The sequence below is a fragment of the Ixodes scapularis genome, unplaced genomic scaffold, assembly GCF_016920785.2.
Source record: "Ixodes scapularis isolate PalLabHiFi unplaced genomic scaffold, ASM1692078v2 PGA_scaffold9__187_contigs__length_104089568, whole genome shotgun sequence".
Classification (NCBI taxonomy): domain Eukaryota; kingdom Metazoa; phylum Arthropoda; class Arachnida; order Ixodida; family Ixodidae; genus Ixodes; species Ixodes scapularis.
This window is the reverse complement of record NW_024609884.1, coordinates 95,032,772-95,104,860: the sequence shown is the minus strand read 5'-3', so window position 1 is coordinate 95,104,860 and position 72,089 is coordinate 95,032,772. Positions and strand designations below refer to the sequence as shown.

The 72,089-nt window shown below is 48.4% G+C and overlaps 1 protein-coding gene across 1 annotated transcript; it reads left to right on the top strand.

The window, feature by feature from the left end:
- Positions 1–25,899: 25,899 nt before the first annotated feature.
- Positions 25,900–67,891, top strand: LOC8030656 (ionotropic receptor 93a). Its single transcript, XM_042287125.1, has 11 exons — positions 25,900–26,595; positions 33,065–33,217; positions 34,947–35,078; positions 37,234–37,434; positions 40,856–40,965; positions 53,396–53,483; positions 54,367–54,522; positions 55,156–55,318; positions 62,298–62,518; positions 62,997–63,259; positions 65,972–67,891. The coding sequence occupies exons 2-11, from the start codon at positions 33,065–33,067 to the stop codon at positions 66,432–66,434; spliced, it is 1,950 nt and encodes a 649-aa protein (XP_042143059.1). The 5' UTR covers positions 25,900–26,595; the 3' UTR covers positions 66,435–67,891.
- The last annotated feature ends 4,198 nt before the right edge of the window (positions 67,892–72,089 follow it).

Here is a 72,089-nt window from a genome sequence, read left to right as displayed (position 1 = left end):
AGACGAATGCTGACGTAGCGCTCGTCTCCTCATTGATTGAATAGGCGTGCCAGCCAAACGCTGACATTGTGCTCGTCTTCTCACTGATAGAACACGAGTGTCAGCAGAATGCTGACGTGCGCTCGTCTCATCACTAACTGAACGCGATTGACAGCTGATCGCTGACGCAGCGCTCGTCTCATAATTGAGTGAACACAAGTGGCAGCCATACACTGACGTAGTGCTCTTCTTATTACTTATTTAACGCGAGGGACAGCCAAACGCTAATGTAGCGCTTTTTTCATCACTCATTGAACGTGAGTGTCAGACGAATGCTGACGTAGCGCTCGTCTCATCATTGATTGAACACGAGTGGCAGCCGAACGCCAACGTAGTGCTATTCTTATCACTAGTTGAACGCGAGTGAGAGCCGAATGCTGACGTTAGTGCTCTTCTTATCACTCATTTAACGCAAGGAACAGTCGAACGCTGACGGAGTAATCGTCTCCTCACTGAGTGAACACGAGTGCCGAACGCTGAGGTAGTGGTCTTCTTAAAACATATTTAACACGAGGGACAGCCGAACGCTGACGAAGCGCTCGTCTCATCACTGAGTTAACGTTAATGTCTGCATAATGCTGAAGTAGCGCTCGTCTCCTCACTGAGTGAACACGAGTGACAGCCGAACGCTGACGTAGCGCTCGTCTCCTCACTGAGTAAACACGATATACAGCCGAACGCTGACGTAGCGCTCGTCTCATCATTGACTGAACACGAGTGACAGCCGAACGCCGATGTAGTGCTCCTCTTATCACTGATTTAACACGAGTGACAGTCGAACGCTGACGTAGTAATCGTCTCATCACTGATTGAACTCGAGTGACAGCCGAACACTGACATAGTGATCATTTTATCACTGATATAATGCGAGTGACAGTCGAACGCTAAAGTATTGCCCAACTTATCACTGATTTAACGCGAGTGACAGCCGAACGCTGACGTAGCGCTCATCTCATCACTGAGAAAACACGAGTGACAGTCGTAGTAATCGTCTCATCACTGATTGAACGCGAGTTTCAGCAAAATGCTGAAGTAGCGCTCGTCCCATTACTTACTTATTGAGCACGTGTGTCAGCAACATACTGACGTAGCGCTCGGCTCCTCTCTGACTGAACGCGAGTGACAGCCGAACACTGACGTAGTGCTCTTCTTGTCACTAATTTAACGCAAGTGACAGACGAACGCTGACGTACGGCTCGTCCCATCACTGATTGAACGCGAGTATCAGCAGAATGCTGAAGCAGCGCTTCTCCCATCACTGAGTGAGTGCTTGTGTCAGCAAGATGCTGACGTAGCGCTCGGCTCCTCTCTGACTGAACGCGAGTCACAGCCGAACACTGACGTAGTACTCTTCTTTTTACTAATTTAACGCGAGTGACAGCCGAACGCTGACGTACTGCTCGTCTCATCACTGATTGAACGCGAGTATCAGCAGAATACTGAAAGAGCGCTCGTCCCATCACTGATTGAGCACGTGTGTCAGCGAGATGCTGACGTAGCGCTCGGCTCCTCTCTGACTGAACGCGAGTGACAGCGGAACACTGACGTAGTGCTCTTCTTTTAATTTAACGCAAGGGAGAGCCGAGCGCTGACGTACTGCTCGTCCCATCACTGATTGAACGCGAGTATCAGCAGAATGCTGAAGCAGCTCTCGTCTCATCACTGATTAAGCACGTGTGTCAGCAAGATGCTGACGTAGCGCTCGGCTCCTCTCTGATTGAACGCGAGTGACAGCCGAACACTGACGTAATGCTCTTCTTTTAATTTAACGCAAGGGACAGCCGAGCGCTGACGTACTGCTCGTCCCATCACTGATTGAACGCGAGTATCAGAAGAATGCTGAAGCAGCTCTCGTCTCATCACTGATTAAGCACGTGTGTCAGCAAGATGCTGACGTAGCGCTCGGCTCCTCTCTGATTGAACGCGAGTGACAGCCGAACACTGACGTAGTGCTCTTCTTTTAATTTAAAGCAAGGGACAGCCGAGCGCTGACGTACTGCTCGTCCCATCACTGATTGAACGCGAGTATCAGCAGAATGCTGAAGTAGCGCTCGTCCCATCACTGATTGAGCACGTTTGTCAGCAAGATGCTGACGTAGCGCTCGGCTCCTCTCTGATTGAACGCGAGTGACAGCCGAACACTGACGTAGTGCTCTTCTTTTAATTTAAAGCAAGGGACAGCCGAGCGCTGACGTACTGCTCGTCCCATCACTGATTGAATGCGAGTATCAGCAGAATGCTGAAGTAGCGCTCGTCCCATCACTGATTGAGCACGTTTGTCAGCAAGATGCTGACGTAGCGCTCGGCTCCTCTCTGATTGAACGCGAGTGACAGCCGAACACTGACGTAATGCTCTTCTTTTAATTCAACGCAAGCGACAGCCGAGCGCTGACGTACTGCTCGTCCCATCACTGATTGAACGCGAGTATCAGCAGAATGCTGAAGTAGCGCTCGTCCCATCACTGATTGAGCACGTTTCTCAGCGAGATGCTGACGTAGCGCTCGGCTCCTCTCTGATTGAACGCGAGTGACAGCCGAACACTGACGTAGTGCTCTTCTTTTAATTTAAAGCAAGGGACAGCCGAGCGCTGACGTACTGCTCGTCCCATCACTGATTGAACGCGAGTATCAGCAGAATGCTGAAGTAGCGCTCGTCCCATCACTGATTGAGCACGTTTGTCAGCAAGATGCTGACGTAGCGCTCGGCTCCTCTCTGATTGAACGCGAGTGACAGCCGAACACTGACGTAGTGCTCCTCTTTTAATTTAACGCAAGGGACAGCCGAGCGCTGACGTACTGCTCGTCCCATCACTGATTGAACGCGAGTATCAGCAGAATGCTGAAGTAGCGCTCGTCCCATCAGTGATTGAGCACGTTTGTCAGCAAGATGCTGAGGTAGCGCTCGGCTCCTCTCTATTTGAACGCGAGTGACAGCCGAACACTGACGTAGTGCTCCTCTTTTAATTTAACGCAAGGGACAGCCGAGCGCTGACGTACTGCTCGTCCCATCACTGATTGAACGCGAGTATCAGCAGAATGCTGAAGTAGCGCTCGTCCCATCACTGATTGAGCACGTTTGTCAGCAAGATGCTGAGGTAGCGCTCGGCTCCTCTCTGATTGAACGCGAGTGACAGCCGAACACTGACGTAGTGCTCCTCTTTTAATTTAACGCAAGGGACAGCCAAGCGCTGACGTACTGCTCGTCCCATCACTGATTGAACGCGAGTATCAGCAGAATGCTGAAGTAGCGCTCGTCCCATCACTGATTGAGCACGTTTGTCAGCAAGATGCTGAGGTAGCGCTCGGCTCCTCTCTGATTGAACGCGAGTGACAGCCGAACACTGACGTAGTGCTCTTCTTTTAATTTAACGCAAGGGACAGCCGAGCGCTGACGTACTGCTCGTCCCATCACTGATTGAACGCGAGTATCAGCAGAATGCTGAAGCAGCTCTCGTCTCATCACTGATTAAGCACGTGTGTCAGCAAGATGCTGACGTAGCGCTCGGCTCCTCTCTGATTGAACGCGAGTGACAGCCGAACACTGACGTAGTGCTCTTCTTTTAATTTAAAGCAAGGGACAGCCGAGCGCTGACGTACTCCTCGTCCCATCACTGATTGAACGCGAGTATCAGCAGAATGCTGAAGTAGCGCTCGTCCCATCACTGATTGAGCACGTTTCTCAGCGAGATGCTGACGTAGCGCTCGGCTCCTCTCTGATTGAACGCGAGTGACAGCCGAACACTGACGTAGTGCTCCTCTTTTAATTTAACGCAAGGGACAGCCGAGCGCTGACGTACTGCTCGTCCCATCACTGATTGAACGCGAGTATCAGCAGAATGCGGAAGTAGCGCTCGTCCCATCACTGATTGAGCACGTTTGTCAGCAAGATGCTGAGGTAGCGCTCGGCTCCTCTCTGATTGAACGCGAGTGACAGCCGAACACTGACGTAATGCTCTTCTTTTAATTTAACGCAAGGGACAGCCGAGCGCTGACGTACTGCTCGTCCCATCACTGATTGAACGCGAGTATCAGCAGAATGCTGAAGTAGAGCTCGTCCCATCACTGATTGAGCACGTTTGTCAGCAAGATGCTGACGTAGCGCTCGGCTCCTCTCTGATTGAACGCGAGTGACAGCCGAACACTGACGTAATGCTCTTCTTTTAATTTAACGCAAGGGACAGCCGAGCGCTGACGTACTGCTCGTCTCATCACTGATTGAACGCGAGTATCAGCAGAATGCTGAAGTAGCGCTCGTCCCATCACTGATTGAGCACGTTCGTCAGCAACATGCTGACGTAGCGCTCGGCTCCTCTCTGATTGAACGCGAGTGACAGCCGAACACTGACGTAGTGCTCTTCTTTTAATTTAACGCAAGGGACAGCCGAGCGCTGACGTACTGCTCGTCCCATCACTGATTGAACGCGAGTATCAGCAGAATGCTGAAGTAGCGCTCGTCCCATCACTGATTGAACACGTTTGTCAGCAAGATGCTGAGGTAGCGCTCGGCTGCTCTCTCATTGAACGCGAGTGACAGCCGAACACTGACGTAGTGCTCTTCTTTTAATTTAACGCAAGGGACAGCCGAGCGCTGACGTACTGCTCGTCCCATCACTGATTGAACGCGAGTATCAGCAGAATGCTGAAGTAGCGCTCGTCCCATCACTGATTGAACACGTTTGTCAGCAAGATGCTGAGGTAGCGCTCGGCTCCTCTCTGATTGAACGCGAGTGACAGCCGAACACTGACGTAATGCTCTTCTTTTCACTAATTTTACGCGAGGGACAGCCGAACGCTGACGTAATGCTCTTCTTTTAATTCAACGCAAGCGACAGCCGAGCGCTGACGTACTGCTCGTCCCATCACTGATTGAACGCGAGTATCAGCAGAATGCTGAAGTAGCGCTCGTCCCATCACTGATTGAGCACGTTTCTCAGCGAGATGCTGACGTAGCGCTCGGCTCCTCTCTGATTGAACGCGAGTGACAGCCGAACACTGACGTAGTGCTCTTCTTTTAATTTAAAGCAAGGGACAGCCGAGCGCTGACGTACTGCTCGTCCCATCACTGATTGAACGCGAGTATCAGCAGAATGCTGAAGTAGCGCTCGTCCCATCACTGATTGAGCACGTTTGTCAGCAAGATGCTGACGTAGCGCTCGGCTCCTCTCTGATTGAACGCGAGTGACAGCCGAACACTGACGTAGTGCTCCTCTTTTAATTTAACGCAAGGGACAGCCGAGCGCTGACGTACTGCTCGTCCCATCACTGATTGAACGCGAGTATCAGCAGAATGCTGAAGTAGCGCTCGTCCCATCAGTGATTGAGCACGTTTGTCAGCAAGATGCTGAGGTAGCGCTCGGCTCCTCTCTATTTGAACGCGAGTGACAGCCGAACACTGACGTAGTGCTCCTCTTTTAATTTAACGCAAGGGACAGCCGAGCGCTGACGTACTGCTCGTCCCATCACTGATTGAACGCGAGTATCAGCAGAATGCTGAAGTAGCGCTCGTCCCATCACTGATTGAGCACGTTTGTCAGCAAGATGCTGAGGTAGCGCTCGGCTCCTCTCTGATTGAACGCGAGTGACAGCCGAACACTGACGTAGTGCTCCTCTTTTAATTTAACGCAAGGGACAGCCAAGCGCTGACGTACTGCTCGTCCCATCACTGATTGAACGCGAGTATCAGCAGAATGCTGAAGTAGCGCTCGTCCCATCACTGATTGAGCACGTTTGTCAGCAAGATGCTGAGGTAGCGCTCGGCTCCTCTCTGATTGAACGCGAGTGACAGCCGAACACTGACGTAGTGCTCTTCTTTTAATTTAACGCAAGGGACAGCCGAGCGCTGACGTACTGCTCGTCCCATCACTGATTGAACGCGAGTATCAGCAGAATGCTGAAGCAGCTCTCGTCTCATCACTGATTAAGCACGTGTGTCAGCAAGATGCTGACGTAGCGCTCGGCTCCTCTCTGATTGAACGCGAGTGACAGCCGAACACTGACGTAGTGCTCTTCTTTTAATTTAAAGCAAGGGACAGCCGAGCGCTGACGTACTCCTCGTCCCATCACTGATTGAACGCGAGTATCAGCAGAATGCTGAAGTAGCGCTCGTCCCATCACTGATTGAGCACGTTTCTCAGCGAGATGCTGACGTAGCGCTCGGCTCCTCTCTGATTGAACGCGAGTGACAGCCGAACACTGACGTAATGCTCTTCTTTTCACTAATTTTACGCGAGGGACAGCCGAACGCTGACGTACTGCTCGTCCCATCACTGATTGAACGCGAGTATCAGCAGAATGCGGAAGTAGCGCTCGTCCCATCACTGATTGAGCACGTGTCAGCAAATGCTGACATAGCGCTCGGCTCCTCTCTGATTGAACGCGAGTGACAGCCGAACCATGACGTAGTGCTCTTCTTTTAATTTAACGCAAGGGACAGCCGAGCGCTGACGTACTGCTCGTCCCATCACTGATTGAACGCGAGTATCAGCAGAATGCTGAAGTAGCGCTCGTCCCATCACTGATTGAGCACGTGTGTCAGCAAGATGCTGACGTAGCGCTCGGCTCCTCTCTGACTGAACGCGAGTGACAGCCGAACACTGACGTAATGCTCTTCTTTTCACTAATTTTACGCCAGGGACAGCCGAGCGCTGACGTACTGCTCGTCCCATCACTGATTGAACGCGAGTATCAGCAGAATGCGGAAGTAGCGCTCGTCCCATCACTGATTGAGCACGTGTCAGCAAATGCTGACATAGCGCTCGGCTCCTCTCTGATTGAACGCGAGTGACAGCCGAACACTGACGTAGTGCTCTTCTTTTAATTTAACGCAAGGGACAGCCGAGCGCTGACGTACTGCTCGTCCCATCACTGATTGAACGCGAGTATCAGCAGAATGCTGAAGTAGCGCTCGTCCCATCACTGATTGAGCACGTGTGTCAGCAAGATGCTGACGTAGCGCTCGGCTCCTCTCTGACTGAACGCGAGTGACAGCCGAACACTGACGTAATGCTCTTCTTTTCACTAATTTTACGCGAGGGACAGCCGAGCGCTGACGTACTGCTCGTCCCATCACTGATTGAACGCGAGTATCAGCAGAATGCTGAAGTAGCGCTCGTCCCATCACTGAGTGAGCACGTGTCAGCAAATGCTGACGTAGCGCTCGGCGCCTCTCTGATTGAACGCGAGTGACAGCCGAACACTGACGTAATGCTCTTCTTTTCACTAATTTTACGCGAGGGACAGCCGAGCGCTGACGTACTGCTCGTCCCATCACTGATTGAACGCGAGTATCAGCAGAATGCTGAAGTAGCGCTCGTCCCATCACTGATTGAGCACGTGTCAGCAAATGCTAACGTAGCGCTCGGCTCCTCTCTGACTGAACGCGAGTGACAGCCGAACACTGACGTAATGCTCTTCTTTTCACTAATTTTACGCGAGGGACAGCCGAGCGCTGACGTACTGCTCGTCCCATCACTGATTGAACGCGAGTATCAGCAGAATGCTGAAGTAGCGCTCGTCCCATCACTGATTGAGCACGTGTGTCAGCAAGATGCTGACGTAGCGCTCGGCTCCTCTCTGACTGAACGCGAGTGACAGCCGAACACTGACGTAATGCTCTTCTTTTCACTAATTTTGCGCGAGGGACAGCCGAGCGCTGACGTACTGCTCGTCCCATCACTGATTGAACGCGAGTATCAGCAGAATGCGGAAGTAGCGCTCGTCCCATCACTGATTGAGCACGTGTCAGCAAATGCTGACATAGCGCTCGGCTCCTCTCTGATTGAACGCGAGTGACAGCCGAACACTGACGTAGTGCTCTTCTTTTAATTTAACGCAAGGGACAGCCGAGCGCTGACGTACTGCTCGTCCCATCACTGATTGAACGCGAGTATCAGCAGAATGCTGAAGTAGCGCTCGTCCCATCACTGATTGAGCACGTTTGTCAGCAAGATGCTGAGGTAGCGCTCGGCTCCTCTCTGATTGAACGCGAGTGACAGCCGAACACTGACGTAGTGCTCTTCTTTTAATTTAAAGCAAGGGACAGCCGAGCGCTGACGTACTCCTCGTCCCATCACTGATTGAACGCGAGTATCAGCAGAATGCTGAAGTAGCGCTCGTCCCATCACTGATTGAGCACGTTTCTCAGCGAGATGCTGACGTAGCGCTCGGCTCCTCTCTGATTGAACGCGAGTGACAGCCGAACACTGACGTAGTGCTCCTCTTTTAATTTAACGCAAGGGACAGCCGAGCGCTGACGTACTGCTCGTCCCATCACTGATTGAACGCGAGTATCAGCAGAATGCGGAAGTAGCGCTCGTCCCATCACTGATTGAGCACGTTTGTCAGCAAGATGCTGAGGTAGCGCTCTGCTCCTCTCTGATTGAACGCGAGTGACAGCCGAACACTGACGTAATGCTCTTCTTTTAATTTAACGCAAGGGACAGCCGAGCGCTGACGTACTGCTCGTCCCATCACTGATTGAACGCGAGTATCAGCAGAATGCTGAAGTAGAGCTCGTCCCATCACTGATTGAGCACGTTTGTCAGCAAGATGCTGACGTAGCGCTCGGCTCCTCTCTGATTGAACGCGAGTGACAGCCGAACACTGACGTAATGCTCTTCTTTTAATTTAACGCAAGGGACAGCCGAGCGCTGACGTACTGCTCGTCTCATCACTGATTGAACGCGAGTATCAGCAGAATGCTGAAGTAGCGCTCGTCCCATCACTGATTGAGCACGTTCGTCAGCAACATGCTGACGTAGCGCTCGGCTCCTCTCTGATTGAACGCGAGTGACAGCCGAACACTGACGTAGTGCTCTTCTTTTAATTTAACGCAAGGGACAGCCGAGCGCTGACGTACTGCTCGTCTCATCACTGATTGAACGCGAGTATCAGCAGAATGCTGAAGTAGCGCTCGTCCCATCACTGATTGAGCACGTTTGTCAGCAAGATGCTGAGGTAGCGCTCGGCTGCTCTCTCATTGAACGCGAGTGACAGCCGAACACTGACGTAGTGCTCTTCTTTTAATTTAACGCAAGGGACAGCCGAGCGCTGACGTACTGCTCGTCCCATCACTGATTGAACGCGAGTATCAGCAGAATGCTGAAGTAGCGCTCGTCCCATCACTGATTGAGCACGTTTGTCAGCAAGATGCTGAGGTAGCGCTCGGCTCCTCTCTGATTGAACGCGAGTGACAGCCGAACACTGACGTAGTGCTCTTCTTTTAATTTAACGCAAGGGACAGCCGAGCGCTGACCTACTGCTCGTCCCATCACTGATTGAACGCTAGTATCAGCAGAATGCTGAAGTAGCGCTCGTCCCATCACTGATTGAGCACGTTTGTCAGCAAGATGCTGACGTAGTGCTCGGCTCCTCTCTGATTGAACGCGAGTGACAGCCGAACACTGACGTAGTGCTCTTCTTTTAATTTAAAGCAAGGGACAGCCGAGCGCTGACGTACTGCTCGTCCCATCACTGATTGAACGCGAGTATCAGCAGAATGCTGAAGTAGCGCTCGTCCCATCACAGATTGAGCACGTTTGTCAGCAAGATGCTGAGGTAGCGCTCGGCTCTTCTCTGATTGAACGCGAGTGACAGCCGAACACTGACGTAATGCTCTTCTTTTCACTAATTTTACGCGAGGGACTGCCGAACGCTGACGTACTGCTCGTCCAATCACTGATTGAACGCGAGTATCAGCAGAATGCTGGAGCAGCGCTCGTCCCATCACTGATTGAGCACGTTTCTCAGCGAGATGCTGACGTAGCGCTCGCCTCCTCTCTGATTGAACGCGAGTGACAGCCGAACACTGACGTAGTGCTCTTCTTTTAATTTAACGCAAGGGACAGCCGAGCGCTGACGTACTGCTCGTCCCATCACTGATTGAACGCGAGTATCAGCAGAATGCTGAAGTAGCGCTCGTCCCATCACTGATTGAGCACGTTTGTCAGCAAGATACTGACGTAGCGCTCGGCTCCTCTCTGATTGAACGCGAGTGACAGCCGAACACTGACGTAGTGCTCTTCTTTTAATTTAAAGCAAGGGACAGCCGAGCGCTGACGTACTGCTCGTCCCATCACTGATTGAACGCGAGTATCAGCAGAATGCGGAAGCAGCGCTCGTCTCATCACTGATTGAGCACGTTTGTCAGCAAGATGCTGACGTAGCGCTCGGCTCCTCTCTGATTGAACGCGAGTGACAGCCGAACACTGACGTAATGCTCTTCTTTTCACTAATTTTACGCGAGGGACAGCCGAACGCTGACGTACTGCTCGTCCCATCACTGATTGAACGCGAGTATCAGCAGAATGCGGAAGTAGCGCTCGTCCCATCACTGATTGAGCACGTGTCAGCAAATGCTGACATAGCGCTCGGCTCCTCTCTGATTGAACGCGAGTGACAGCCGAACACTGACGTAGTGCTCTTCTTTTAATTTAACGCAAGGGACAGCCGAGCGCTGACGTACTGCTCGTCCCATCACTGATTGAACGCGAGTATCAGCAGAATGCTGAAGTAGCGCTCGTCCCATCACTGATTGAGCACGTGTGTCAGCAAGATGCTGACGTAGCGCTCGGCTCCTCTCTGACTGAACGCGAGTGACAGCCGAACACTGACGTAATGCTCTTCTTTTCACTAATTTTACGCGAGGGACAGCCGAGCGCTGACGTACTGCTCGTCCCATCACTGATTGAACGCGAGTATCAGCAGAATGCGGAAGTAGCGCTCGTCCCATCACTGATTGAGCACGTGTCAGCAAATGCTGACATAGCGCTCGGCTCCTCTCTGATTGAACGCGAGTGACAGCCGAACACTGACGTAGTGCTCTTCTTTTAATTTAACGCAAGGGACAGCCGAGCGCTGACGTACTGCTCGTCCCATCACTGATTGAACGCGAGTATCAGCAGAATGCTGAAGTCGCGCTCGTCCCATCACTGATTGAGCACGTGTGTCAGCAAGATGCTGACGTAGCGCTCGGCTCCTCTCTGACTGAACGCGAGTGACAGCCAAACACTGACGTAATGCTCTTCTTTTCACTAATTTTACGCGAGGGACAGCCGAGCGCTGACGTACTGCTCGTCCCATCACTGATTGAACGCGAGTATCAGCAGAATGCTGAAGTAGCGCTCGTCCCATCACTGAGTGAGCACGTGTCAGCAAATGCTGACGTAGCGCTCGGCTCCTCTCTGATTGAACGCGAGTGACAGCCGAACACTGACGTAATGCTCTTCTTTTCACTAATTTTACGCGAGGGACAGCCGAGCGCTGACGTACTGCTCGTCCCATCACTGATTGAACGCGAGTATCAGCAGAATGCTGAAGTAGCGCTCGTCCCATCACTGATTGAGCACGTGTCAGCAAATGCTAACGTAGCGCTCGGCTCCTCTCTGACTGAACGCGAGTGACAGCCGAACACTGACGTAATGCTCTTCTTTTCACTAATTTTACGCGAGGGACAGCCGAGCGCTGACGTACTGCTCGTCCCATCACTGATTGAACGCGAGTATCAGCAGAATGCTGAAGTAGCGCTCGTCCCATCACTGATTGAGCACGTGTGTCAGCAAGATGCTGACGTAGCGCTCGGCTCCTCTCTGACTGAACGCGAGTGACAGCCGAACACTGACGTAATGCTCTTCTTTTCACTAATTTTGCGCGAGGGACAGCCGAGCGCTGACGTACTGCTCGTCCCATCACTGATTGAACGCGAGTATCAGCAGAATGCGGAAGTAGCGCTCGTCCCATCACTGATTGAGCACGTGTCAGCAAATGCTGACATAGCGCTCGGCTCCTCTCTGATTGAACGCGAGTGACAGCCGAACACTGACGTAGTGCTCTTCTTTTAATTTAACGCAAGGGACAGCCGAGCGCTGACGTACTGCTCGTCCCATCACTGATTGAACGCGAGTATCAGCAGAATGCTGAAGTAGCGCTCGTCCCATCACTGATTGAGCACGTGTGTCAGCAAGATGCTGACGTAGCGCTCGGCTCCTCTCTGACTGAACGCGAGTGACAGCCGAACACTGACGTAATGCTCTTCTTTTCACTAATTTTACGCGAGGGACAGCCGAGCGCTGACGTACTGCTCGTCCCATCACTGATTGAACGCGAGTATCAGCAGAATGCGGAAGTAGCGCTCGTCCCATCACTGATTGAGCACGTGTGTCAGCAAGATGCTGACGTAGCGCTCGGCTCCTCTCTGACTGAACGCGAGTGACAGCCGAACACTGACGTAATGCTCTTCTTTTCACTAATTTTGCGCGAGGGACAGCCGAGCGCTGACGTACTGCTCGTCCCATCACTGATTGAACGCGAGTATCAGCAGAATGCGGAAGTAGCGCTCGTCCCATCACTGATTGAGCACGTGTCAGCAAATGCTGACATAGCGCTCGGCTCCTCTCTGATTGAACGCGAGTGACAGCCGAACACTGACGTAGTGCTCTTCTTTTAATTTAACGCAAGGGACAGCCGAGCGCTGACGTACTGCTCGTCCCATCACTGATTGAACGCGAGTATCAGCAGAATGCTGAAGTAGCGCTCGTCCCATCACTGATTGAGCACGTTTGTCAGCAAGATGCTGAGGTAGCGCTCGGGTCCTCTCTGATTGAACGCGAGTGACAGCCGAACAATGACGTAGTGCTCTTCTTTTAATTTAAAGCAAGGGACAGCCGAGCGCTGACGTACTCCTCGTCCCATCACTGATTGAACGCGAGTATCAGCAGAATGCTGAAGTAGCGCTCGTCCCATCACTGATTGAGCACGTTTCTCAGCGAGATGCTGACGTAGCGCTCGGCTCCTCTCTGATTGAACGCGAGTGACAGCCGAACACTGACGTAGTGCTCCTCTTTTAATTTAACGCAAGGGACAGCCGAGCGCTGACGTACTGCTCGTCCCATCACTGATTGAACGCGAGTATCAGCAGAATGCGGAAGTAGCGCTCGTCCCATCACTGATTGAGCACGTTTGTCAGCAAGATGCTGAGGTAGCGCTCTGCTCCTCTCTGATTGAACGCGAGTGACAGCCGAACACTGACGTAATGCTCTTCTTTTAATTTAACGCAAGGGACAGCCGAGCGCTGACGTACTGCTCGTCCCATCACTGATTGAACGCGAGTATCAGCAGAATGCTGAAGTAGAGCTCGTCCCATCACTGATTGAGCACGTTTGTCAGCAAGATGCTGACGTAGCGCTCGGCTCCTCTCTGATTGAACGCGAGTGACAGCCGAACACTGACGTAATGCTCTTCTTCTAATTTAACGCAAGGGACAGCCGAGCGCTGACGTACTGCTCGTCTCATCACTGATTGAACGCGAGTATCAGCAGAATGCTGAAGTAGCGCTCGTCCCATCACTGATTGAGCACGTTCGTCAGCAACATGCTGACGTAGCGCTCGGCTCCTCTCTGATTGAACGCGAGTGACAGCCGAACACTGACGTAGTGCTCTTCTTTTAATTTAACGCAAGGGACAGCCGAGCGCTGACGTACTGCTCGTCCCATCACTGATTGAACGCGAGTATCAGCAGAATGCTGAAGTAGCGCTCGTCCCATCACTGATTGAGCACGTTTGTCAGCAAGATGCTGAGGTAGCGCTCGGCTGCTCTCTCATTGAACGCGAGTGACAGCCGAACACTGACGTAGTGCTCTTCTTTTAATTTAACGCAAGGGACAGCCGAGCGCTGACGTACTGCTCGTCCCATCACTGATTGAACGCGAGTATCAGCAGAATGCTGAAGTAGCGCTCGTCCCATCACTGATTGAGCACGTTTGTCAGCAAGATGCTGAGGTAGCGCTCGGCTCCTCTCTGATTGAACGCGAGTGACAGCCGAACACTGACGTAGTGCTCTTCTTTTAATTTAACGCAAGGGACAGCCGAGCGCTGACCTACTGCTCGTCCCATCACTGATTGAACGCGAGTATCAGCAGAATGCTGAAGTAGCGCTCGTCCCATCACTGATTGAGCACGTTTGTCAGCAAGATGCTGACGTAGTGCTCGGCTCCTCTCTGATTGAACGCGAGTGACAGCCGAACACTGACGTAGTGCTCTTCTTTTAATTTAAAGCAAGGGACAGCCGAGCGCTGACGTACTGCTCGTCCCATCACTGATTGAACGCGAGTATCAGCAGAATGCTGAAGTAGCGCTCGTCCCATCACTGATTGAGCACGTTTGTCAGCAAGATGCTGAGGTAGCGCTCGGCTCCTCTCTGATTGAACGCGAGTGACAGCCGAACACTGACGTAATGCTCTTCTTTTCACTAATTTTACGCGAGGGACAGCCGAACGCTGACGTACTGCTCGTCCAATCACTGATTGAACGCGAGTATCAGCAGAATGCTGGAGCAGCGCTCCTCCCATCACTGATTGAGCACGTTTCTCAGCGAGATGCTGACGTAGCGCTCGCCTCCTCTCTGATTGAACGCGAGTGACAGCCGAACACTGACGTAGTGCTCTTCTTTTAATTTAACGCAAGGGACAGCCGAGCGCTGACGTACTGCTCGTCCCATCACTGATTGAACGCGAGTATCAGCAGAATGCTTAAGTAGCGCTCGTCCCATCACTGATTGAGCACGTTTGTCAGCAAGATGCTGACGTAGCGCTCGGCTCCTCTCTGATTGAACGCGAGTGACAGCCGAACACTGACGTAGTGCTCTTCTTTTAATTTAAAGCAAGGGACAGCCGAGCGCTGACGTACTGCTCGTCCCATCACTGATTGAACGCGAGTATCAGCAGAATGCTGAAGTAGCGCTCGTCCCATCACTGATTGAGCACGTTTGTCAGCAAGATGCTGAGGTAGCGCTCGGCTGCTCTCTCATTGAACGCGAGTGACAGCCGAACACTGACGTAGTGCTCTTCTTTTAATTTAACGCAAGGGACAGCCGAGCGCTGACGTACTGCTCGTCCCATCACTGATTGAACGCGAGTATCAGCAGAATGCTGAAGTAGCGCTCGTCCCATCACTGATTGAGCACGTTTGTCAGCAAGATGCTGAGGTAGCGCTCGGCTCCTCTCTGATTGAACGCGAGTGACAGCCGAACACTGACGTAGTGCTCTTCTTTTAATTTAACGCAAGGGACAGCCGAGCGCTGACCTACTGCTCGTCCCATCACTGATTGAACGCGAGTATCAGCAGAATGCTGAAGTAGCGCTCGTCCCATCACTGATTGAGCACGTTTGTCAGCAAGATGCTGACGTAGTGCTCGGCTCCTCTCTGATTGAACGCGAGTGACAGCCGAACACTGACGTAGTGCTCTTCTTTTAATTTAAAGCAAGGGACAGCCGAGCGCTGACGTACTGCTCGTCCCATCACTGATTGAACGCGAGTATCAGCAGAATGCTGAAGTAGCGCTCGTCCCATCACTGATTGAGCACGTTTGTCAGCAAGATGCTGAGGTAGCGCTCGGCTCCTCTCTGATTGAACGCGAGTGACAGCCGAACACTGACGTAATGCTCTTCTTTTCACTAATTTTACGCGAGGGACAGCCGAACGCTGACGTACTGCTCGTCCAATCACTGATTGAACGCGAGTATCAGCAGAATGCTGGAGCAGCGCTCGTCCCATCACTGATTGAGCACGTTTCTCAGCGAGATGCTGACGTAGCGCTCGCCTCCTCTCTGATTGAACGCGAGTGACAGCCGAACACTGACGTAGTGCTCTTCTTTTAATTTAACGCAAGGGACAGCCGAGCGCTGACGTACTGCTCGTCCCATCACTGATTGAACGCGAGTATCAGCAGAATGCTTAAGTAGCGCTCGTCCCATCACTGATTGAGCACGTTTGTCAGCAAGATGCTGACGTAGCGCTCGGCTCCTCTCTGATTGAACGCGAGTGACAGCCGAACACTGACGTAGTGCTCTTCTTTTAATTTAAAGCAAGGGACAGCCGAGCGCTGACGTACTGCTCGTCCCATCACTGATTGAACGCGAGTATCAGCAGAATGCTGAAGCAGCGCTCGTCTCATCACTGATTGAGCACGTTTGTCAGCAAGATGCTGACGTAGCGCTCGGCTCCTCTCTGATTGAACGCGAGTGACAGCCGAACACTGACGTAATGCTCTTCTTTTCACTAATTTTACGCGAGGGACAGCCGAACGCTGACGTACTGCTCGTCCCATCACTGATTGAACGCGAGTATCAGCAGAATGCGGAAGTAGCGCTCGTCCCATCACTGATTGAGCACGTGTCAGCAAATGCTGACATAGCGCTCGGCTCCTCTCTGATTGAACGCGAGTGACAGCCGAACACTGACGTAGTGCTCTTCTTTTAATTTAACGCAAGGGACAGCCGAGCGCTGACGTACTGCTCGTCCCATCACTGATTGAACGCGAGTATCAGCAGAATGCTGAAGTAGCGCTCGTCCCATCACTGATTGAGCACGTGTGTCAGCAAGATGCTGACGTAGCGCTCGGCTCCTCTCTGACTGAACGCGAGTGACAGCCGAACACTGACGTAATGCTCTTCTTTTCACTAATTTTACGCGAGGGACAGCCGAGCGCTGACGTACTGCTCGTCCCATCACTGATTGAACGCGAGTATCAGCAGAATGCGGAAGTAGCGCTCGTCCCATCACTGATTGAGCACGTGTCAGCAAATGCTGACATAGCGCTCGGCTCCTCTCTGATTGAACGCGAGTGACAGCCGAACACTGACGTAGTGCTCTTCTTTTAATTTAACGCAAGGGACAGCCGAGCGCTGACGTACTGCTCGTCCCATCACTGATTGAACGCGAGTATCAGCAGAATGCTGAAGTAGCGCTCGTCCCATCACTGATTGAGCACGTGTGTCAGCAAGATGCTGACGTAGCGCTCGGCTCCTCTCTGACTGAACGCGAGTGACAGCCAAACACTGACGTAATGCTCTTCTTTTCACTAATTTTACGCGAGGGACAGCCGAGCGCTGACGTACTGCTCGTCCCATCACTGATTGAACGCGAGTATCAGCAGAATGCTGAAGTAGCGCTCGTCCCATCACTGAGTGAGCACGTGTCAGCAAATGCTGACGTAGCGCTCGGCTCCTCTCTGATTGAACGCGAGTGACAGCCGAACACTGACGTAATGCTCTTCTTTTCACTAATTTTACGCGAGGGACAGCCGAGCGCTGACGTACTGCTCGTCCCATCACTGATTGAACGCGAGTATCAGCAGAATGCTGAAGTAGCGCTCGTCCCATCACTGATTGAGCACGTGTCAGCAAATGCTAACGTAGCGCTCGGCTCCTCTCTGACTGAACGCGAGTGACAGCCGAACACTGACGTAATGCTCTTCTTTTCACTAATTTTACGCGAGGGACAGCCGAGCGCTGACGTACTGCTCGTCCCATCACTGATTGAACGCGAGTATCAGCAGAATGCTGAAGTAGCGCTCGTCCCATCACTGATTGAGCACGTGTGTCAGCAAGATGCTGACGTAGCGCTCGGCTCCTCTCTGACTGAACGCGAGTGACAGCCGAACACTGACGTAATGCTCTTCTTTTCACTAATTTTGCGCGAGGGACAGCCGAGCGCTGACGTACTGCTCGTCCCATCACTGATTGAACGCGAGTATCAGCAGAATGCGGAAGTAGCGCTCGTCCCATCACTGATTGAGCACGTGTCAGCAAATGCTGACATAGCGCTCGGCTCCTCTCTGATTGAACGCGAGTGACAGCCGAAAACTGACGTAGTGCTCTTCTTTTAATTTAACGCAAGGGACAGCCGAGCGCTGACGTACTGCTCGTCCCATCACTGATTGAACGCGAGTATCAGCAGAATGCTGAAGTAGCGCTCGTCCCATCACTGATTGAGCACGTGTGTCAGCAAGATGCTGACGTAGCGCTCGGCTCCTCTCTGACTGAACGCGAGTGACAGCCGAACACTGACGTAATGCTCTTCTTTTCACTAATTTTGCGCGAGGGACAGCCGAGCGCTGACGTACTGCTCGTCCCATCACTGATTGAACGCGAGTATCAGCAGAATGCGGAAGTAGCGCTCGTCCCATCACTGATTGAGCACGTGTCAGCAAATGCTGACATAGCGCTCGGCTCCTCTCTGATTGAACGCGAGTGACAGCCGAACACTGACGTAGTGCTCTTCTTTTAATTTAACGCAAGGGACAGCCGAGCGCTGACGTACTGCTCGTCCCATCACTGATTGAACGCGAGTATCAGCAGAATGCTGAAGTAGCGCTCGTCCCATCACTGATTGAGCACGTGTGTCAGCAAGATGCTGACGTAGCGCTCGGCTCCTCTCTGACTGAACGCGAGTGACAGCCGAACACTGACGTAATGCTCTTCTTTTCACTAATTTTACGCGAGGGACAGCCGAGCGCTGACGTACTGCTCGTCCCATCACTGATTGAACGCGAGTATCAGCAGAATGCGGAAGTAGCGCTCGTCCCATCACTGATTGAGCACGTGTCATCAAATGCTGACATAGCGCTCGGCTCCTCTCTGATTGAACGCGAGTGACAGCCGAAAACTGACGTAGTGCTCTTCTTTTAATTTAACGCAAGGGACAGCCGAGCGCTGACGTACTGCTCGTCCCATCACTGATTGAACGCGAGTATCAGCAGAATGCTGAAGTAGCGCTCGTCCCATCACTGATTGAGCACGTTTGTCAGCAAGATGCTGAGGTAGCGCTCGGCTCCTCTCTGATTGAACGCGAGTGACAGCCGAACACTGACGTAATGCTCTTCTTTTCACTAATTTTACGCGAGGGACAGCCGAGCGCTGACGTACTGCTCGTCCTATCACTGATTGAACGCGAGTATCAGCAGAATGCTGAAGCAGCGCTCGTCCCATCACTGATTGAGCACGTTTCTCAGCGAGATGCTGGTCTTAGAGCTCGGCTCCTCTCTGATTGAACGCGAGTGACAGCCGAACACTGACGTAGTGCTCTTCTTTTAATTTAACGCAAGGGACAGCCGAGCGCTGACGTACTGCTCGTCCCATCACTGATTGAACGCGAGTATCAGCAGAATGCTGAAGTAGCGCTCGTCCCATCACTGATTGAGCACGTGTGTTAGCAAGATGCTGACGTAGCGCTCGGCTCCTCTCTGACTGAACGCGAGTGACAGCCGAACACTGACGAAATGCTCTTCTTTTCACTAATTTTACGCGAGGGACAGCCGAGCGCTGACGTACTGCTCGTCCCATCACTGAGTGAACGCGACTATCTGCAGAATGCTGAAGTAGCGCTCGTCCCATCACTGATTGAGCACGTGTGTTAGCAAGATGCTGACGTAGTGCTCGGCTCCTCTCTGACTGAACGCGAGTGACAGCCGAACACTGACGTAATGCTCTTCCTTTCTCTAATTTTACGCGAGGGACAGCCGAGCGCTGACGTACTGTTCGTCCCATCACTGATTGAACGCGAGTATCAGCAGAATGCTGAAGTAGCGCTCTTCCCATCAATGATTGAGCACGTGTGTCAGCAAGATGCTGACGTAGCGCTCGGCTCCTCTCTGACTGAACGCGAGTGACAGCCGAACACTGACGTAATGCTCTTCTTTTCACTAATTTTACGCGAGGGACAGCCGAGCGCTGACGTACTGCTCGTCCCATCACTGAGTGAACGCGACTATCAGCAGAATGCTGAAGTAGCGCTCGTCCCATCACTGATTGAGCACGTGTCAGCAAATGCTGACATAGCGCTCGGCTCCTCTCTGATTGAACGCGAGTGACAGCCGAAAACTGACGCAGTGCTCTTCTTTTAATTTAGCGCAAGGGACAGCCGAGCGCTGACGTACTGCTCGTCCCATCACTGATTGAACGCGAGTATCAGCAGAATGCTGAAGTAGCGCTCGTCCCATCACTGATTCAGCACGTTTGTCAGCAAGATGCTGAGGTAGCGCTCGGCTCCTCTCTGATTGAACGCGAGTGACAGCCGAACACTGACGTAATGCTCTTCTTTTCACTAATTTTACGCGAGCGACAGCCGAGCGCTGACGTACTGCTCGTCCCATCACTGATTGAACGCGAGTATCAGCAGAATGCGGAAGTAGCGCTCGTCCCATCACTGATTGAGCACGTGTCATCAAATGCTGACATAGCGCTCGGCTCCTCTCTGATTGAACGCGAGTGACAGCCGAACACTGACGTAATGCTCTTCTTTTCACTAATTTTGCGCGAGGGACAGCCGAGCGCTGACGTACTGCTCGTCCCATCACTGATTGAACGCGAGTATCAGCAGAATGCTGAAGTAGCGCTCGTCCCATCACTGATTGAGCACGTGTCAGCAAATGCTGACGTAGCGCTCGGCTCCTCTCTGATTGAACGCGAGTGACAGCCGAACACTGACGTAATGCTCTTCTTTTCACTAATTTTACGCGAGGGACAGCCGAGCGCTGACGTACTGCTCGTCCCATCACTGATTGAACGCGAGTATCAGCAGAATGCTGAAGTAGCGCTCGTCCCATCACTGATTGAGCACGTGTCAGCAAATGCTAACGTAGCGCTCGGCTCCTCTCTGACTGAACGCGAGTGACAGCCGAACACTGACGTAATGCTCTTCTTTTCACTAATTTTACGCGAGGGACAGCCGAGCGCTGACGTACTGCTCGTCCCATCACTGATTGAACGCGAGTATCAGCAGAATGCTGAAGTAGCGCTCGTCCCATCACTGATTGAGCACGTGTGTCAGCAAGATGCTGACGTAGCGCTCGGCTCCTCTCTGACTGAACGCGAGTGACAGCCGAACACTGACGTAATGCTCTTCTTTTCACTAATTTTGCGCGAGGGACAGCCGAGCGCTGACGTACTGCTCGTCCCATCACTGATTGAACGCGAGTATCAGCAGAATGCTGAAGTAGCGCTCGTCCCATCACTGATTGAGCACGTGTCAGCAAATGCTAACGTAGCGCTCGGCTCCTCTCTGACTGAACGCGAGTGACAGCCGAACACTGACGTAATGCTCTTCTTTTCACTAATTTTACGCGAGGGACAGCCGAGCGCTGACGTACTGCTCGTCCCATCACTGATTGAACGCGAGTATCAGCAGAATGCTGAAGTAGCGCTCGTCCCATCACTGATTGAGCACGTGTGTCAGCAAGATGCTGACGTAGCGCTCGGCTCCTCTCTGACTGAACGCGAGTGACAGCCGAACACTGACGTAATGCTCTTCTTTTCACTAATTTTGCGCGAGGGACAGCCGAGCGCTGACGTACTGCTCGTCCCATCACTGATTGAACGCGAGTATCAGCAGAATGCGGAAGTAGCGCTCGTCCCATCACTGATTGAGCACGTGTCAGCAAATGCTGACATAGCGCTCGGCTCCTCTCTGATTGAACGCGAGTGACAGCCGAACACTGACGTAGTGCTCTTCTTTTAATTTAACGCAAGGGACAGCCGAGCGCTGACGTACTGCTCGTCCCATCACTGATTCAACGCGAGTATCAGCAGAATGCTGAAGTAGCGCTCGTCCCATCACTGATTGAGCACGTGTGTCAGCAAGACGCTGACGTAGCGCTCGGCTCCTCTCTGACTGAACGCGAGTGACAGCCGAACACTGACGTAATGCTCTTCTTTTCACTAATTTTACGCGAGGGACAGCCGAGCGCTGACGTACTGCTCGTCCCATCACTGATTGAACGCGAGTATCAGCAGAATGCGGAAGTAGCGCTCGTCCCATCACTGATTGAGCACGTGTCATCAAATGCTGACATAGCGCTCGGCTCCTCTCTGATTGAACGCGAGTGACAGCCGAAAACTGACGTAGTGCTCTTCTTTTCAATAATTTTGCGCGAGGGACAGCCGAGCGCTGACGTACTGCTCGTCCCATCACTGATTGAACGCGAGTATCAGCAGAATGCTGAAGTAGCGCTCGTCCCATCACTGATTGAGCACGTGTCAGCAAATGCTGACGTAGCGCTCGGCTCCTCTCTGATTGAACGCGAGTGACAGCCGAACACTGACGTAATGCTCTTCTTTTCACTAATTTTACGCGAGGGACAGCCGAGCGCTGACGTACTGCTCGTCCCATCACTGATTGAACGCGAGTATCAGCAGAATGCTGAAGTAGCGCTCGTCCCATCACTGATTGAGCACGTGTCAGCAAATGCTAACGTAGCGCTCGGCTCCTCTCTGACTGAACGCGAGTGACAGCCGAACACTGACGTAATGCTCTTCTTTTCACTAATTTTACGCGAGGGACAGCCGAGCGCTGACGTACTGCTCGTCCCATCACTGATTGAACGCGAGTATCAGCAGAATGCTGAAGTAGCGCTCGTCCCATCACTGATTGAGCACGTGTCAGCAAATGCTAACGTAGCGCTCGGCTCCTCTCTGACTGAACGCGAGTGACAGCCGAACACTGACGTAATGCTCTTCTTTTCACTAATTTTACGCGAGGGACACCCGAGCGCTGACGTACTGCTCGTCCCATCACTGATTGAACGCGAGTATCAGCAGAATGCTGAAGTAGCGCTCGTCCCATCACTGATTGAGCACGTGTGTCAGCAAGATGCTGACGTAGCGCTCGGCTCCTCTCTGACTGAACGCGAGTGACAGCCGAACACTGACGTAATGCTCTTCTTTTCACTAATTTTGCGCGAGGGACAGCCGAGCGCTGACGTACTGCTCGTCCCATCACTGATTGAACGCGAGTATCAGCAGAATGCGGAAGTAGCGCTCGTCCCATCACTGATTGAGCACGTGTCAGCAAATGCTGACATAGCGCTCGGCTCCTCTCTGATTGAACGCGAGTGACAGCCGAACACTGACGTAGTGCTCTTCTTTTAATTTAACGCAAGGGACAGCCGAGCGCTGACGTACTGCTCGTCCCATCACTGATTGAACGCGAGTATCAGCAGAATGCTGAAGTAGCGCTCGGCCCATCACTGATTGAGCACGTGTGTCAGCAAGATGCTGACGTAGCGCTCGGCTCCTCTCTGACTGAACGCGAGTGACAGCCGAACACTGACGTAATGCTCTTCTTTTCACTAATTTTACGCGAGGGACAGCCGAGCGCTGACGTACTGCTCGTCCCATCACTGATTGAACGCGAGTATCAGCAGAATGCGGAAGTAGCGCTCGTCCCATCACTGATTGAGCACGTGTCATCAAATGCTGACATAGCGCTCGGCTCCTCTCTGATTGAACGCGAGTGACAGCCGAAAACTGACGTAGTGCTCTTCTTTTAATTTAACGCAAGGGACAGCCGAGCGCTGACGTACTGCTCGTCCCATCACTGATTGAACGCGAGTATCAGCAGAATGCTGAAGTAGCGCTCGTCCCATCACTGATTGAGCACGTTTGTCAGCAAGATGCTGAGGTAGCGCTCGGCTCCTCTCTGATTGAACGCGAGTGACAGCCGAACACTGACGTAATGCTCTTCTTTTCACTAATTTTACGCGAGGGACAGCCGAGCGCTGACGTACTGCTCGTCCCATCACTGATTGAACGCGAGTATCAGCAGAATGCTGAAGTAGCGCTCGTCCCATCACTGATTGAGCACGTGTCAGCAAATGCTGACATAGCGCTCGGCTCCTCTCTGATTGAACGCGAGTGACAGCCGAACACTGACGTAATGCTCTTCTTTTCACTAATTTTACGCGAGGGACAGCCGAGCGCTGACGTACTGCTCGTCCCATCACTGATTGAACGCGAGTATCAGCAGAATGCTGAAGTAGCGCTCGTCCCATCACTGATTGAGCACGTGTCATCAAATGCTGACATAGCGCTCGGCTCCTCTCTGATTGAACGCGAGTGACAGCCGAACACTGACGTAATGCTCTTCTTTTCACTAATTTTACGCGAGGGACAGCCGAGCGCTGACGTACTGCTCGTCCCATCACTGATTGAACGCGAGTATCAGCAGAATGCTGAAGTAGCGCTCGTCCCATCACTGATTGAGCACGTGTCAGCAAATGCTGACGTAGCGCTCGGCTCCTCTCTGATTGAACGCGAGTGACAGCCGAACACTGACGTAATGCTCTTCTTTTCACTAATTTTACGCGAGGGACAGCCGAGCGCTGACGTACTGCTCGTCCCATCACTGATTGAACGCGAGTATCAGCAGAATGCTGAAGTAGCGCTCGTCCCATCACTGATTGAGCACGTGTCAGCAAATGCTAACGTAGCGCTCGGCTCCTCTCTGACTGAACGCGAGTGACAGCCGAACACTGACGTAATGCTCTTCCTTTCTCTAATTTTACGCGAGGGACAGCCGAGCGCTGACGTACTGTTCGTCCCATCACTGATTGAACGCGAGTATCAGCAGAATGCTGAAGTAGCGCTCTTCCCATCACTGATTGAGCACGTGTGTCAGCAAGATGCTGACGTAGCGCTCGGCTCCTCTCTGACTGAACGCGAGTGACAGCCGAACACTGACGTAATGCTCTTCTTTTCACTAATTTTACGCGAGGGACAGCCGAGCGCTGACGTACTGCTCGTCCCATCACTGATTGAACGCGAGTATCAGCAGAATGCTGAAGTAGCGCTCGTCCCATCACTGATTGAGCACGTGTCAGCAAATGCTGACATAGCGCTCGGCTCCTCTCTGATTGAACGTAAGTGGCAGCCGAACACTGACGTAGTGCTCTCCTTTTCACTAATTTAACGCGAGGGAGAGCCGAACGCTGACGTACTGCTCGTCCCATCACTGATTGAACGCGAGTATCAGCAGAATGCTGAACTAGAGCTCGTCTTATCACTGATTGAGCACGTGTGTCAGCAGGATGCTGAAGTAGCGCTCGGCTCCTCTCTGACTGAACGCGAGTGATAGCCGAACACTGACTTAGTGCTCTTCTTTTCAATAATTTAACGCGAGTGACAGCCGAACCGAAACAGGCCGTTTCCTGAGCCGACACCGAGAACCCGAGCTGCATGCGGAAGTGCAATCAACTAGTTTGTTCCGAAAAAAAAAATATGCTCCATCTATGAGGAAAACGCCCCGTGTATATCGCAGGTAGAAGAGCCCATGCATTTCCTATGGGAACGTTTTGGTCCTTACTCTCATCAATTACTGAACCTATAAGGAGCGCAAGTTCGTCTGCTCCTAGCACAGGGGTTGCGATGACGTGAGACCACCGAGCTCTTTTGGCTGATTGAAAAATGAATTGGCGCTAGACCTCAAGGTATCTAACATCGAGGTCTACCCACGATCCTTCGAACCAAAGCCAATCAGAACTCGGTGGTGTTCTGACGTCACTGAAATTGCAGCGCGAGAAGCAAGCGACTTGCTTTCCGCATTGGCGCTGGAGGAGTTGTAATCGAAAGATAATTAAAAAGAAAGAAAATAACAGGTTCAGAGAATTACATTTTTCGGTTTTCCGTTTATTATTGTTTTACAGTCCAAGTCTTAGAAAAAAAGGCAATTGTTTTAGCTTTTTTTTTCAAGCGTCCCATAAATTAATTTCATTGATAAATACGAAATCTACTACTGTGTTTGAGTGTAAACTCTCTTTGTGAATTTGTATTTTCTAACAGAATTACTCGATGCATTGTCGTTACGAAAGTAGTGGAGGAAGTCCCCCTTTTGCCATGCTAGGGTGGTAAAAGCAGAGGTAACACAAATCGTGATGTGTTTGTGTGGAGAAACTGTGCACACACGTGGAAACTGGATGGCGCCAATGGTAGCTGCGTGCAGTCTTCGCCGGAAGCAATGGAAATGCCACGTTCTCAGAGCCTGTCGGAGTGGGAGACGGAGCAAACGGAGGGAATCAGAACAATTAATACGCTGAAGTACCGAGCACGCTCTGGCGCCAGCTATCAGCAAAAGAGGACCAAACAGGCTAACATACCTCAACCCGTTGTTACTGTTGAGGCAGAGTGAGCACTGCTCTGCTTTTCTCTCGGTCTTTCTTGCGGTCTTTTTCTGTGGAAGGCCGGAGCGTGCTGATTTTACGGAGCTGAGCGCCGTTGTATGTCTCGCGTTGTATGCAGACCGTTGTATGCAGTCCGGCGGAGTGACCGAGCGGAACATAACATTCTCGTTCTGCTCCTCAGAAAAAACGAAGAAACCGGGCCAGACCATCGACACTACGGCTGCAACATCACCACAGCCGTACGACACACCGCACGACCGGGCGACAGGCGGCTGATAACCGGCAACGCCTACCAGACAGCGCGGGACATCGCCCATATAAGCAAAGAGCAGACTGGGAGCCAGCGCAGTCCGGCGGAGTGACCGAGCGGAACATAACATTCTCGTTCTGCTCCTCAGAAAAAACGAAGAAACCGGGCCAGACCATCGACACTACGGCTGCAACATCACCACAGCCGTACGACACACCGCACGACCGGGCGACAGGCGGCTGATAACCGGCAACGCCTACCAGACAGCGCGGGACATCGCCCATATAAGCAAAGAGCAGACTGGGAGCCAGCGCAGTCCGGCGGAGTGACCGAGCGGAACATAACATTCTCGTTCTGCTCCTCAGAAAAAAACGAAGAAACCGGGCCAGACCATCGGCACTACGGCTGCAACATCACCACAGCCGTACGACACACCGCACGACCGGGCGACAGGCGGCTGATAACGGGCAACGCCTACCAGACAGCGCGGGACATCGCCCATATAAGCAAACAGCAGACTGGGAACCAGCGCAGTCCGGCGGAGTGACCGAGCGGAACATAACATTCTTGTTCTGCTCCTCAGGTGCGTGCATTTCCTTTTTTTTTTTTTTCTTGCACTGTACACTCCGCTGGACTGCGCTCTCCCCTACTGAGTTATGTCTGACATCGAAGAGAATGTTTGCTTAGCATGTATGAAAGAAGTTGCGGGTGATAATCCAGTGTTAAAATGCACAAAGTGTAACAACGTGTACCATATTGGGAAGTGCTCGGTGTCACCAAAAAGGCCAAGAATGCAGTAAATTTGCTGACTTGGCTGTGTACAACTTGTAAGCTCAACACCCAACGTCAAAGACAGCAGGGGGATGACCAGATTGCACAGGTCACTGCGGAAGCTTCAGATCACGGGCAAGCGGCTATAATGGCACAAATAATGCAGACAAACAAAAAGATGACTGAGGTTTTAACTAGGATTGAAAACATCGAAAAAAAGCTGAATCTGCAGTCTGCGCAACACGACACTACGATCCAAAAACTAGATAATCAGGAGAAAACCATTGAATCTATAGAAACATTAGCGAACTTGCTATCTGAACAGTACGACGATTTGATAAAAAAGATGGACTCACTAACAACTGTCACGAACGACCTAAGGAAAAGAACAAAGGAGATTGAACAGCTTGCATTTAACAATGACGCGCGGATAAAAGACCTAGAGTGGGCAGTTGAAAATATGGAGCAATATTCACGAAGAAGAAACATTGAAATTCGTGGGATTTCCCCACACGTGCACGAAGACCTGCCAGAAATTCTGAAAAACCTAGCAGCGAGGCTCGACCTACCTTTTCCAGAGCCAGATAAGATCGAAGCCATGCACAGACTAAGAGCGAGAGATGATAAGATTGCCCCGATCATTGTCCGATTCAACGACCAATCGGAGAGAGACCGGTGGGTCAGCAAGCGTACCGCGCTAAAGGTTGATCATATCTTCATCAATGAGAACCTGACAAAGCTGCAGAAATGGCTGTTCTCGAACGCAAAGGAATGTGCAAGGGAAAAGGGATACAGCTTTGTTTGGATGAGAAATGGAAAAATACTGGTCAGACAAAGGGCAGGATCGGCAGTGATACGTATCGACAGGGAAGATGACTTGAACAAAATCCGATAAAATGGCCACATGTAGCACACTTAACGACTGGAATATATGTGTAAAAATATAGTAGCGAAAGAGGGAAAGGAGGAAGAACAGCTTCTACATGTCATTCAAATTAACATCAGAAGCATTAAAAAGCATTGGGATGAACTTAATGTATCCCTTGCTAGTTCGCTTCAAGATATCGATGTAATAATACTAACTGAAGTCAACATTGAGGCCAAAGCACCGTTACTGTTTCATATAGATGGATTTAATTCAATTTCAATACGTCGAGAGGGCAGAAAGGGGGGAGGAATATTAGCTTACATAAAAAATGATTGGTCTGCAGATCGTGCTGAGGTGTTTATGAATCATGCAGAAGTTCTTGTCTTTACTGTTCACAGGCCTGAAGTGTCATTTACGGTAGGTCCGTTCTACAGACCACCCAGTGGTAATCTAAACTTATTCTACGATGAGTTCGTAAAACTCTTGAACACCTTTAATAATAATGACCATGTCGTATTAGCTGGCGATTTCAATATCGATGTTATGTGCCGCAGCAAAACCGGAGTAGAAGAATATCTTGATATATTATCGAACTACGGGTTGGAAAATATGATTGACGGTTGCACACGGGAAGAATACTTAGGTGATAAAGTAACAAAAGCTTGTATTGACCATATAATAGTGCGTACTTGTACCATAAAGTTTGTAGCGGCAGTAATACAACAAAAAGTAGCCAATCACTACTTTGTCGCTCTAAAGGTTGTGCGTGAGGTCGAAACCAAAAGCCCGCCGGGAAAACAATACAAAGAAATTCTAGATAATAAAAAAATAGACAGCAAAATCAAAGGTTATAACTGGAACGCTTTACTGCACCTAGACCACCTAAACCTTTACAAAAGAGTGATAGAAATATTCAAAGGAATATATGACAGCTCTATTAAAAAAACAAGACTAGAAAAGCGGAAGCCGGGAGCTGTCTGGATTAACGACGAAATACTGGAACTAACTTATGAAAAAAGTAGACTTTGGAATAGATGTAAACAAAACCCCCAAGATGCAACACTAAAGGAAGAGTTCAGGCAGATACGTAATAGAGTGACTGCTAAGATTAGACTGGCAAAGAAGAAATTTCATGTGACACAACTCCGAAATTCTGGGAAAGACCTAAGGAAAACGTGGAATATTGTAAATCAAATAATGGGAAAACCACCTAAAGACAGCGTTGACGAATGTATAAAAAATGAAAGCCGTTTACAACTCCCTGTAACACCGAATTGGAGCGCAGCTCTTGAGGAGGAGGAGGGAAGGGTACTTAGGCCTCACCTGTTCTCGGGGCGGGGGGGGGGGGGGGGGGGTCATGTGACCTTGGGGGGTCACGTGACCCCCCAGAAAAATTTTTCCGCTAGATTTAGCCGGGATTTTTTTCCGCTAGATTTAGCGGGGAAATTTTTCCGCTAGATTTAGCGGGAACTTTTTCCGCTAGATTTAGCAGGAAATTTTTCCCGCTAGATTTAGCGGGGAAATTTTTCAGCTAGATTTAGCGGGGAATTTTTCCCGCTAGATTTAGCGGGGAAATTTTTCCGCCAGATTTAGCGGGGAATTTTTTTCCGCTAAATCTAGAGGGGAAATTTTTCCGCTAGATTTAGCGGGGAAATTTTTCCGCTAAATCTAGCGGGGAAATTTTTCCGCTAAATTTACCGGGGAACTTTTTCCGCTAGATTTAGCGGGGAATTTTTCCCGCTAGATTTAGCGGAGATTTTTTCCGCTAAATTTTTCCGCTAATTTAGCGGGAAAATTTTTCCGCTAGATTTAGCGGGGAATTTTCTCCGCTAAATCTAGCGGGGAAAATTTTCCGCTAAATTTAGCGGAGAAATTTTTCCGCTAGATTTGACGGGGAATTTTTCCGCAAGATTTAGCTTGAAATTTTTCCCGCTAGATTTAGCGGGGAAATTTTTCGGCTAGATCTAGCGGGGAAATTTACCCATAATGCACCACGCGGTTACGCCGACGCCGACGGCGACGCCGACGGCGACGCCAACGGCGACGCCGACGCCGCTCAAGCCGGAAACGGGCGCCTAAGAGCTGCGCTCTAAAAAAAACTTTGGGGTCACCGATTACTTTACCCTCAGTAACAATTTCAATAATTACTTCGCTAAAGTTGTACAAGACTTGCGTCGGCCAGTACACAATACCACAGAGACTGCAAAGCCTCTGTCGAATGTATCGAACTCGGCATACTTGCCACTAATAACAGATACAGACTTAGAAGATATAATTAACAGCATGTCAATCGTAAAGCCAGCGGGATATGACCAACTAAGACCACGAGATATAAAAGTAAACTATAACAACTTAAAACATGTCTTGCTGGCGGTAATAAATGGAATATTGGAGACAGGAATTATACCGGATAACCTTAAAGTTGCGATAGTTCGCCCTATTTATAAAAAAGGAGGGAAAAAGGAATTAGGCAACTACAGGCCAATCGCTCTCATGTCCGTTATCTCGCAGATAATGGAAAAACTTGTTTTAAAAATAATGACCTCCTTTTGTGACAAATATTCACTAATTAGTAGCACCCAGTATGGCTTTCGGAAACAATTAAGTACTACGCTTTTACTTGAAGACATGACAGATTACATGAATGAAAAAATAGATTCTAATAATGTAGTACTTGCAATATTTCTTGACCTGACAAAGTCATTTGACACAATTGACCATTCCATATTACTACATAAATTAGAAAACCTTGGCTTTCGAGGGCATTTCCTAGACTTATTTAAAAATTAAATTTCCAACCGGGCGCAACGAGTTAAGATAGGGAAATGCATCAGTGACGCTGTGCACACAACTTGCGGTGTGCCGCAGGAATCCGTTTTAGGCCCTATGCTTTTCAACATCTACATGAACGATCTAGCTTTATTACCTCTGAAATCTAACCTCTATCAATACGCTGGCGATACTGCATTAGTCCTGGCAAATGAAAATTATGATACGGCAGTCAAAATCATGCAGAGTGATATCAATAAAGTAATGAACTGGCTTTCTAAAAGCTCTATATTTGTTAACATTAAAAAAACACAACTAATGTGCTTTCGAACGCACCAAAGGCGTATTAACCTTACAAAACCCATCTTCTTGCATACAAGTCAATGCACCCAGTGCTGTTGTACGCCACTTTCATATACCGCTCACGCAAAATATCTAGGCATGTATTTTGACGAGCATCTGTCTTGGAATTCCCATGTACAGCATCTAATAAATCACTTGCAAACAATATCATCCTAATTATACAGATTACGGAACGCCGCGGATATTAGCCTAAGACGATTAATTTATCAAATGTTAGCAGAGTCAAAACTAAGATACGGGATTACTATCTATGCCATCCTGCTCCAACTTGAAAAAACAAAGAATAAATAAGTTATTGAAAAGGATGGTGCGGAACATCGCGTATGGAACCAAACTCGAAAATACTGTGTTTGAAAATCAGCTGTCAGAACTTGACCTATTGACAGTAAATAAACTGCGCACATTTGTCATTCTAACAAATCATTACTTCACATCCGAGTTCAAAATAAAAACCATCAAACAAAGGCAACTGAGAAAAACGGAAAAGTTTCAGATACCAAAAATATACACTAACTATGGAACTAGGTTCCGTAAATTTTATGTACCCCCATATTTCAACCAACTTCTTGAAAATTTACTCAATCTCCACTCTTTAAAATCTGTAAAAAAGGAAATGAGGAAATTTTGTATACAGGAAACTGAAGGCTAACTGGTCGTTCTCGTGAACTCACCTTTTTTTTTTTTTCTACTACGTATTTTTGTGCTCTTGAATTCCCTAAGTACGATACTGCACTTACTTGTAGATTACTACCTTGACCAAATGTGTTTTATTTTTTTTTATTGACATTGTGTATCTTTCCTTTGCGATACCTTATGCTTGCTTTCGTCGTTTCTGGGTGTCATGACTGCTCTTTTGTTGTTTGTGAGTATTTGGCACACGCTAGTTTCTTAGTACTGTAGACGTGATGTCTAAATTGTAACGAATATGTTTTGTCTTTACTTTGTTTCCTTAGGGCTTCAACATTGAATAGATGTTTGAAGAAAATGTTTGTAGGATTGTAAAAACCGAGTACCCCGTGTAAAACTACTTATTGTCTTAGTGGACTGCCCGTTCTCACGCACAAGCACGCAAGTGCTTTTGTGAGGCGGTTTTTTTGTACCTTGATGCGCATCTGTGAATAAACTATTAATATTATTATTATTAACAATGATATCCCCCCTTACCCTCTTTTGCGGGGAGCAACACTAAACCCCTCGAAGACGACGTTCGTGTGGCGCTGGTGTCCTATCAATGAGAAGGCGAGCACTGCGTCAGTGTTCGACTGGCAGTCGGCTTATCGACTTCCTTCCCTGGTTGGGTGACGGAAACGGTTACGTGCCAGTCATTTATAAGGAAGCTGACAGCGCGATGCGGAGCATCTTAATATCAGTACGAGTCCACGAGATTGCGATCGACAAGAACGCCGAAGAAGGAATCCCAAAGCAAGAAGCGAGACAGTCACAATAGCTTAAAGGGCCCCTGAAAAGAAAAAGAAAAAGTATTTTTTTTTTAAACCGTCTGGTAGGGACACGCGTGTCTAAAAATAAATTTTACGTGAAAAAAAAAAAAATAGAGCAGTACTGGTGGCGCGGGATGCGATTACACTCTAAAAAAAGCCCGTGAGTCTGCTTTCCCGCACAACACTCGGAGAGCCAATCGCCGCAACTTACGGAGGCAGCTCAGCGAATGACGATGTTGAAACATATGTTTAGACCAAAAAACGCAGTCTGAGTGGTGAAATTAAGCAATGCAAGCGTGACGTTTTGCATTGCTTAATGTCACAACTCAGACTGCATCTTTTGGTCTAAACAGATGTTTCGGCATCGTCATTGGCTGAGCTGCCTCCGTAGGTTGCGCTGATTGGCTCCCCGAGTGTTGTGCGTGAAAGTAGACACACAAACATTTTTTAGAGTGTAAGTCGGCAGTCAGCTCCTTTCCACTTTTTATCTCTCGAGGCATTTCGGGCGCGTGGACGAGAGGTGGATCGGCTTCGCCTTCGCGACCGAGATGGCCCTTGCGGAATGACCCGTGACGTCATGGACTTCGCGCGCAGAATTTCAAAAAATATCTCAGCGTCAATATTGCTCTAAAGATTTTTTTTTTTTTTACGTAAAATTAATTTTTATACACGCGTGTCCCAACCAGACTGTTAAAAAAATTTTTTTTTTCTTCTTTTTAGGGGCCCTTTAAGAAACGCTTTAGTTATCAGTGACTACGCGAAGTGTTTTCGTCGATTTATTGTTGTCGCGGTGCGTTGAAGGCTCCGCGCGCTCAAAACTTGTGCATCGCTTCTGTTTGCAGATGAATAACAAGAACATGATGACCTTTCATCGCGAATTTGTGTCTGTAGTCACGCAGCCAATTGACGACGACTTCCAGAAGCTCGTTGTTGGGTTTCCCGACGGCGCCAACGTCCTTGCAGCCTACCCAGAGATCGCCGACAACGACTGTCCTGTAAGCCAGCAGCCGCATTGCCTTACGGCGTTTCAGTGTCCTGTAAGCCGACAGCCGTTTGAGAGAGCGTGATCGTGCACCACCCACCACAAAACGTCAGCTCAATTTGCTCAATGTCAGGGCGCCGATTGAGTGCAACTTTGCGCCAGCCTTCGCGGTATGCCGTCTTCCAATGAATGCATCGCGTTGGCATAACGACAGGCGAAATGTAATGACGTTTTTTTTTTCTAACCACCGGTAGCGCGTTGACATTTTTTTTATTTTTTACGTCAGCAGAAGGATCGGTAGCGCCGCCTCTCTGCCGCCTGGCAGAGAGGCGGCGCTAGCGGTCCTTATGCGGCCGGCAACGCCTTATTTACAAGCACTAGCTATGCGTGGCGCAAGCTGCTACCCGAATTAAAGGGTTCAGCCGTATGCATCCATCAATCTATCCCACGTATCCATTCATCCGGCCAGGCGTGAGAAGTGCACTCCTTTTTCGGATCACCTCCCAGCCCACGTTTTGGCCATCTTATTCTGACACGCCATAACTCTATTACACAGGACGGCTCTCACCTTGATGCGCCGTCGAATCATGCTACAGAATGAAACAGCCTATTTTCTTTGTGACTTTTAAGCTTCCACAAACTCAAAAGCATGTTTCTCAAGTTTGTAATTACACTAGAAAAAATTAAACAAAACTATTTTGCTTATGACCACGCTCCCCGTGAAGCCTGTTTTTCGGAAAATCAAAAATAAGATGCGCCTGGGGCCTATTGCGGTCTTTATTTTTCCAAAAGCATCTGACAGTGGGAGCTCCATCTGCATTATAAAAATTGTTACTCTCCCCCCCCCCCCTCCCCCAAGCACCACGTAAAATTAATATGCCACATCAGTCGATAGTTTTGCTGTTTTTGGGCAAATTTAAGCTTCATAAAAAGATGACTGCTGCTCAGTTCCTTATCTACCTATTTACGCACGCAGATGTGAAAAGTACGTCCACCACATAGTTTTTACCTTTCCCTAAAATAAAAAATTACTCTTTGAAGTAGGTGATTTACGCAGTAAGTAAACTGAGGGCCCGATAAAACTAAACACACTGCACACCGCTAATATATAGGTTTTCAAGACTAAGATTATCCACGCCCGTTCGAGGGCTGCCGGCGATTTCAAACAACTAGAGCGAATTTAGTTTTTGGGGGGCTAGAGTTGGTGCGACACGATTTGCATTCGGCCCAAGTTGTAAGCTAACGGCCATCGCTTTATTCGCACCACACACCGAGTTCCAATGATCTGGCATTGATCCGTTTCATTGATTGCGACCGTCGACACTGCAGTCGGTGACAGGTTCAGAAGCCAGTCGGTGATCCAGCGCTAGCTTTCTGCCCTTGTTAGCACTGGGTCGTAGTCGCGGCAAAAGCCCTCCGAAAGGCAACGAGTACGTGACGGAGGCGGAGCATTGCTGGGTTCTTATTTCCTTGCCGACTACAGGCAAACTACAAACCAATATTGTTCATTGACAAAAAAAGAAAAAAATTTGTTACTTTCTTTGCAGTCTTTCGCAGCCTTCTATGTTCTTTGAAGACTCGTTGATGGCCATCAAATGTCAAAAAGGCGTCTGACAAGGTGGTTTTTGTCATGTTTACGAGCACTGTTGATGGTTTGTTTATTCAGTCGGGCAATCAAATTGTAATCGGCAGGGCTGCTTCGTCGGTTCGCTTCGAAACTAACTTGTTCTTTCTCCTTCAAGGTGGAGCCGGGATGCCAGCTCCCTTTGGCGATGGAAACTGTGGCGAAGACCATTGGGGACAAGCTCGAGAAAGGCACATACAGGACCACAGAATTCTTCACGACCAAATTTATTTTCTCCAACACGTCCAAGGTGAACTCGCGTTTTTTGCCTTAAGTTATATGAACAATATGGACTCGAAAAAATGTTAGGTAAAAGCTTCTAACGATGACGATAATAATCCCTGGAGTTATTCTTAGTTATCGTGCCCTGCTCGCTGCACCTTCGCATGAATTGGCATTAAAGCTTGTCGCGTACACCCTTGCTGAGCAGTTTCCATGGACCAAGTGAGCCCACCGAATGTCCTGACACACGCAACATTCCACCTGAAAGCGAAATATGGGACGGGAGACCGAAAAAGTGATACAGATTTATTCGCCGATCCCATTTAAAATATACTTCGTTTTACGATTGTTTACATGCATCCATTTTCAAGGTAAACAGCATCATACATTATGGCGCGGCTTCCGGTTCTTGGGTGGTGTCTCTGTTTTTCTTATGGGGCGCGATTACGAGCGCGTATTATCGGAGTTTGCCTCTGAATGATCGAGCTTGCAACAGGGAAGAAAAATGAACGAGTTGAAGCGATCCTACATTCATTGACCCGCGTTCGATCCAACAAAGGCATTTTTGGCAAACCTTTACCGTGTTCCACGTACCGCACTACCGGAGCCTTTGAAGCTTTTAAGCGCGCGCCCCGCGGCCACGGTATCACTCTGGCGCGAAAAGCATGCTTTGAAGGCTCCGGTAGTGCGGTACACGGTAACAGTTTGCTAAAAGTCAGTATTACTGCAGAGGCTGCGTGGGTACCCTTAAGTATCCTGGCCCGAAAAGCCGTATCGTGAGACTACTTTAGGCGGAGCTATGTTGAGGTACGGCCAAGAGTTATGACCGATTCACGCAGCTGCCCTTGACCACGTTCTGACGGGTTGGGACCGTGAGTTGCCGGGATATCCGTGGTTCGTATGCCGCATGCAAGGTGACACCCGGTGACTCGCGGTTGTAACTCAGCGTAAGGTCTTATAACGTCTAGTGAAATGCACCTAACATATGTGAATGGGCCTTTATCCATGCTTCGTACGAAGCACGGCATCATGGCAGTCAATTAAATAATTAGCTTGACAGGCACCATACGAAGTACGAATACTGTAACTTGAGTAGTGTATCGGCGTAATGTAATCAAGCGCTCTCGAACGCTGCTGCGTCAATTCAGGCTTGCCAGTCGAGAAACGCGCAGAGCGTGCGAAGGCTCGTAAAGACGCCTGCCGGAAACAAGTATAGCGAGGAGTACGATGGATGAATTCTTGCGGAACAGTCTGGACCTGTCTTTTCCGGCACTTTGCGCTACAGGCTAAGTCACTTTTAAAGTTTTGTTTTCTCCACAATTTAGAGCGGCCTATCAGAATAAACCGGACATATTGAACCAGAATAAACCGGACATAATGAACCCAAGTAAAATTGAAGAGACATCATATTTTTTTCTTAGAAACTCCACGTTAATTAAGTAATTTAATATGCTAATAAAAACCTCTTGGCCTGGCGGACTCGGCGTCCTATTTCGTCGATAAATAGCTCATCGACACACGTTTTAAACTCGATGGTTAGCCACGGTTCATCGACGCGGCTGCGTACGGCGACAAGAGCGATATTTATCACGCGGAAAAGAAAAATTGCTCGTGAGTGTTGGTTCACGGCTTCTCGCATTCGAGTAAAGCATCGGTATAGGCACAATGCCGGGCATTTCGGTGGAATTTAACTTTGCGCAGCAACACCCAGAACAATCTGACACAGCGTAAAATCCTATAAATAACAGCACGTTCACTCCGAAACCGGAAAGCGTTTTGGCAGCGAGGTGCCCAGATGAGGTGAAAGCCTGAAATAGCCAAAAAGGGGTCTAAAACAAAGAGGGAGTCTTCCGCAAAATATAGTAACACGTGCTCCCGCTGTATTGAGTCAACTTAGCCAGAGCTGTATAAGTGTTAACATTTGCTCTTTACCGTACATCAGGCAAAAGTAACTACGCAACTGCAAACCCCCACAAGGCATATCCCTATCAAAACCGAGAAGAGCGAGCTTCCGGCGCTCATATCCGGTGTCCCAGCTCCGATATTATTCTTAGGATACGTAACATCCGTCTCGTCATTCGCTCTGCTCCTTCCGTAAATTGCTGATTGGGTTTCCAGTTTCTCAGTGAGAAAGGAGACATGCAGGGACCCCTTTCCATCGTGTATTTTGTATCTTTTGGCAGAGTCTGTTGCTGGCCAGCGGGAAGTGCGGCCAGTGCGCCCGGTTTATCATTCGATCCGTCGCCAAAGTGCAAGGGATACAAGAGTTCCTCAAAATTGGCGAGTGGACCCCCGCCGTTGGGCTAAAGATGACCCACAAGCAATTTTTTCCCGGAATCATGGGCAACCTCGGGGGAATCAGGCTGACTATCGGCGTCATCAACGTAAGCATGGAGTCAATATTACCCCAGTGGAAATGGAGCGTGCTGGAAAAGTTACGGTGTAAGAGGAAAAGTACAAGAATGATAATGGTGTCGTCCTGTCCTCGTCATTTATGTAACTCTCCTCTAACACCGTAATATTACCCTATTTACTCGATATACAGCGTCTACACCAAAAGCGCGTTGAAGGGCAACTCTAATACATTTGGGCTCGATTTTAGGGTTGCGACGGTTGTTAGCGAAAAGAATGTCCTTCAATTGCGAGATTTTTTTTTTTTTTCAGCTTTTGTGTAGTTTTGTGGATATTCTACCTCAAAGTTTTGTTTCGAAGGTCGACGGCGAAGCCGAAACTTGCGGCTCGAACAGGATGGCAACGAGCAGAACGTAAGGGCGCAAGTGAGCTGGTGTACGATGGCATCCTTTGAGATCAGCTTCATGGTCATAGTGTGAAGCAAAGTTCGTATTGCGGTACCGCAAAACGAACGACTGGCCTAGTCGTAGGAGCAGTTCTGATGAGTCAAGTACGATGCTACGGCTGTTTTACCACGTTCCTTTTCTGATATAAAACATCATCTGTAGCAAATATTAATACACATTCATAAAGTTCCCTGTTAAAGAGCGAGTTTGCCACGATGAACTCATGTTCAGAACGAGCCCCACTAATCTTCAGAGAACAAGAATCTTGGTGGTGCGCAATGCATGCTTTCAGAACCGCTGTGAAAGCTAATCGTAAGCTCGCGCCGGACAGGAACGGATTAAACTATAGACCTCCTGCGTTCCCCAGGGGGTGCTGCGAAAAGGGACTTGTTAGTCCTTGTTTTGGGTAGTACAAACTTTAGCATCTCAAACTGTCACGCATGCAGAAGCGTGCCTGCTTTGGTCCCAAGCGCGAGATCACGATGAATATACAAATAAACAACAAAAAATCGAACGCCGTCAAAGCTAAGACGCTAAGAGCGTGAGCCAAGAACTGGTGTTTCACGCGTTCCAAAGTAGACATGACAAAGAAAAAGAAGAATTAAAGCGTCGTGTCACAGGTGTTTTGACGTCACCACCCAGAGATAAGAGACGCGAACCCTAGCGGTGGTGTCCTGAATTTGGCGCTTTTGATTGTCTTGCGGCGTTGAGTCTGGCCGATTTCTGGCGTCCAAAGGTGTTTTTTCGTTCTTCAGCACCAGACAGAATTAAAAAAAGCTCAACCAACGTGCCATAAGTAGTGCGAGGCTCAATCAGGTCAGCTTGTACTAGCCAAAATGAGGGCGCTACAGTTTGTTCCAAGCTTCAGCGCAGGAGGCCTATGGGCGCCAGCGAATGCCATCTTCTGCACCACGACGCGCTTGATCGAGCAGGGAGTCGATAATCTTCGTGCATGCGCGATCGCCTAAGAACACTTACAAACTACGACAGTTGAAACATAACATACCAAGCAGAAATTGTCCTCTGGGGCGGCTGAAAATGCAGCAGAAAAACATGGCGAAAGAAGTGGCAGTACGAACAAGAAACGTCCTTGAAAACAAAGTTGACACAGGGCACAAGGCTGCTTAACAAACAGCCAACCCGCTGAATGCCCGCTGAGAAGCTGGTGGTTGCAGTTGTGGATTTTCGGTAGTTCTGGGATTGCAACGCGTGTCGCGAGAAGAAGAAAGAAGATGTTGGTCGGAGAAAGCACGATTGCGAGGACGATACCATCGAACAGACCTTCCCTGCATATCCTGTAAATATCCCGCAGTTTATTAAATATAAGTTGTTTTGTTTAGAGAACGATTCCAGGATTAATCCCCAAATGGTGCCGAAACCCGGGACAGAAGACCGAGAACGTACAGGGTAAGCGGAATTCTAAACGTTGCCGATCAGAATAACACTACAGTGAGACATGGATCGACTAGAGGGGAAGTGTGCCGTCCGACGAGTGTAAAATACTTGAGTGATCAACGAGGCCACTGCCGTTCTGGAAACTGCAAACGTGGCCGCACTTACATCACTCTTCGAACGGTTAACTACAAGCACCAACGAGCCTCGACAAACCAACATCGAGATCGAAGAGCATGTCGGTGATGGAGACCTTGTTACCGAATACACCACAATAGTCGAGTACGATGACGAAATTACCCGTATGATCGCTGTGTTCTGCAGCGCGAGCTTTCGCTCCACGTGCTCCGAGCTGGTGTGCGCTAGACCACTCGGCCTCCGATGCCCAAATGCATCGGTGCGCAAATTAAGATGCGCAAATGTACGAAATCCGCAGCTCGCGAACTTCACGCGCCCAGTGCTTGAAACCCACATTAAAGGGTGTGTAAAAATTGGTTACCCAACGAATCGCTCTGTGGTTTACAACGGAGGTGCAGCTAGGTGGTTTAAGTCTGGAGTGAAAATATTAGCGAATAAACTTACCTCGTTAAACAAAAACAAATATTAACCTGTTTCTGGCAATCTACGGCAGCATTTCGCAGACCGTGCCATAACGCGGTGCTCGCCGTCTTGTAAGACACGAGAGGATGCTGTGCCTCGACCGATCATCACCGTACAAAAATAGGGAACCTAAATGCCGGTTTTTGTATTTAATTTATCGTTCAAAATATCGCACATTAAAAATTGAGCTATCATCAACAATATAAAAGGGAGCAGTTCATGTTTCTTCTTTCCGATTTCACGACTCCCGCAACCTTCATTAAACCTTAAACTGTCAAACAGTACGCACTTGGCTTTCCAAACTTTCCGTTCTAGCTCTCGTCGGGGCCATAATATGTTCCGAAATTCGAAGGGACGTCAAAAATCGAGCAAGTATTTTTCCTTTCATATTGATGCCTATAGTACATTAGAAGAACGCGCGCCGGGCTGAATGAAGCGTAGTCAGAACTTTCGGAAGATCGCCTGTTAGCCGGCGCGTCCTCGAAGCTTCCGAGATCTTTCGGCAGCATTCCGCAGTCGGCACGCACCGTCTGCGAAATTCCGCCGTAGATTGCCCAAAACGTGATTTTTTTTTTTTTTTCGAACAAGATAGGTTTTTGATTTTTTGTTGTAAGCTTCCACCTGCTGTAGCCTATCTCTGTAGTAACTTGAAGCACGATGCGTTGAGAAAATGATTTTTGCGGACCGTCTAAATTGGGTTCCAAGTATTGGTGTACACGCTGTATATTAGGTACGTTAAAAAAGTGGTAGGCATTTAGTAGGCACGGTGTGACTTATTCGATCCCGAGATAATTTTAAGTTGTGCACTCTCAGTTACAATCGGACACGACTGCTACGTCGTCCTTCGGCTTGAATTTTGTTGCCATCATTGCGTCGGTTCGCGCTTGCCTTCGGGCTCGTGTTCAATCACACGTGCATGAAGCAACGGCTAAAATACGTAAACTGTCAATGTTGCTTAGGGTGGCCTTGGAAGGGGTCTATAGTGAGATACTGACGCAGTTCTTTGTTTCCACAGGATCCGCCGATGTCGGTTGTCGAAATGTCGCCGGACCGCAAGACCGTCAAGAACGTTACCGGCACAATGGCTGACATGGTTGAGGCGTTGGCAAAAGGACTTAACTTCACGTAACCGAATACTCTTTATAATCACACACAATATCGTACATTTCACGAGTCGAAGTTGAGACAATCGCACACCCTTATCGGCAGATAGGTGAGCTTCTGGTTTAGTCACCGCTTTATTCAGCTAATATGGTCACTTCCCAGGGTGGAAATTTGGCCATTTCACAGGGTGGAAATTTTGTCGAGACACCGCGTGTATGGCGCCGTTCAGGTACCGCCACCTCAAATGATTCCGCGGCACTACAGTCACTGACCGCTGAAAACACGAAGGGCATGGTTTATTAGATTCGCGCTCTCATTAATCGGTCTTCGACCTTATTATCGGCTGATGCAACTATCTCGTTGGCTGCAGAGTGGCACTCGGAGTGTCCTGCGCTTCTAAAGTTGTCGCTGACAATACAAATAAGCAAGGGCCACACATCTCCTCTTTCACGAAACACGTTCATGGTCAATCATTGAGATATTATTGTTTCCGCAATCAAAATGAAAAAAGAAAATATGCCTGCTAGTTTCTTTTCCCAAGAGCATTCAGAGACCCAATATACTTGTACAGTACGTGTCTGCCGCTCGGCGAAGGCAGAAAGACAAAACAAAATGAGCAGTCCTGCGTGAATCCACACTGCAGCCACAGCGATGGCTGGCACAACTTATCCGAGTCTAATATAGGATTTTAGTCAAGGAGGTTAGAATGGGCAGGATGTGGCGTCCGTAGTCTTCATATATGGAGCCAAGTGTAACGAAAGTAGGCTTGGCCACAAAATGTCCCCGCCGTCACTCGGTCAGTGAGACGATCCTTTTCCTGTGTGTTTTTTCTTCGACTAATTTCCCCATCTTTTACCACAGTCTTGGGTAATTTGTATCATGATCAGGAAACTCCGTTACTGGCGTCGCCATGTAAATATGGGGCAAACAATCGCGTTGCCATGACATTGCAGTGGCAACGCGGTTGTTTGCCCCATGTTTACATGCCGGCGTCCACTGAATCTGTGCCGAACAGGTGGTATTTGGAGCCCAACACTTGTCCCACTTGCCCGACTAGTAGGAAGTCGGCTGGTGGCGGATGCTGTCGACACCGCGCCGGAAGCACCGTCTAGAGCGAGTCGTCATAGCGCGGCTTTGGAAACCGAGCGTATCAGGCGTTGTAACCTGAAAATGGCACCGGGTTGAAAAAGCCGCACAAGCCCTGCTTCCACCTAATGCCCCTGAATAACAAAGGTAGCGACATCTTCTCCCTCCTCCCCTAACGCGGACACCTTTTATCTTTATGCTTTGCTTCTTTACAGCCGCGCGTCGACTGTAGCGCCGCCTGGAATGACCCGAGATAGCAGACGGCCTGCCTATACACCAACTCATGTTTACAAACAAACCGGAGCGCCCGGAGCGCCCCTAGCGGACGCCACCGGCGCCGCGCATGCGCGATGGGGGTGTGGGCAAGGAGCTCGCCGTCGCCCATAAACAAACCATTGAAATGCGATGTTGCGGGCGTCGGTGTGAGTCCTCCTGCCCTTTTTCGCGTTCGAATTGTTGGTTCTACGTCTTCCTGGCGATGTCCGACTATCTTGAGCGGCGTCAGCAAAATTACCGAGGCTCGTTCCACCGCAAAACTTCGCGTGAATAATGTGACATGTAGCGATTCATTCCGCGTGGACGCCGCAGATTGTACTCATTCGCATGATGAGATTTCGCTCGGAATTTTCAGTCGCGACGCCGCTCGGGCTGCAAAAGCGTGAACCGTAGCTGAGATGGTGACGACGATACTGAAAATCGCAAGCAGAATCCGACCAACTGAGTTAGGCATAACAAGTCGGTGTTGGTCACTGGTAACAATGACCAACATCTCCTTGTATCTACTGTTTACATCGAGCCTGCTTACCAACCTTCAAATTTAAGTCTTTTGAGGCCTGCACTCACTTCTTATCGCAAGTACCGGGCCAACATTTGGTCTACGGACCGGCGTCGTCTAAGAGAGTAGACGACAAGCATAAACGTTTGTAAGAGCAGACGACAATTCGAACAATCAGGAGGCCGTTTTAACTTGAAGACGCACCGAACGTAGTCCACAGGTGGTCCGCACAACTTGACAGTTTTCTGGCGTTCATGTTGGAACAAAACAAATAAATATGATGACCACAAGTATCCCTGAATTCAACCCAAAATGCTTCCCGCCCAAGCAATTGTTGTCCGACGGCGTCTGCTTTTCCCTTTTCACGGCACATATCCAGATTCTCGGACGAACTGAGCACGTGAAAACTGACCTTCAAACCTTTCTCGACACTTTTGGTACGGCCCCAGTCGCGGCGTTTTGACGAGAAGGCAGGTCTTTGTCTGGTTCCTTTCAAAACAACGCAGGAATACACGTCTGGCATGGGGACTTCTGCCCACAGCCTCAGACCGGAAGTGCGACCGACGCGCCAGCACCGCGCCGTGACGTCACAGAGATGAGTTCGTGTATACTTGAGTCAGAGCGCAGTCAAAGGCTGAAAGACACTCAAATACATACTCACAGGCTAAAAGCGCACTGTCACGGTCTCCCAGCCTCGAAGGATGCGCTCAAAGAAGGACGATGAAAGCCGTGACGTTGCACAGTCGGCGTCATTTGATCGGCGACATGAGCTCATAGCATGCACTGCACTCCGACAGCATAAGCATTCCTTCTCCCTCCCTCATGCACACTCTTATTGTTATCTTTTGCCCTTTCGCGCTCGCGCGTGGACAGTAGCGCCGCCTGGATCTGCCTAAGATAGCAGGCTGCATTCTTCAAAGGATGTCTCTACTTTTTCGTATAAAAGGGCTCTGCTTCCAGCAGGTCTTCGTTTCCCTCCTCCGTGATGAGAATGCGCATTCGCATCGAAATTTTTTTGGTGCATCCATCATATCGAATGCCTGCCGCGATAGCAGGTAGACGTAGCAGACCACAGTCCCGGAGCAGACGTAACATAAGACTCACGTAGCCGACCGCGCGGCGAGCAGACGATGGGAGCTTGGATGAGACAACACCTCCTGGAGAGCTTTCAAGCCTGCGCGTCACCTGACATGACGTCACATCCGGGAAGCCTGCACGGGCGCTGATTGGATGCGAGTGCCACGTCAGCGTTCGCCGTGGGACTCGTTTCCTATCATAGTCCCACGCGAACGCTGACGTGGCACTCGCACCCAATTAGTGCCCGTGCAGGCCTCCGGGACGTGACGTCCTGTCACGTGACGCGCAGGCTTGAAAGCTGCCTAAGTGGTGTTGGATGAGAGCGCGTCGGTGCGCAAGAGTGTCTGGGTAGAGTGTACTAGAAGGAACGAGTGGGGCCACCGGAGTGCTATTTTGGTACCTTCGGATGTGGAAAAAAATGGCTAATCCAAGCCACTTCGCTCGTAGCGCCCTCTAGGGCGCTACGAGCGAAGAGGTTTCGTTTAGCCGCTTTTTATGAAAAATGCTTTTCGTTCCAACGCCAAGCTTCACCGGCACACTGGATAGAAACGATAGAACGCCGGACTATATTTTTTTATACAACCTAGACGCCAGGCGTCACGTACTTAAAGGCACCGGGACCTGACTTGTCGTCACAACGCCATGCGACATCAGGACGACGTCTTGACGTCAACGTCGTCATCGACGTTGACAATGTGCGTTACACGACATAAAAGCTGCGTTCTGACGTCATATTGCGTTGACAACGACGACAATGTCAACTTTGACGTTGATGACGACGACGACACCGACGGGACGTCAAGATGATGGCGTCCTTGTCAATGCAATGTCATAAGGACGCTTGGTGTCAGTTTGTTGACGTCGTTGTCGACATGACGCAACTCGACGTCACGAAGATGTCCCGACAGCTTCATGACGTCGACGTCATCGTTGACGACGTTACACGACGTCATGACTTGGTCGTGACTGCGCGTCGACGTTGATGCTGGCGAAGGTGACGACGTTACACGCCGTCAAGGCTTCGTCGTGACGTTGACGTTCACGATGACGTCAGGACGACGTTAACGTGACGTCATAGGGATGTTTGACGTTGCGTGGGGCGTCGACGTCAACATCGGCATCGACGACCACGTCCACGTCGTCCTCGATGTGGCGCCCGACGTCATGACCGCGTTGCAACGGAGACTTGAACCGGCTTGCTAGAACCGCGTCTCAGCTGAGACTGGGTGAAAGAAAGCACTGTAAAGGCTGGGGCGCGCGAGCGTTTTGAGACGCGGCTTGAGTCCCGCTCAACTTGCGCGTTGGCTTTGACAGTGCTTTCTTTCCCATAGTCCCAGTTCAGACGCTGCTTCTAGCAAGTCGGCCTTGATGTCGCGTAACGGCGTCGTCCTCAACGCCACGTCACGACCGCGTCACAACGGCGACTTGACGTCGCGTAACGGCGTCGTCCACAACGCGACGTCACGACCGCGTTACAACGGGTACTTCAGGTCGCCAAGTGGCGTCGTCCTAGACGCGACGCGATGTCACGACGGCCTTACGACATCATCTTGGCGTGCGTAACGGCGTTGCGAATGACATCGTGGCGTCGTCGTGTCGGGGTGCTTTGGCGTTCCCTCTGACGTCAAAATCATTAAAAAAAAAATACAGTATAGCCCCTAAGGGGCTATATTGCCCATATGACCTTCACGTGTGTCGTTGCTTGATCGCAGCGAAGGTGGCGCTGCGATCAAAGTGGCTTGGTTCTACCTGATCGCTTCCCACATTTTAAGGTACAACTCAAAGCATCAGCGGCGCCTATAGCTCGTCCCACTCGTACCGTCTAGTACACTCTAGTCTGGGATTGAGTTTGTCCGGCGTCGCTGAGTATGACGTCACGTCGGGTCCTGGACAGCTTTATTAGATTAGCTCAGTTACGGCTCATAGAAGATGCTTTCACGAGCAGTACTCTGGCTACACTGCTCGCCTCCCGTCGTTTGACGTGCCGGACAACTGCTATGGTAACTACAGTGCATACTGTGGAATTCGTGTTTCGAAGCAATGCATCTAGATGGCGTGTCAGCGTACTCCATGGAACACGCAGTTTTTAAACGAAAATTTAGATGGCGCCTCAAACGACAGGAGGCGGACTGAAGTGAGTCAAAGGGGGGCAGGGTCTCTGCGGAAGTTTCACAACTGAGCTAATTTAGTAACATAGGTCCTGGGGCATAGAGTTATTATAATGTACGCTAGAGGTTACACTGGCGCTAGTGTGCTGTCGCAAACTGAAGCAGACAGCAACCGGTCAAACATTTACTTCCGGTAATGCATTCCTATGGGAAAAAGTGAGTGCATTTTCTCCCTGCGCTCGATCATAAGAGCCAATATCCCGCATAATTTGTACGTGCTAGGTAATTTTTGAGCCAGGCAGACGAAATAATTGGTCAGCTCCGGCGTTTTTCTTTCAAATTCATTGCATAAAAAACGGTGGCAAAACGGCTTCGTACATGTATTTATGTGCACTATCGGATACTGTTAGCGCGAACACGACGTCGGCACTTTTCAGCATGGGGATATAGATGCCAAACGAACGAAGGGCGTGTGGAAAACCAAGAGAGACGGCAAGACCTACGCAGAAGGACTGGATCAGTAACTCCCTGGTCATATACAATCAAAATAAATTGAAGGCCACGTAATATATTCCGATTTTCAATCAGTACTACGCTTTGTTATTTCTGTTTTGTACGAAGATGTTTGTTGTACGTTCAAAACATCACCCGCACGCTCGCAATCTTTCAGAGCAAGTGTCTGATAAAAGCTGCCGCCATAGAAAACAATAAAAAGAGACACCCTTTCTTAGCTCACATACTTCATTCTTTGCGTCTTGAATGTTGTAACCGCTCGTAAAGATGCAAGACGGGGCCATTTGCATATAGTGACTGGACTGGCATATTAGCAATATATAAGCGTCACCAGAATGCTGGCCAACCTTTAACACACTCTATATTCCATTCGATTGTTACTTTGCTTAGAATCGTAGCTTGTTATTTACACACCTGCTGTGGAACACATGTTTTTGACTGAAATAGAGCGAAGTTAAACATCGTTCACTGATGAAGACAAATGCGCTACCTAGAGCAATTACACATTTACGGTGCTAATAAAGGTATACTTACTATTCGGTACGACCTGAATAACAAAAGTGTTCCATGTTATTTTGCGGCGAAGAGACAAAGTGCACGCGAGTTTTCCCATAGGAATGCACAGGAGCACCGCAGAAGGAGACTGGTTGCTGTCACGGAAGTCGCATAAACATTTGCGTCACGGAAGTCGCATAAACACTAGCTCCATTTGAACCTCTAGTGTACATTATAATAACTCTGTGTCCTGGGCTTTTTAAACGTCCTTGCTTTTAGTAGACCATATTCTAGAATCTAAAGTTCCACTTTGCTAACGGGCATGGATTGAGCACGCGCCAGCTGGGCCCGTTTGCCTCCTGCATGCAAAATGTGTGCTCGTGCTGGTGCTCGCGCTTGTGAGAACCGAGTCCCTTCACCTCGTGCTCACGAGCATGCACCTAACTATGGCTCACTGCTCTCCCGGCGACGACAACAAGCTGTTGTTTGCGCTGCTTTGTGATATGGGGTCTGACGAGCACGGCGTCCCTCGCCGCAAGCCCAGCTTTGCGCTCGGCTTCTTCTCCCAGCACTTCACCTCGAGGAACCTTCGCCATTGTACGCTCGGAGAGGTACACAGATTTTATACACACTTTCTGACGGACGCATTCTGAGACTCAGGTGACGGGATGGGACCATGCCTCAACTGCGGCCATCTAGCGAGCACTGCGCGAGACTCATACGCGCAAGCATAGCCTTCGAGATTTTTGGCGCGCAACGCTTTCCTCCGGCCATTTCGTTTGTCGCAAAAAACTGACATAAAAAAAAAAAAAAACTTCTCGAGAATGTTTTTGCGGTCCGGCAGCGCTACTGCAGGGTCGCTATCGCCACTATCGAGCTTGCTTGATTAGCTGCCCGGATTAAAAGGCGCTTGTTTGCCCGAATTCTAGTCGTTGCTTCTCCCCACAACAGACATTAATTTTTCAAGGAGGCGATAGATTGAAATCCGAATGTTTTCTCATTGAAAACCGGGATTGATATAATCAATGCACAAAGAATTGTTTTCAGACGAACTGCGCGTCCAATCATTTCGGGCAGTAAAGAGTGGCAATAACGAGTCTCAAGAAAGTTTCTGACCCAAAAATAAAAATTTCTTTTTGCTTCTGAGCACACGAAACGTCATGCTCATTATTCCCTCACGTATCGCTTTACTGACAGGAAGGGTGCCAGTTCGTTGGTTTCGTCATGGGCATGGGACTTAACATTACATTTTTTCTTTCGTGATATCTTTGTGTTTTTTTTTTTCTCCTTTCAGTAATTGTTTTTGCTCTTTCGTTTTTCGCGTTTCTCTCAAGTGTTCCCTCGTCTCGCCATGACTTTGCTATCGGCAGGGCTTTCCCAGCTCCTGCCCTTTCGCCGCAGTGGAAGTTTTTGCGACATTCAACACAAGCGGCTTGCCGATAGCAAAGTCATACCCTAGTCAGACGGGCTAAAGGAGTGCACTTCAACCAACGTTTACTAAAAGGGAACAGTCGATCCATGGGAAAATGCTCACGGTCACATAAAAGAACTACGTGTGCGATTTGATTTCCAGCTCGACGACATGAATCGTCATTACTCGCATGTCATCAGTGGTCATCAATCGCACGTCATCATCAACGCTAGCCAAAGATACACTCTACCAAGCACGCCATTCCCAGCAGATCCGGTGGAGTTTTTTACAATGCGCCGAGAGAACCGATCTCAGGGCGACCGCAGCGTCACTGTTTCGCCATCTATAGCGCAGCGGCACACGCTCGATAGCCGCTCGAGTTCCCGAACTGACAGCCTCTAGTAACGTTGACTTCAACCAAGTCCACTTCGTCTTTAGTGTTATTTTTGTATTGTGCCACACGGCTCCTTCCTGAGGAACACACTTGGCTTCAAGTGAGTTGAACCAACTGACTTCAATCGATTGAGTTCGGGGCCTCGATGAGAGTTTTTCAACAGTAAAACATAAGAACACAATAACCAAAAAACGTGGCGTAAAGTTTTGTTCTAAAACGAATTAGAATTTTGTGAAAGAGAGAACACAAACAAGTGTAATAGCAAAAAATAGTGGCGTTTCTTTGTACCGATATTAGCACCGGGGTGAACCGATAAGAGACGATGATCAAAGTCAGTCGCTCCAGTGCTATCTTGGTCAGCAGAGGAGGATAGAGCTTACATTTGTTCCAGCGTGCAGCTGCACGAGACAACACAATAATCATAATATAATAAGGCAGTGTCCGCGCCTTCTCGTAGACCTCCGGGAACGAAGCGGAACGCCAAAATTGGTTCTGCTTCTTGTTTATCTTGGCTTGCGATGATCCTTCAGAATCATTCGATTGGCGTAAAATGTTTAACTAATAAACGATTTTTGCGCCAATTGGATTGTTCAGATCGATCGTCGCAATCCAAGACAAAGAAGAAGCAGATGCGACCTGAATCATCATCATCACTATTATCGTCGGTCTACAGAAGTTAGGAGCAGCGCCAAATGTGCTCCCCGCCTCTCGCCGCAACGCACAAAACTTTGGCAAGAAAGAAGTTGATCAAAATTTGAAGGTTCATTCTTTCAAAGCGCGAGGGGTGCACAAGAAATATCCGTGCACGTAAGTGAAGTTCAAAGAACTGTTTTGATGCATAAAGACAAAAATATTTCCATGCTTGTCCCGTCAACCCAGACAGTATGCGCACAAAATAAATATAGATTCGTAGTAAACCTTGCATCCAGAGGTATTATCCAGCGAAACAGCGTAAAGACCGGAGCAGCGAATACAATTTCCGAATCAACAGAGATAGACTTACGTTGTCTCTGTTCTCACGATGAAAACAATGAAAATGCAAGCTTCATGCCGCACTTTCACACTTGACAGCGTGCTTTGAGGCGATTCTGTTTCTGGTTCTGCTTTGGTTATAAGCGCGTCATGCAGCGATTTTGACAAGTTTCTCGGCACGCTTTTGATGCTTGGCCGCCGAGCGTCTTGTCCGGCCGGAGCAGAGCTCGTGAAAAATCTCGTAGGCCAGGGGCTGGCAGAAAGGAAGCACTTCCAGAGCCAGCGCACCAGCTGAGCGGCACTGGAATCGCGTAGATATACGCGCCCTAGCTTTCGCAGTGTTGACGAAAAGCCAAGCTCTACACCGCGTGCACAGATTTAGGATATTATTATTAACAATAACAAAAATTTATAATAATTTTTATTGGCTCAGGAGGACCGCGGCACCGCAGAAAGAGACACTTTATTTGCACCGTAGAAAGGCCCGTACCATAGAGGCTCGCGGTGCCGCTTCTAGAGATGATGGGGATTGTGTGACGAAATAATATACAAGATGAGGACAACTTGTTGTTATGATTGTCGCAAAAACCGCTGCCAGAGTGTAAGTTCGGGGACAGTTGAGGCGAGTCTGCCAGCGAACCGACGTCACCTTGCGGGTTGTTCGATGCACTGGAACCCTGGCGTATACACACAGAATGGCTCCCTATGAGAGACGCTGTCGCCGGATGAAGCGGCTCGCTTTGAGGTCGGGGGCGCTCAGTGAAGGCGTTTCTGCGACCGAAACTCGGTTCACAGCCTGCCTGTTTAGCGCACGATCCGCACGGCGCGCGGCTGCTGATATCTGATGAGCGTTTCTCGGGAACACCTGCCGTATCGTGGCGCCAGCGTGCTGCAGCAGCACACTGCAGCAGGACGCATCGCCGGCATCGCTGTCATGTTTGAATGAATCGAGAGAATGCGTTCTTCAGGTGTGGAAACGCAATGGCACTTTTTCTCCCCGACTGCTCTCGTGTCATTTCTTTAGACTAGGGCGCGTTCTCGGATCACCCATAAATGACCCCTCTGCTGGCAGCCGGCGCTTCTAGTGACGAATCTGTTGTGCGCCCACTGACTGACGATAGCCCACGAGGAGAGCAGGTCAGGACCAGATTACGCTGCCTAGAGTTCCTCGATATGCTCCTCCGAAGGGGGAGCAGTGTTGCGCATTGGTTTTTCCGCGCCGCCACTGTTCCTCAACAACGATCATGTGAGGTGAGGAGCAACGCGTCGGTCTCGGTACAAATTCGTCTGGCGTCGTACTACGCTCGAGGACGAGAAGGAAAGAAAGAGGAGGAAAGGAGAAGGGGTGAGGAGGAAACTGGGGGAGGGCCCCCGGGAATATTGTTGGGGGAAAAAAAGAAGGGGAGTTGCGGTCGGGGAGGTCCCCCGGAGATTTTTTGTGGGTTGTGGGTTAACTACCGACCTCAGCCCTGCCATGCCCCACAGCGGTTGCCTTAGGAAACAAAAAGACCTTGGTGTGGCGCCGTAAAGTCATAGCGTGACGAAACGCTCCGGCCGCGGCCTGTACTACAACGTGCGCGCTGGCGTACACTTCTGTGGGCAGGTCAGGAATACAGTAGGTCGCGGTTCAATGAAGGTTTTAGATGGTAACGGCCTGGCAGTCTTGCGGTGCGTTTGCTCACTTCGGTGAAGGCAGCGGGCTGCAGGGGCTCGCCCAGTCGAAGAAGTACACAGCTGCCCTTCCTCGCCCCCCCCCCCCCCCCCCGGTATAGCTTCCTGTGACCGTTTCCATCGTCCTGCATGATGCTAGTATCACCATCATAAACGGCTCTGTATTTGCCCTGTCTTGCGAAGCTCGGGAGAAGCTGTGCTATACATTCCTGCTGGGCAAACAAGCGTTTGAAAGGACAGTATTAGAGATTTGCGCGCCAAGAATCTCGGAGGCCATAGCGCAAATGTCCTCGCCACATGCATATATCAGGCGGCAGGTCGAAGCAGCTGGCGAGGCTCTGTGTTAGCGCCATCGCTTCCCAATCAGTGGACACGGGATTGAATCTTGGCATTCAGGGATATTCGTTTTTAAGCGCTTGGCGAATGGATGGCGAAAGCTCTACAACGCCGAGCAACGCCATACATCGTCCTACGTAATTTTGAGTGTCTATCGCTAGAAGATATACAGGCTGTTTCAGCGAAAGCATTAAAAAATCTCTCAAAATAGGGTGTTTGAGAAAGAAAAAAATTGACACTTTCCGGGAACAATCTTCCAGCCAGGGCAAACGTCAGGAATCGTAAAAAAAAAGAAAAAAAAAAAAACAACAACAACAAAAAAAAAACGTGCTAGTCAGCTAAATAATTAAGTAAATTTACTCATTAACTTTTTTATTAGTAAAGCTAAACATATGGCCCCGAAAAGAAACTTGCTAAGCATCATCTAAAAGCAATAATTCAACTCATTTGATAAAGATGTAAAGCAAGGGCAGCATTTTACGGCTTTCTGAAAAAGAAAAAAGAAGAAAACCTCTAAGTTCGAGTGTGTTTCCAGGTTTTAGTTTTGTATCGGAGCGCATGCTAGCGCCAGTGGTCCCGCTCCCCTAGGTCGAGACGCGCAGCAGACGTACACAAGTATTTCCCTCCATTCTACGAAGGATGCGAGGCGGTGGCTTCGCGCCTCGACCACTGGGGAGCAGAACCGCTGGCGCAAAGATGCGCTCCGATAAGAAACCGAAACCTAGAAACGTCTTAATTGAGCGTTTCTTCTAAACATCGTAAAAGTGCTGCCCTCCTTATATCTTTCTAAAATGACTTGATTTTCTGGTTTTCGAATATGCTTAGCAAGTTTCTAATTTAAACCATATGTTTAGTTTCACTAATTAAAAAGTAAATTAGTAAAATTTAGGTAATTATTTGGTTAATTGGTATGTTTTTTGCTCAGTACTTTACGCCCGCTGTGGCTGGAAGTTTGCTCCCAGAAAGAGTTTCTTTTTATTTTTGTTTTTGCCAACCACCCTATTTTTAGACATTTTTTTTTAAAAAATACTTCGCTGAACACCCGGTATATTATATAACGCTATAACATTAATTAATTCATTCATTCATTCGTTTCTACTTTGCTCATGAACAGCAGATGCTTGGGCAATAATATACTATATCACTGTTGCCGATATTGACGTAAAAAATTCGGCATGAAAACTGAGATCTGCATTGGGACACCGAGCATGTGAAGTAATGCTGGATGTCCCAGGCATATGGCATTGGTGCTTTAGATTGTTCCTTGCTGTTTCGAAAACGCTTGGCACCTACCCCCCTCCCCCCATAAAAAAAACAAAAAAAAACAAACAAACAGGATTTGCTACTTTAGCTACATCTTCCCCTCCTCTTCGTCCTGTCTGTAGAACTCAGGAATTGGGTCTTTTCCACTCAGACCAAGGTCACGTGGTGTAAACATCTAAAGTTGCACTTGCTTTTTTTTTTCACTCCACGTTTTATTCGGGAAATTACAGTTGAGGGTATTGTTCCAGAAGTATATAAATTCTTACTTTTGCACTTTCAACTAGCTACGAATTGAATGTTATATCGGTATCTATACCGCATTTCTCTGTTCGTTTTCATTTTTTGCGAAGGTACACGTGGAAGGTGCCCAAAGAAGAGATTCCGGGCTCCAAAGAAAACGGCAACTGGAACGGCCTGATTGGAATGCTGGCAACGGGGGTAATGTTCGATCGATTGACCCAGTAATTGACCGCTTCAGAGCTACTGGACATGGGCAGACCCGATCAGTGTGCTATAACCGGCTACCTATCAGATCGCATCAAAACTGCTAGCCAGTATCGAAGCGGTGAACACCTTCTTTTTTGATGGGACATTTGCAAAAACAATGTGTATGGAGATTATGGGTGTCTGTCAAGTAAACATAGTATGCATCTTTTAATCCGGCATTCGGAAAAATAGAGCGCCTGAAGAAGATAAGCATTCATTAATTCTGATTTGTGATGCTGGCCCAGAAAGATGAACCCTGTTTTTCATGCAGTAAAATTTGAACAATGCCTCGCCAAAGGCTCAGGCACTACCGAGCGTTGTGAATGTAGTGCTAGTGGCTGATGTGAAATTCCAGTGTTTAAAAACTTACAAATTGTTTACTTGAAGTTTGAGGAGTTTTGGAAAATTTGTAATGAGAAAAGTATGTTTGTTTTTGTCTCGAAACTCCACTCATCTACTACACGCACTCGCGGGCTATTCTGACCTTCATTTTCAAATAGAAAAGTTTAGAAAATCGTTTATAACGTTTGGGTCAGATAACATTAGGTACCAAAACTTAGGCACTTCAAAGCGCTAGGGTTGTATTTGGCACAATTTTTCCTTTGCTACAACACGTAGCGTAGCTTTGGGTGCAATGAAAAATCGCTGTTTAGTGTTTTTGTGATGCAACAAAACGCATTGCAGCAACACTACAAAGGAGTGAATACATAGTTCTTGTGTATGATAATACAATGAGCCCCATTTGGCCGTTCTTTGGTTGTTAGTGACTATAGAGTCATCGAGACAACTATCAGACGCAAGAATGAATTAAGACATCAGAACGCCCCCTTAACAGGAAGCGGACCTCGGGGCATATGGATTCTCAGTCACAAAGGAGCGCTCGGAGGTCGTCAACTTCACATCGGCATACGACGAGTCGCCGTACAAGATTCTCGTCCCAAAGCCTCGAGCAAACTACAAGTACCTTTTCCTCGACCCCTTCACGTGGGACGTAAGTATCTTCTACCGCTGGTCCACACTCATATTAATAAATGTTTGTGGGGCGATCAACTGATGACTCGCAGACAAGTCAGGATTTGTTTTTGTACGTGAAAGGAATGGCGTGCTCATTTGTTTAGTTTAGCCTGTACAGTAGTTGTTCATGTCGGGAGAGTTTGACGGTGTTCTGAAGCCCCTAGTCAAATCAACCAATTGTTTAGAAAAGAAAAATTGAGGGAGAATTTTTGTTGGTAGGGGAATAAATAATGCAGGCCAGGTGGTGTAAGCTGCCTTCCTCTTCCCTTCATCTATTCATTCATGCGGTAATTGTGCAGCAGTAGCAATGCAGAAAGAAGTCTGTGCTCCCCGATATGGTAAACATCAAACCGCGGATACCATTCTGTGCTACTATGAATATGGCAATATCTTTCTATTGACATTCATGTAATTTAGAGAAAGCACAACTGTGCAAGGATTACAAGTTTTCTGTTCAGCGTCGTGTACTGTTGTATGCGTCCGTGTTTTGTGAGAACTAATCGCCATTACAATTTGAAGTGTGGCGTATAGCAGTAGTGCTAACGGTACCTCGTATTGTTCGAAACTCTCCCGTATGTTCTCATATTTAGTATTATCATGTCTCCCGCAGACTTGGGTTGCTGTGCTTGTATCGCTCGTGCTGATTGGTCCTATCCTCTGGGGGATTCACTGTGCCAGTCCCTTCTACGACTACCATGGTCTCCGCGATAACAAGGGACTTTTTCTTCTCCAAAACTGCGAGTGGTACTGCTTTGGTGCAATCATCCAACAAGGTACATACACTCTTACATATATCAGAGCAATAACTTAGTGAATAACCTGACGACTCACGTGGAGCGTGGGCGATGATCCAGCCGATAAGCGTCGTGAACCGATATTAAGTAATGGCTATAGTGCTCCGTGATATCGGCACATACTAATCAACCCCGAAATTGAAGCCCATTCTAGGTTTCATTAAAATCTGAGAAAACCGAAAAACCCCGAATTGCAACTATCCTTGTAAAGTAAAATGTTTCAGAAGAAACAAATTGTCAGTTTTATTTTGTGTTTACCCGGAACAAAACACGCGCTCAACTCTCTCTCTCTCTCTTTTTTTTTTTTTTGTCATCACATCTTTTATTTTGTTTCTCATCAGTATCGGAACGTGTTCAAGTATCCACGATCGCTAGGTTGGATATTTGAGAAAAAACGTTGAGAAAGTGATGTAAAGGAAAAGAGGAACGCATTCTAGCAACACACGTACCGCGGCTCTGCCCTCTTTGACGCCTCTACGCCATCGCCTGTCAGCGGTTTGAGCGACGTCCAGAGCCAACCCCCGGCAAGCGGAAGGCGCTATAGGCAGTCCCCGAGGCGTCCTATACGCGCGGAAACCGGGGTAGGGCTTACTATAGAATGCGGGAAGCAGTTTCTGCGTTTAGTGAAACGACGGCAACCAATCTTGCGTGTCGCTGACCGTCGCATCTGTTCTAGTATAGGTAAAAGTATTGAGAAATAATAAAAACCGAATGGGCGTTGTTAAAACAAACCGATTTTTTGTGTCATTTTGAAAAAAAAAACATTTAAGAGTTAATTAGAAAGAAAGTGATTTCAATATTCCGGGGATTGCGGGACGCGCGCTGCGCGCCTTCTTTAAAGCAATATGCCGGAGCAAGCAAGAATCGAGCAGTTGACTGCTGCTCATGAAGAGCAGCCGTGAACCAACGTTTGACGGTCCAGGCGCGTAATGAAGGCGCGGAAGCAAGCAGCTTGTTCCGCTGAACCCAAAGAACCTGCGGTTGACATAACTTAACCTGAGACAGGGAAGAAACGAGGGGTCAACACACCGCGTCTCGGAAAATATCTGTGTTCAGAGGCGTGCCTTTCTTTTCCTTCCCTGTCTCAAGTCAAGGTATGTCCGCATTTCGCGAGCTCGCCTGCGCGCTTACCTTTCTTGCAGACCTCCAGTGTATTCTAACTGCACACTGCAACTACTTTTATCTTGTCTCGGATGCCTAAGTAAAAAAAAAAATTCCGCTTCGTTTTTTTTTTTTTTATATTATTGTCCAGCTGCATTTAATCTTGTCCCGAATATGGTAGGCCTTCGTGCATATTAATTAATATGTTACGAAATACGAAATAAAATCTAGAGGTAGCATGCTTCAAAACGCGTTCAAATGATAGATGAATGTTTGACATAACATCTGTGATTTAAGAATGGCCGAGTGTTTACGTTGCGCTATGGAAGCCAGTATTCATTTTTACTTATGAGAATGAAATATTTTAACCCGTGTTTTCACATCGTTTTACTTTGTCAAGTTACGGTTTTGCATTTAAAAAGTAAAGTAATTTCAAAATTAAACAAGCTGAGCAAGATAACATAAACCGCGATAGTGTACGTAAAACAAACGATACATACACCGAAAGGTCTCAAACACAGCTGACATTTTTATTTTCTAAAAAGTGCTTAACACCGTGACAAAAAGTAAGAGAGAGACAGAGAGAGAGAGAGAAACCAAGACCAGCTCCGCAACGTTTTGAGGGGTCCTGACACATTTCCCAATGCTTACAGCAAGAAGCACACCTGACCGATGTACAGTAATAATGCAGAACATAAAAATAAAATAGAGCAGGAGGTAATAATGGGACACTTAATGCAACAGGGGAAATGAAACAATGAATAAAATGGCAATATCCCTTGTTTAATCAGCACTCAGAAGGAGGTCTTTACGGGACTACAAATGGTCTAAATTATTTCTCGGCCCTTTGCAGGGGCAAGCCAGATGACCTTTGTCGGTTTGGCAACTAAACCCGCAAGCCTTCTCGGCCACTGTCCCACGCATTTCATGCCTTCTGCACATAAAATGCAAAGGCTATCGACGTCCATTAGACCGCGAGGCGCTCAACACATATCTGAATGCGGTACCACCTGTTTCGGAACGAAGCACATGAACTACCCGTGGACCGGTCCACCAAGTTCCTCGATCTCACACTGGAATTTAAAAATATGCAGATATGCTGAAAATATGAACCAATGTCGTGCAAAGGATTTATTTCGCTTGCGTCTGGACGTTCCAAAACTATTAAACGAAGTGTTTCCGGCATTGCTCTTGTATTGGCTTTAAAGAAATATTGTCACCAGAATAATGGGGAAAGTTTTGAAAACAAATTTTTCTGTCATGTGATTCTGGGTGTCCGATTGGTTTCCTGGTATGCGTATCTGAAACCATATGCACCAAACCTTAACGAAACTCAGCTGACACAGATGAAGGAGAGAAGACAGGAACTCAGAAAGAAAATCTCAGCAGTACCATACATTCATGGCATAATACAAAAATTAAATGAAAGAAGCCGCGAGGCAGGACATTAAGGTCGTGTGCCCTGCTCCGAACAAGGAGTATTCTATGTGCTGCAAAGTATACTTCTACATCAATCAGGAGAAAATGTACATTTCTTACAAGGCACAATATGGCCTGGTTGACACAGAGGTTATTTATGACATTCCCATGTCACGTGCCAAATGTGTCATCGGTCAAACTGGCAGGCGCGTAAATGATAGGACAAGAGAGCACGCAGCATCTGTCAAGGGAACTGCAGCACGTCATTGCTGCACCTGTAAATGCAGTGCTATGTTCAGCAGCATCACCATCCTTGTAAGAAGCAGAAGCCCCTATGCACGGGAAATGCTTGAAACTATGGCCATCAAATAAAGCAACATGCGTCAGCGTGCCTTCCATCAAGCTCAACAATAAAAGAAATATTTGCGGTGTTTTACGTCCCGCTGTAATGTGGGTCGTTTCAAACTAAATTGTATCTATATATCAAAATGAAGAAGAAACATAGGCAGGTATCCAAGGCACGTGGAGAATATGAAGCATTAAGCCATAGCTTGTAGTCCAACGATATCTGTTTCTTTTTGTATCTCTGTACTTTCGCGTTTTTTCTCGTAACTTGAAGGTGGCCCTATCCACGGTGACTATGTGATGAACTGTGCAAGGTGTCAGAGCTGAAGAGTCTGCATAGATTATGGACGGACATGACTGTGGAGCAGGAAGCGAAGTGTGCACTTGACGGCTTCCACTTGGATGGCTTCAATGACGGCAAGGGAACCGACGGGTCCTTGGTGGTCGGGACCGCAGTCGTGGTGGCGAGAGGCTCCCCTTCGCCGGTGGCGTCCGTGCTAGGCGTCACCGTGGCGAGGGCGGTGAGGGGCTCCCTGAAGGTGTCCTTGGCGGGCAGGACCACCGTCGTGGCAACGGACTCCTTGATGCCGGCGACATTCCTAATGGGTAGGGCTGCCATCCGTCCTGAACCGGGACTCAAGGCGTTGCCTCAAAGCCTTTCCCCTGTCCAATACGCCGACCGAAAGGTTGGCAGGAGCCAGCTTCTCGCCATCCGAAGCTGACCCCCGAGCTCGGCTCAGATCGAACCATCCAAGCTCGGTTCAGGGTTGGAATCTGACTTTTGTTTTGGCTCACTCGGTGCAAGAAAGACGTTGTGCAGTACTGCACGTGCCATTATAAATGTGTTGCTGGCTATTGGCGGATGCTAATGCAGAGTCCGGTGCCTTTGCAGACACCGGAATCCGTTTTTCAACAGCCCACTGCAGTGCTCCATGAACGGACCTGACCGAGGAATGCGCCTCATTTTACCGACAGAAAGCAATGGAGGTCGCGGGGATCCCAGGGACAGGGGTGTTGCACCAAGGCTCCAAGCCGTAACTGTAGACACATGCGCATTTAAAAAACAAAACCTATTATAATCTGTGCTGTTTGAAATAAACGGCAAGAAAGCAGCGAAAAGAGTTGTTTGCAAATTTGTGTTTTCCTGGCACTACGCTTCTTCGGATAGTATTTAAGAAGACGTTTAAAAGGTATAGACACGGGGTTTGCACAGTTGTTAATGTTTGGTATAGAGCACCTTTTGTGTGGTACAGTGGTTTTCCAGTGGTACACAGCCCCCATATGCAAGAGGAATGAATTTAGTATGCTCACCAAGTAGGAGCCTGCCGTCGGTCTACCAGCCGCCCTTGCTTGATGTTTATTTCTTCATTAATTTCAGATACTATTAGTCCCGTGTCTAGGACTCTTATAGGAGTAGAAAAGGAACCCATCAAACAAAATATGCAGGGGTAAAACAACAAAGTCCCTTGCATTCGTACATACATATCCAAATTTCAGGAAGCGCGCTCATTGTAGGAAACAATTCTTCAGGTTGACTGCAAAACACAACACTTTCGGGCAGGGCGTTCCACTCGCGTATTGTGTGTGAAAAAAACAAAAAAAAAAACAACTAATTTTTAAGTCGCTTTTTACAGTATCTGTGTTGTTGTAGGTGTCGACTGTGGTTATTTCTTGAAATTCTGTACTGGTGAGGTGTAACATATCATGCTGTGTCGATATAAAGAAGATCAATAAGAACCATATAAAGAAGTTTTAGACGCTTAGTTTTCCTCCTGCTGGTAAGCGACAGTAGACCGGCTTGAGAACAAAGCTCTGTGGGGGACTGAAGTCGGTGGTATCTAAAAAATATAAAGCGCACAGCCGCGGAGGCAAGATAAGCGCTACACAAAGGAGTCGTGCACCGACCCAGGGTACCGTGGCTTTATGCATACTGTAAAAACCATCATGTTCGCGAGTCTTTAATTTTCGCAAATTTCGTGAACTGAAAATTCGCGAAATTTAAGGGCACACGAAAATTTCGGTCCTTAGTTTCAATGCAGGCGTCTGGAATTGGCGGAATTTAGTGGCCGCGATTATGTCCTCTGTTACCGATTCGCGAAGAATAGGGGCCGCGAAAATAAAGGGTTGTACAGTATTACCCTGTATTCAGCGTCACGCATCTGGCAGTGTGAAAGAAATACCGACATGAATTTACCTGAATACTCTACTCATCGATTACCAAAGCAGTCTTGATTCCAGAACCTTTCACACACCTTCATGAACGCAAGATATGAAGACAAGCAACCACTACCTTCAAACAAACATAATGTGGCGGGCGGAAGGAAGCACGTGTTAAATTGACTCCATCTCCGCGTGGTGAATGATGTTGATTAGGGCGAAGCTTTGGTGGTGCTGATGATACTGATTTTTTGAGCATTTAACCGCAGCGCCCTCTCGTCTATGAACGTTGAGCCAATGAATGCAAAGTTTAACGCGATTATATACGCATTTGACCGCAGCGCCCTTTACTGTATAGACGTTGAGCGGCTACATGCAACGTTTTATCCATGATACCCCCAGCTCTTGAGTTACTACCACATCTCAGAACCCCCTACTCGTCCCACAGTCTTGGCTGAGTGGTTAAGGCGATGGACTAGAAATCCATTGGGGTCTCCCCGCACAGGTTCGAATCCTGTCAACTGCGCAAACATTTTTTTTTTCTTTTTTTAAGAAGACAGATGGGATGGCAATCGATGTGAGCACGGACGCCGGACAAGGCTAGACCCTAAGGAGCTTCGCCCCTAAAAGTGATGCCATGCTACGTTGAGCACACGCCCGTGCAGTCGGAGCAGACAAACCTTAGCAGCTCGCACCTCTCATTTATAAAATGCCATGTCCACGCCGTACCGGCGTTAGGCTGCATTCACACTGACATTCGAACCGCAACCACGAAGCGGATCCGCTCGTTTTCATCATCAGCTGCGTGTGGATCTGTATTGCATATTTAAGCAGCCGCGTTCACAACCGCTTTTCGGATGCGGTTGAGTGGCCGCTGTATTCCTTTTCAACACATTTGAAACGGATTTTGAGTACGTAGCACGATCGTACTTACCACCGTAACGATGAGAGCGTAGAAATGCTTGCGGCACAGTACACCGCCTTCGTGACGGTGGGATTGTTCCTGGACGGGCCGACGATGGCGATCATCGTCCCGTTCCCGCAACCTATGACGCCCGGTATCCTTCCGATCAGCCTGAGGCCCCTCTCCACGTCGTACCTCTCGCTCACAGCCGCGCCGGACCTCGAGACGACGCACGATGGCGACGGACACGACGCGGACAGAGACGCCGACTGTCTTCACTCCCACGCTACGTGCTGGTGGCTGGCCATTTAACTCTGGAAGCACCATGTGGCGTAGAAACGAAGTGCACACAACACTTTGAGCTCTACAGTCATGAACGTCCACGAGCTTCGTTCCGCAGTATCTTCACCTCCTGTTTCTCGCGCCAACGTTGCCTCGCGCTGCGTCGCACAACCACCGCACCTTATTCTTTGGCAGGCAATGTTTGCAAAAGATCTCCTCCGGCAGCTCGAATGCATCGCGGTGCTGCCGCTAAGTCTTCCCGGCGAAAACAATAACGCAATGAGCTGAAAAGTGGCATAATAGCCCGACGACGACACCTTTTGGAAAATATGACTAAGGAAAGACGCCTGCTTTGGAGCTGGTACCTTTACAAGCGTAGTCGGTACTAAACGAAACGTCACGATCATGTCACGTCCTGCAAGGGCGCAGTTTCTGGCTTAACCGACTCCGCTTCATTTTTGTAGGGAAATTACGTAACCTTGGCCTTCAACCAACCAGACGTGAAAGCGTCGTTTCCGTGACCTTTTAAAATTAACATGTAGGATTTCCAGCCTAGCCATCCTGGTAACGACCACGTTCCGGGATGTTGGGGAATACTACGCCCGCTTTCTCCAAGCCCCGATAAACACCAAGTTTTTTGTCCGAATCTGTGAGCGAAAAACACACCCGGATTTGAATAAAATTAAACACCGAGACAGGGAACAGTAATAATGGCTTAGGTGAGTGACACGGTTTCCGTCCATTCACTAGGTGGCATCCATCTCCCGGAGGCCATCTCCGGCAGGATCTTGGTGGGCTTCTGGTGGCTGTTCGTCATCGTCACCTTGACCACATACAGCGGCAACCTGGTGGCCGACCTCACCTTCCCAAAAATACGGAATCCCGTAGACAGTGTCGAAAACCTGGTGGCGCATCGCGGCTACATGCGCTGGGGAGCCTTCAAGGGACAGGCTGTTTTCGAGCTTCTCAAGGTGCGCCATCTTGTGCAGCATGAACCGAGGCTGCCGGCCGCGAGATATGACCGCCGCGCGTACTTCCGTAAAAAGTGCCTTCTATTTTATCCTAGCTTGGAGCAAGGAGAAACGGAGCGGTCAAAAGTGGACGGCCCGAAAGTTGCTTGACATTTTCGTGCTCTCCTTTTCCTTCGTCGTTAATTGTTTTACCTCAATCTCGGGGTTAATAACACCGTGTTTAACCTTTAGAAGATTGTCTGTCTTAACCTAATAAGTGGTTTCGTTATGTCGGCGAACAGTGTTGGTCGTTTGTTTGCCTAGTAGGACCCATAATGCAGGTAAGCTTGAGATAGACCGGATTCTCAGAGATTAGCGTAGCTGGCCAGAACGGCAGAAGGGCTATAAAGCATTTCGATTTTGTGGCCGCTTACTGTGCTGTGCCCGGTGGAGGGCGTGTACACAAGTAGCGCTTCACGTGCGCGCCGTGTTGTTTCAGAGTCAGGAGCAGGGTCCGCTCAAGGTTCTTTCTGATCGGATGAACGTGTTCGAGCCGAACCACGAGATGTGGGTACTGGACCAAGTGAGGCTGGGCTACATGGCGCTTATCGGCAGCGAGGTCAACATGTTCCACTACCTCGGGAGGGAACTCAACAGAACTGGAGAATGTGACTTTGCTGTGGCCCGGGGCGAGGTCATCCGAGACGTCAAGTCGCTCGCCGTCGCTCCAAACTTCGCCTTCCTCGAAAGGCTGAACAACGAGTAAGGCCTATTTTATATACAGGGTGTTTCATTTGAATTCCAACAGATTCTTCTTGTTTTTAATAATGAATGATAGTTAGACGAGTTCTGTCTGCATCATGCATTTATCAGACTCGGCGGACATTAGACGAGGGAATAATCGTTACGGTGAGTTACCTAATTAACTAAAAGTTCTTAATTAACAGTTATATTATTGGCTTTAGAGGTCATGTTTGACTTGCACTTTTTCACGGCAATTACTATCAGAGGCGAAATCAATTTTTAAAAAAAGTTACGAAACGGTAATTCATTAATAAATATTAATCGATCAATTGTGTCTCGTTTTTTCGCCCCATTTAAAACACTGTGCTTAAAAAGAGCGTCGTCGTCACCGTCAATCATGTCGTCACCATCTCGGTCCTTGGCGGGTGTGCCCACAACAAAAATGACCACATGACTTAAACGACTACGTCACTCTTCCAAGCGCCATGATTGGGCGGGGATTGATAGGTTCTTTTTGTGCGAAATATTTAGATGCGGCGGAAAAAACGCTGAATTTGATCGATTAATATTTAAAGAACCATTATATTTTTTGCAAATCATTTAAGTGGATCTTGGCTCTAATAGTAATTGCCGTAAATACTGCAATAGACTTTTTCCGAAAATGGAAACGCCCCATCGCTGCGAAATGCCACGCAGGGCACTCTGGGAACTATAGTTGTCCGCTCAGATTCGGTTTCGACTGAGCAGCTTCTGTTCGTGCTCACGCCGTGACCGAATGTCCTGCATACCGGATATTGTGTGTGCGTATGCAAACTTAGTAGGACGTGGCTTAGTCACCTAACCCCACGATTGTACCTTTGAGCTCAATTTCAATAATCCTGTAGTACCGGTGAACAACAATTGAAATTTGGTTACTTTGAGTCCTACCCGTATTTTGTTTGCCAAATGTCCGCTTCTTGTTACTTGATTGAGCGAAAAACAAGCCGTATTTTCACAGGAGTCTCAAAGTTGTGCCCAACATTCCAGCATGAACTTTTAAACAAACACAATAAATTCGACCTCACTACTGCACAAAAGTTGCTATGATGTCTTCCTCGTGTCATCATATCTCTCACACTCAAATTTGATGTTGATTGGAAATTAAGTTTCCGCAAACACTGAGATCGGCTATCTACGACGGAGGCTCCAACAAGCGTCCCCGAATCCTCACTAAGCCTTTTTGGATGAGTTTTACCGACGCCCAAGATCTGTGTGCGAACAATTGGTTTGAAATTGACTCGGCATACTCAGTCAGGTATAAATAAAAGATAATACAAATCTTATGGCCATTAGCAACCGTCAAATGCGGATAGGATCCTTCAGCTTCGCTCACCCCATAGGGGTACACGCCCTTATACGTGCCGTCCGGCGAACGGTACAACATTCTTCATGGAAATAATTGACTGTTGCTTTCTTAAAAACTGTTTCTATGAACGAATGTGCCAATGAGACCGCAAGATAACTTTATGCGCATATGCGATAATAAATTGATAGAGTGCAAGCAGACTTCACTTCGCGCAGTGTTGCGGGTCAGTACAGATAAGAGATAAGAACTGTGCTTGATTTAAGCTTCTAAATGACGTCTCCGAGTATTACCTCGCGTACTCTGACGTATTAAGACGAACTGCAATTTCAAAAAGATAATTTTGTCAATGAACACACAAAACAAGTAACAAACTTCCTGACCAGCAACACTAGTGTAAAGGTGCGAGCTCGGTGTACACACATATTGGTTGTGACAGCGTGTCGAATCGTACACCAGCAAAATCCACGAGCTTCGCAACGTCTAAATTCTGAGCACTGGCTCGTCCAGATACCTCGAAATGCTAACAGAAAGGCTCGAGTACAAAAATACAACAAACATGTGTGAAGACAAACTTTGCGTTTAGTTTGGGCTTGTGCTGCAGTTTCGAAGTCTGTCCGTTGGGTTAGTTTAGAGACCGAAACCGACGCGCTCGAGACCAGAAAACATGAGAAAATGGCTCTTAATAATCCACGCTCTGTGTATGATTTCTTGTCGACGTGTCGTTTGAAACCGAAACCATACCCCTCTCCTCTTTGGTCAACTAGTTCCCAGAGTGCAACGCGTGCAGTGTTGCATGCAGGGATTTATGAAAGTAGTCTATTCCAACATGAGCCCTACAACCAATAACTAAAAAGTTAATTAGTCAACGCTTATTCCCTGATCTAATGTACGCCGCACCTGATGAATCCATGATGTAGACGGCACTCGTCTAACTCTCACCCGCGTTTTTAAAAACACCTGCTCGAATTACATGTCATATATTTTGGCAGCTTTGCTCTCCATTCACTCTTTGAAGACAGGGTGTCCCCGGTAGCGTGACAAGCGTAATGTATAAATGTGACAGATTAGCGTACAACACTCAACAAACACGCGTCTGTTGTCAGGCTAGGAATACTCAAGTCAGAAATTTTATCTGTGAAAAGTTAGCCAACACAACTTAATTATTCCGAAAAATTTAAATGACAAGATATATTCGTGTAATTCTTCCGAGTTTAGCTGCATACCTCCTCAAAATCTAGGAGCTGGCGCGCCCATGGCCATCCCAGTGTTTGATGTCAGTTATACTGATGACCGTCGTGTGAGCAGTACCAACTGGCAATCGTGGTCAGTACGGTGTTCATAACCCATTGAAGGCCGGACCATGACGGGCGACCGCCTCCTCGCAGGCTGAAACGGCTTGTCGAATCAGGCCTGGTGATGCGCTGGAAAAAAAAGTACTGGCCCCAGGACAACGAGTGCACGGTGGAATCCAAGCCACAGGCCGGCGACATCCGCAAGATCACTTTGCGCCACATGACCGGCTCCTTTTGGGTGCTGGGAGTAGGCTTTTTCTCCTCCTTCGCGGCCCTCTTCGTCGAATTTGTGCGCCGGAAGAGAGAACTGACGGCGCCGCCGACCCACAAGCCCCCGACAGTCATCCACACCAAGAGCCCCTTCTTCACAAGAACCGAATACTCGGGCAAGGACACGCTGACCACGGACCGCTTCGCCACCGACTACGGAGGCCGGGGACCGAGGGACAACGCGGGCTTCGCCTTCAGTCCGCCCAACAGCCCGTTCCGCTATAACGGCTACCCCAACAACCGAAGTGACCTGATCCCGTACAACTACCCAGCACGGCGGTACTAAGCAACGTCCGAACCCCGCTGAATCCGAGGGCCACGGCTGCAGCCCAGACAGCACTATTTTCACTTTGTAGGCCTGTAGATGTTTGCAGTGTCCTCATCACACGATGACACTTTAAATGAGATTGGTAAAGAGAGGGGGGAGGGATCAGTGATCTGAGAGGCAATATGTTGACGTTCTTGAAAACTTTGAGTCAGGCAAGTAGACGATGGACAGCGCTGGAAATGGATGGACAGCGCTGGCAATGTCTCGAAGACAGCATACATATTTCAGGTCTAACATTCAAAAGAGTATTTATAAAGCTAAGGAGCATCCTTGTGTGAAAAGTGAAAGAGAACGCTTCAGATGACCCATAGACCCATATATTGTTCAAAGATAAGTTAAAGAACGCTCTTTACTTAGGCACATACAGAGTTGGCACAGGGAAGGCTTACAGTTTGCAGACGGCATAACTGAAAGCATGTCTTCACGAAGAAAGAAATGAACTTTGGAAGTGAAATTAAGCTCTCTGTGTTGCAATACATGCGTCAGTGATCCGACTATCGATTCCGATAGTTCAAGCTTGTCCGTCGAGCAACTGCCGTTTAAGGTTGCGCTTTCACAGCTGAGATTTTTCAAAAGGTTTTTGGTTTAGTTTTTAAAAACAAAAACAAAAAAGAGGAATGAATTGCTCTGTAAAATTATTGAAGTTTTAGTGAGCTTGTCGGGGCAACGTATCATAAGTCAGTAAGAAAAAATTAACTGAGATAAGGAGAATCTTAAAAATTGCAACGAGCCAAGTGTCTTTTTCTTAAAAACGTACAATTTGCGTATTTTCCAGGCCATGGACTTTACATGCTTGAAAGTTTTCGGCTGTGCAGACTATCTACCCGTGCAGACTCTATTTGGTTTTTCAAGATGGTCCAGTATGACGAGACATGACGGATTTTGTGAAGAAAAATGTAGGTTATTTATGTATAATACAAGGTTCTTTGCGATTTAAGAAAGCAGATGTTTGTCAAGGTGTGCCGTGTAGGAGAAGCTTTTCGTGTCGACTAAGCACCAGGTTTGGACTATGCACGGCGTGCGGACTATCTAAGCAAAAACGTTTTTTCGGCATAAATTGTCCCCTGCGAACTACACACGGGTGCGAACTATAGCCCAGAAAATACGAGGCCAGTTTTCCCATAAATGTAATGACCCCATAGCGCTATGCTGTTTAAAATACAAAATACTAAGTCCTAGTATTTTTATAAACTCTTTTTAAATGAAAATTTTTGCGAAAGTCTATTTCGCATTTAAAATATTCGAAAACTACATTTATAAGACATGTAGCATGGTGCCGGAAAATGGCATCGTGAAATTTATGTGGAAATAATTTTTAATCGTTAGTATATCTTAGAAATAAAATCACCATTTTAAATTACAAATTTTCTTGGAGAAGCGTCAAATTTATGTGCACCTTCATTAATTTTTTTTTTTTCATACACGAGAACGCAGAGGCGTCTATAGCGTAAGCCAGATGTTAGTGTTGAGTCTGAAGGCCCGTTCACACTCTTGCGACCGAGTACGACCGAGAGAGACCAGACCGGTTTTTAAGCCTCTTGCGATCTCTTAGGACCAGCTCCGCTGCATCGCATCCGGTCTTAAGAAGTCGCAAAAGGCTTAAAAACCGGTCTGGTCTTTCTCGGTCGTACTCGGTCGCAAGAGTGTGAACGGCGCTTGAGTATGAAACGCACAGGTGTTCATTTTGGGTTCAGTAAAAATACGTAGCTACTGGGGACATGTGCTGTGTGCTACCCTTCCATTCTATCTCGAGAGTATCTCGAGAACTGTCAAGGCTACTCCGTGCTTACGCTTGACGAAACTTTAGAGTCATTGAAGTGACGAATTTGGGGGTTGTACGTGGCAAACTAACGACTGGCATCTGGCACACGCCAGCGGAGGATCCAGAATTAATGTGGACCACCTGGGGATCTCTTGACGTGCAACCGAAATCTGGGTCACACAGCGCCCTTTCCACAATAAGCCTCCGTCAGATTGCCGGCACCTCGGCCGGGAGTCGAGCCCGCCACCTGGGGATCCGTAGGCCGGCGCTTCGCCTTGGAATCACCGATGCGGCTAGAGTCACTGCAAACGCAGTGCGTGACGAGTCTTATTAACACCCTAAAACCAATGAAATTACGGCCGATTATGACGCTTAAGAACCAATCTCAAGCAGTAAATAACGATACTTAAATTGTTCGACAGTACAGGAGTGTGAACAATTGTACCAGAAGTTGTGGCGAGCGAACACCATAGGACTGACGACGAGCGAGTGGTGAATCAATGTTACTTCTAACGGTACTCGTAAATAAAACAGGTTTACAAAAAAGAGTGTACCTGTCGCACGCCACGAACCAGTTGATATATTTCTGCAGCAGCGATAAGTCATGACAGACGGCTCTCGTCTGTGGACATACGGGCTTGAAACGCTTTCGTTCTTGTAGAAAATTTTAAAAAAGTATCCTTTCCACAAAAAGATACCATGTAGTACGTTCCTCAAATGCACGTTGACAAAGGTTGAACAATGAGGGAGGAAAGTTAGAGCCACGCATCACTAAACATAGTCGCGAATGCGCAAAAAAAAAGTGTTTTGTTAGGATTTTATTTTTTTAAACCAACCCACAACTTTCGCAGAGAAGCTGACAACCTTTTCCACACTCTGTTTGCACGTCAACGGCGTAGATACTCTAGGGTGTTTTAGGAATCCGCTTTTGTACCCTAAGGAAGATACCCGCTACTGCGCACGAACCATGGCACATCCTGGGCCCATCCTACATGTAAGTATCAGTTCCCGCTATCAAAATGCAAAAACGGTCTACTTAAACTTTGTAATAATCCTTATTTGAAGGAAGAGCTCGGAAGGTAACTCAAAGAAACACTATTAGCAGAAAGTTGAGGGCGCACTCAGTGTAGAGTTCTCGCATTTTACACACTCGTCTCCGTTTATATATATAAAAAAAAAAAAAAAAAACCTTGTTGAGACACTTTTATCATTCTCATGTCGTGTCAGCTATAAAGTCACATTTCGGGGCTGTACTCCTCAAATGAGCCAATGGCATCGGAGGAATCGTGATGAAGGACATATGGTAAATTGATATAACAAGCGGATCATTAGGTTGCAACATAAATCATATTTCCATAGCGCCTATACCACAGCAAGCCTACGTAACAATGCGGGAACTTCGGAGCTGATTTTTGACTGCTAACTGTGGGGCAGTGGGCCGGCGCTCTACGTAGGAGTTCCGAGGTGGGAGAGCCAGTCAGCGAGCCATGGTGATATTGTGGCTTGTTCGATGAACACACGTCAACTGCAGATCGTGAAGCCCTGAAAGTTCGGTGGTGCAGTCGCTTGCTTTGATGAAGCCAGCGGGCTACGAGGAGGTAGCCCTGTCCAGTAAAGAGCTGCCATCCTATAGGCATTGACGTTCGGGAGTTACAACGTATCACCGCCGGGTGTAGGACAAAATGGTATCGGACAAAATGGTCCCGGACGTTATGGTCCCGGTCAAATAGTCCCGGATTGAATGGTCCCAAGCGCGAACTCAGGCAAAATGGTCCGAAGTGATTTGTCGTCACTTTGCGCGTTCTTTTAAGTTTTACTGAATGGCTACTGTGGACGTTTATCTAACACACGTGTAGGGTATATTTTAATGTAGTTTTTGTGATACAGCACATGAGAAAACAACTAAAGAAGCTCAAAAGTGAATGTAAGTTATATGATCGCTAACTCGTCTCTATGGCTCCTATTCGCATGATTCAAAGCTGGAGCTTAGAAGTTCCTGCACAAATACACACGCGCACACTAAAAGTGCATACTCGCGATGCACTCAGCGATTGATAGACTAGCCGGTAATAACATGCACACAAAGTTGACGAACGCTATTAGTGCGGCTTGTTTTCAGCACTGCTTGATTGGCTCTATCACCTCGTAGCGGCAGCTGCATTGTGACTTTAGTAAAACCAACTATAGGTACGGGATGAAATTTTAAGCAAATAAGACAGCATTTTTTATAATTTAGAATTATCGCAATGGCATTGTAAGAAAGCATGCAGATGATGATTCATACATTATAATGCACATACTACATATTTGTGATGGCGTGCGTGGGATCGTGTATCGCTACTTCATGAATCATGATGCAAGTTCGTTAAAGACCCCAGGCTAGCAGTGGTACTATGCTGGCAAAATTTCTCAACTATGCATAAACCAGCGTCGCTGCTACTCAAATCAGACCGTCCTTACACTATATAAACACAAACATCAATTTTTTTTTTTTTTTTGTGATGGCGTGTTATATGGAACAACGTTTTTCTTCTCGTGCTGATTATGTAAAAAAAATTGTAAACACATTATTTTGTATGTGTAGGCAGCGGCGTAGACTTTCCATTTTCCCGGTGGGGGGGCAGGATGCGTTCTCCCGAAGAAGGGGGGGGGGGGCCTCTGCGCGTTATTTTTTTGCCAGAACTGGAGATTGAAGCTAACGAAAACACGCTGGAATTCCATTTCCCATGTATTGTGTCAATAAAGGCAACGTGCGCGTTATTTTGTTTACATGCAGCTACTAGAAGCTCGTTGCATGGCACGTAAACAGCGTCTCGGTAAAGGCGCGTTCACACTCTTGCAACCGAGTGCGACCGAGAGAGACCAAACCGGTTTTTAAGCCTCTTGCGATCTCTTAGGACCAGCTCCGCTCAGTGCATCCGGTCCCAAGAAGTCTTTCTCGGTCGTACTCGGTTGCAAGAGTGTGAACGCGCCTTAAGGATCGTGGCCCGAACCCGGGGGGGGGGGGGGGGGTCTGCCCCCCCCCCCTTGGGATTTAACCAGGGGGGGCACAAGCAACGTTGCCCCCCCCCCCCCCCCCCCATAGTCTACGCCTATGTGTGAAGGTATTTATTTTTTATTATTTCTGTAGTATATTTTCCCTACTTCTTGGCTCAGGTAGTGGCATGCAATGTATTAACTGAATATGTAAACTTTAAAATAGTTAGCGTTTCAGAACTTAAGTATTCAGCAAAAACATTATTTGTTTTCTATGTCCCAAAGACCTTTTGCTAAATTACCATTCCCCAAAAAGAGTGCTAGGAATGTAGGTGCACGCGCTGCACGCGTTCGCCTTATCTGTATTAAATATTCTAAGTAAACAACAAAATTAAGAGGTTGAGGAACGCGCCTGCAAAGTGCTATTTGTTTAAAAGCTTTACTTTAGAACAGTTACTGCTGCAGAAGGTAGTGCGCGTAGCGCATAAAGCTACGCTCGCGCACGCCCTTGAGCTTAGGTAAGTTAGCAAAAAGCCCCATTTGCGGCAGATGTAAACAATTGACAACCCCGGAAAAAGAAGCAAACTATGCATCAAACTTTTTCTGGGACCGTTTCGTCCGTGTTTGAGCTTGGGGCCATTTTATCCGGGGCCATTTTGACCAAGAGCATTTTGTTAGGGGCCACTTTGTCCAGTACCATTGTAGGGATGGCCGAAGGAGCTAAGCCGAAAGAGCTCGGGGAATAGACTACTTCCATAAAGCCCTACATGCAACACGGCGCGCGTTGCACTCTGGGAACTAGTTGGCCAGCCAGGGAGGAGGGTGGCATGGTTTCGGTTTCGATTGACAGGTCGACAAAAGATTATACACAGAGC

What these genes read in the sequence shown, in the direction of transcription:
- LOC8030656 (XM_042287125.1), top strand. Translation starts at nt 33,065, where the DNA reads ATGAATAACAAGAACATGATGACCTTTCATCGCGAATTTGTGTCTGTA. An exon ending in TTGGAATGCTGGCAACGGGG is followed by an intron (nt 53,484 to 54,366) that starts GTAATGTTCGAT and finishes CCCCCTTAACAG; the next exon opens with GAAGCGGACCTCGGGGCATA. An exon ending in TCGACCCCTTCACGTGGGAC is followed by an intron (nt 54,523 to 55,155) that starts GTAAGTATCTTC and finishes TGTCTCCCGCAG; the next exon opens with ACTTGGGTTGCTGTGCTTGT.